Raw genomic sequence first — 72,089 nt, forward strand, 5'->3', positions numbered from 1 at the left:
TACAGAGAACTGAGTCATATTTTTAAAACAAAAAGCCATTCCCCAATTGACAAATGTTCAAAGGATATGCAAAGGCAATTTACACATGACGAGATCAAAGTAATCCATAGCCATATGAAAAAAATAGTCTAAATCATTAATTATTAGAAAAATGCAAATTAAAGCTTCTCTGAGGTACCACCTCAAAGCTCTCAGATTGTCCAGTATGACCAGGAAGGATAATGATCATTGTTGGAAAGGATGTGGGAAATCTGGGACACTATTACACTGTTGGTGGAGCTGTGAACTCATCCAACCCTTCTGGAGAGCTATTTGGAACTATGCCCAAAGGGCAACAACAATGTGTATACCCTTTGACCCAACAACACCACTACTGGGTCTATACCCTGAAGAGATGAGAAAAAGGGGTAAAAACATTACTTGTACTAAAATTTTTATAGCAGCCCTGTTTTTGGTGGCAAAGAATTGGAAATCCAGTAAATGTACTTCAACTGGGGAATGTCTTAGCAAACTGAGGTATATGTATGTCATGGAACACTATTGTTCTATCAGAAACCAGGAGGGACAGGATTTCAGGGGAAACCTGGAGGGATTTGCATGAACTGATGCTGAGTGAGATGAGCAGAACCAGAAAAACACTGTACACCCTAACAGCAACATGGGAGTGATGTTCAACCTTGAAGGACTTGCTCATTCCATCAGTGCAGCAATCAGGAACAATTTTGGGATGTCTGCAAAGGAGAGTATTCAGATAAAGAACTGTGGAGTTTGAACAAAGTGCAAGGACTATTTCCTTTAATTTAGAAAACAACAGATAGCTTATTATCTGATCTTGTTACCTCTTAGACTTCTCTTCTTTTTAAGGATATGATTTCTCTCTCATCACACCCAATTTGGAACAAGGTACAACATGGAAGTAAAGACTGACAGAGTGCTTTCTGGGGGGGGGGGGATAAGGAAGCAAGATTGGGGGGAAATGTTAAATTCAAATAATATCTTTAATAAATTAAATTTAAAAAAATAAAATAAAATATACAGAGAACTAAGTCATATTTTTAAAACAAAAAGCCCTTCCCCAATTGACAAATGGTCAAAAGATATGCAAAAGGCAATTTACAGATGAGGAGATCAAAGCAATTTATTGCCATATGAAAAGTTGCTCTAAATAATTACTTAGTAGAGAAATGAAAATTAGAGCTTCTCTAAGGTACCACCTCACACCTCTCAGACTGGCCAATATGACCATAAAGGATAATGATCATTTTTGCAATGGTTGTGGGAAATATGGAACACTATTACACTGTTGGTGGATCTGTGAACTCATCAAATCTTTCTGGAGAGAAATTTATAACTACACCCAAAGGACAACAAAAATGAGCATACCATTTGCCCCAGCAATACCACTACTGGGACTGTTCCCTGAAGAGATGATGAAAAAGGGTAAAAATATCACATGTAGAAAAATATTCATAACATCCCTGTTTGTGGTGGCAAAGAATGGGAAATCAAGTAAATGTCCTTCAGTTGGGGAATGGCTTAGCAAACTGGGGTATATGTATGTCATGGAACACTATTGTTCTATTAGAAACTATGAGGGATGGGAATTCAGGAAAGCCTGGAAGGATTTGCATAAACTGATGCTGAGTGAGTTGAGCAGAACCAGGAAAACACTGTACAACCTAAGAGAAATATGTGGGTGATATTCAACCTTGATGGACTGGCTCATTCACTGCAACAATCAGGGACAATTTTGGGCTGTCTGCAATGGAGTATACCATCTGTATCCAGATAAAGACCTGTGGAGTTTGAACAAAGTTCAAGAACTATTCCTTTTAATTTAGAAAAAAAATGGATATCTTCTATTCTGATTTTGTTATATCTTAGACTTTTTGTTTCTTCCTTGAGTATATGATTTCTCTTTCATCACACTCAATTTGCATCAATTTAGAACATAGAAACAAAGTAAAGACTGACAGATTGCTTTCTGGGGGGGATGGGGGAGGGATGTAAGATTGAGTGAAAAATTTTAAAACTCAAATAAAATCTTTAATTAAAAAATCAAAAACAATTTAAATACTTAAATAAGAGTTAATGCACTTAGCTGCTCTCTTTCATGGATTTTGATTGCCTGCAGTTTGACTAATCTGAAGCCATGAGCACTACCTATCCTAGCAACTTTTATCCCTCCCCCCCACCTTTAAGTTGATGCCATGCAATATGTTAGCAATCTCACTCCCTCCATTGAGTGAGTTGATCCAGACAGGCTGTTATATCTCCATCAATCTTAGGGGTACTTTTTTAGTAATAGTAAAAAATGAAGAAATATAATGCCTTGTGCAAAGTGGGTGACCAATAATTCTGTTTTTTTAACCTATGTACAAATTTGAAGATGTTTCCTTAGGAAATGCAGGCACAATCCTGTTCTTTGAAGTTCTGTTTCATTTGAACCAATCCTAATGCTGACTTTTAGAACAGATGGAGATGAATCACTGAGTGAGTCAGAAATTTAGAGCTTAGAAGGGAATTTACACCATGCTTATTTCAAATCCCTTCAATATACAGATGAGAAAAACTGAGGCACACAATGATTAGATAATTTTTTCCCATGTAGATTTTTTAATTCTCTTTTTTAATTTGAGAAAGGAAGCTAAAAACAAGGTTTTTTGTCTTTTTAAATTATTTTAGTATTTTTTCAATTTTCATAAAAATGTAGTTTTCAATAGTCATGCTTTTGCAAGTTTTTCAATTCCACATATTTCTACCACCCTCCCTTCCTTCTCTCCTTCACAGGGTAGTGGAAAATCTAATACAACTTGTATAAGTCCAATCTTGCTTAATATATTTCCATAGACAATTAGTGAAAGACAAATCAGAACTTGGATTAAAAACAATATGAAAGAAAAAACAAAAGAAATATTAAAAATGAATATAGAATGCTTTACTGTGCATTCAGGGTTCATTTTTTGTTTGTTTTTATTTGTTATTTTTGATGTGGAAGACATTTTCTTTAACAAGTCTATCAGGATTATTGTTGCTCATTCAGCTGCTGAGAGGATCGAAGTTCTTTATAATTGATCGTCTCACAATGTTACTGTTATTATATTTAATATTCTGGTTCTTCTGTCTTCATTCAGCATCAATTTATCCAACTATTTTCAAGCCTTTCTAATGTTTGACTACTTATGATTTCTTATAGAAAAAGAATTGTCCTCAAATTCCTATATCATCATTTAATCAACCATTCCTCAATTGATGGAATCCATGGAATTTGGAATTCATTGACACTATAAAAAGAGTTGTTATCAGTATTTATGAATATGTGGGCTTTGTGTCCCTTATTATGACTCCTTTGGGATAGGATTGGATAAAAACATACAGAGCAATAACCTATAGGCATTGTTCCAAATTGCTCTCCAGAATAAGTAGATCAGTGCATAATTAAGGTCCCAGTCTTCCCACTTTCCTTAATCATTTAGGTGAGAGGTGATACCTTAGAGATGTTTTAATTTGCACTTCTTATTTTAACGAAAGATTTTATTTATTTTGAGTTTTACAATTTTTCTGCAATACTTCCTGCTTTCCTCTACTTACCCCTCACAGAAGGCATTCTGTTAGTCTTTACATTGTTTCCATGGTATACATTGATCTCAATTGAATGTAATGACAGAGAAATCATATTCTTATAGAAGAAAAATAAAGTATGAGATAGTAAAATTATATAATAAGATAATTTTTTTTTCTGATTTGAAGGTAATGGTCTTTGGTCTTTGGTCAAAGTCCATAATTCTTTCACTGGATACAGATGATATTCTCTATTGCAGATAGCCCAAAATTTTCACTGGTTGTTGCACTGATGGAATGATCAAGTTCATCAAGTTTGATCAACACCACCATGTTTATGTTAGGGTATACAATGTTTTTCTGGTTCTAGCCATTTCACTCCATCAGTTCATGCAAACCCTTCTAGGTTTCCCGGAGTTCACATCACTCCTGGTTTGTAATAGAACAGTAGTGTTCGATGAACATACATATAGCACAGTTTGTGAAGCCATTTCCCAATTGAAGGACATTCATTAATTTCCAATTCTTTTCCACCAAAAAACGGGCTGCTATAAATAATTTTGTACAAGTGATGTTTTTACCCATTTTCAGAATCTCTTCAGGGTATAGACCCAGCAGTAGTATTGTTGGATCAAAGGGTGGGCACATTTTTGTTGCCCTTTGGGCATAATGCCAAATTGCTCTCCAGAAAGGTTGAATGAGTTCACAGATCGACCAACAATGTATTAGTGTCCCAGATTTCCAGCAACCCTTCCAACATTGATCATTGATCTTTCTGGTCATATTGCCCAGTCTGAGAGGTGTGAGGTGGTATTTTAGAGTGGCTTTAATTCAAATTTCTCTAATTAGAAAGGATTTGGAGTAGTTTTGCTCCAAAATGATTTGAGTTCCACATATTTTTACCACCCTCCCTTCCTTCCCTCCTTCACAGGGTAATGGAAAAGCTGATAAAACTTGTATAGGTACAATCTTGCTTAATATATTTCAACAGACAATTAGTGAAAGAAAAATCAGAATTAGGATTAAAAACAATGCTTTGATTTCCTTAGCTGTAAATTGCTTTTGGGTAACCTTTGACCATTTAGTAATTGGGGGAGCGGCTTGTTTTGTTTTTTTTTCAAAATTTGACTCAGTTTTCTGTGCATTTTAGAAATGAGTCCTTTGTCAGAAATACTAGTTGGGAAAATTGTTTCAAAATTTATTTCTTTTGGTCTTCATTACAGTGGTTTTGTCTGGACAAAACTTTTTTAATTTAATGTAATCAAAATTATCTAGTTTGTTTTTAATGATGTTCTACATCTTGTCCTTGGTCATAAACTGCTTCATTTCCATAGATCTGACAGGTAAACTACTCTTTGATCTTCTAGTTTCCTTATAATATTGTTTTTTTATGTTTAAATCCTGTATCCATTTGGATCTTGTCTTCATATAGGGTGTGAGATGTTGGTCTAATATAGGTTTTTTTTTCCATACTAGCTTCCAATTTTCCCAACAGATTATATCCAAGAAAAAGTTTTTAGCCCAATATCTGGACTCTTTGGGTTTATGAAACAGCAGATTACTATAATCATTTCCTGCTATTCCAGTTATTCTATTCCATTGATCCATGATTCTAATTCAAAGCCAGTACCAGACAGTTTTGAGGACTGAAGCATTATAATACAATTTTAGATCTGATAAGGCTAAGTCATCTTATTTTGCACTTTTTCATTGAATCCCTGGAAAGTCTTGCCTTTTTATTTTGCCATATAAATTTACTTTTAAATCACTAAGTAATTTTTTGGAATTTTGATTGATAAGGCACTAAACAAGTAGTTTACTATTGGTAGAATTTTTATTTTTATTATACAAGCTCAATCTATCCATGAATACTGGGTGTATGTCCAGGTATTTAAATATGCTTTCATTTGTGTGAGAAGTGTTTTGTAATTGTTTTCAAAACATTTTTGAGTCTGCCTTGGCAGATATACTCCCAAATATTTTATTTTGTATGAGGTTACTTTAAATGAGATTTTTCTGTCTAGCTCTTTCTGCTGTATTTCATTGGTCATATATAGAAATGTTGAGGATTTATGAGTGTTTATTTTATATTCTGCGAGTTTGCTAAAGTAGCTAATTATTTCTATTAGTCTTTAGATGACTTTTTGGGATTCTCTAAGTATACCATCCTGTCATCTGCAAAGAGTGAGAATTTTGTCTTCTCCTTCCCTACTCTAATTATTTCAATTTCTTTTTCTTCTTTTATTGCTGAGGCTAACATTTCCAATATGGCATTGAAGAGAAGTAGTGATAATGGGCATCCATTTGTCACCCCTGATCTTATTGAGAATGCCTCAAACCTATACCCATTGCATATAATGTTTGTTGATGGCTTCAGATAGATACTGCTTATTATTCTAAGGAACAAACCATTTATCCCTACACACTCTTGTCTTTTTATAAGGAATGGGTGCTGTATTTTGTCAAAAGCATTTTTTTGCAACTATTGCTATCATCATATGATTTATGGTAGCTATGTTATTGATATAATTAATGATACTAACAGGTTGCCTAATATTGAACTGACCCTGCAATGCTGGGATAAATCTTACTTGATCAAAATATATTATCCTAGTGATAACTTGTAATTATTTTGCTAAGATATTATTTAATATCTTTGCATCTATATTCATCAGGGAGATAGGTCTATAATTTTCTTTCTCTGTGTTACCTTTTCCTGGTTTATGTATCAGTACCATAGAAAGAGTTAGGCAGATTTCTATCTTCACCTATTTTCCCAAAGAGTTTAAAAATAATTGTAACTAATTGTTCCTTAAATGTTTGATAGAATTCACTTGTGAATCCACCTGGCCCTATAGACTTTTTCTTAGGGAGTTCAACAATGGCTTGTTGAATTTCTTTTTTCTGAGATAGGATTATTTAGGTTTTTAATTTCCTCTTCATTTAATCTTGGCAATTTATATTTTTGTAAATATTCATCTATTTCACTTAGATTGTCATCTTTCTTGGCATAGAGTTGGGCAAAATATTTCCTGAATTATTACTTTAATTCCCTCCTCATTGGTGGTGAATTCACCTTTTTCATTTATGATACTAGGAATACGAATTTCTTTTTTTCTTTTTTAAATCAAATTGAAGAGAGATTTATCAATTTTATTGTTTTTTTTATAAAACCAGGTCTTAGTTTTATTTATTAGTTCAATTGTTTTGTTATATTCAATTTTATTAATTTCTCCTTCATTTTTTACAAATTCTACTTTGCCATTTAATTGGGGGGTTTAATTTGCTCTTTCTATAATTTTTGTAGTTTCACATTTAGTTCATTGATTTCTTCTTTCTCTAATTTATTCATTAAGCATTTAAAGATATAATAAATCCCCTGACTGCCGTCTTGAGTGCATCCCATAAGTTTTGGTATTTTGTATCATTATTATCATTATCTATGATCAAATAATTCTTTCTATAATTTCTTGCTTGATACATTCATTCTTTAAAATGAAGTTGTTTACTTTCTAATTAGTTCTGGGTCTGTACCTCCATGGCTCAGTATTGAATATGATTTTTATTACATTATGATCTGAGAAAGATCTATTCATTATTTCTGCCTTTCTGCAATTGGTCATTAGGTATTTATGTCCTAGTACATGGTCAATTTTTGTGTAAGTGTCATGCACTGCAGAAAAAAAGTATATTCCTTTCTATCTCCATTCAATTTCCTCCATAGGTCTATCATTTCTAGGTTTTCTAATAATCTGTTTGACTCCTTAACTTCCTTCTTTTTTATTTTATGATTCGATTTATCTAAATCTGAGAGTGGGACGTTGAAGTCTCCCACTAGCATAGTTTTGTTGTCTTTTTCTTTCTGTAACTCTTTCAACTTCCCCTCTAAGAATGTGGATGCTGTCCCATTGGGTGTATACATATTTAGTATTGAAATTACTTTATTATATATGGTACCTTTTAAGAGGATAAAGTTTACTTCCATAGCTCTTTTAATGCTATCTATTTTTGCAGCTGCTTTGTTTGATATAGGGATTGCTAGCTCTGGTTTTTTTCACTTCAATTGATGCAAAATATATTTCACTTTAACTTTTAACTTTCATTCTATATGTATTTCTTTGCTTCAAATGAGTTTCTTGCAAACATCTTATTGTAGAGTCTGTTTTTAATCCACTCTGTTATCTGCTTGCATTTTAAGGGACAGTCCATTCCATTCACATTCAAAGTTATAACTTCTAACTCTTTATTGCCCTCCATGTTATCTTCCTTCTGTTTGTATTTTTCCCTCTTCCCCCCCTTTATTCATATTTCCCAGTGTTTTGATTTTGAATACAATCAATGTGCTTGCCCTCTTTCCTTGCCCTTTCTTACTCCTTTCCTTTTTTCCCCTTCTTCCCTTCCTTCTATTAGCTCCCCTTTTTTTCAACTCCCTGCCCCCCCTTCCCTTTTCCCCATTTCATGTTTGAAAGGTAAGATAAGTTTCTTAACTTGATTAAGTGTGTCTAAATTAACTTTAAGCCAAGTCAGATGAGACAGATTCAGGTAGTTCTCATCTCCTCCCTTCTTCCCCTCAATTGAAATAGGTCTTTTGTACCTCTTGATGTAATGAGATTTACTCCATTCAGTCTCCCTCCATCCTCCCTTCTCATTACTGTCACCCCTTTTTAAGGAGGTATTGTTTTACAGAAAACTTAAGATTGTCCATCACTTCTGGCAATGTATATTCTCTCTAATAGAGTTACAATTCTCAAGAGTTATGAGACTCTATCTCCCAAGTGGGTATATAGCCAGTTTCAACTTATTGGATAGCAGGGTTTTTTTACCTTTTCATATGTCTCTTGTGCCTCCTGTTTGATGTCCAAGTTTTCTATTTAGTTCTGGTCTTTTCATTATGAAATCTTGGAAGTCTCACATTTCATGAAATGTCCATCTTTTTCCCTGGACAAGAAGGTTCTGCTTTTCAGGATACCGGATTCTTGGCTGCATTCCAAGCTCCCTTGCTCTTTGGAATATCTCTTTCTAGTCCCTTCCATTCCTTAATGTTCCTGTGCCCAGTTCCTATGTAATACTTGTTGTGGCTCAGTGGTATTTAAAATTTTTATTTCTGGCTGCTTTGCATATTTTTTCTTTTTATTTGATAGTTCTGGAATTTCTCCACAACAGTCTTGGTGTTTTCATCTTGAGATCTATTTCTGGAGGGGATTGATGTGTTCTTTCAATAACTATTTTTCCCTTTGGCTCCATGAGGGCAAATTTTCCATCACTAAATCCTGTATTATTAAGTTCAGGCTTTTCTTTTTCTCTTGAATGTTTTCTGGAAGGCATGTAATTCTCATGTTTTCCCTTTCTGATCTGTTCTCAAAGTCAGTGGTTTTTCTTCTAATTTTTTGATTATTTACTTTCATTTAACACAATCTTTTTGTCTCATGAAGCCATAAGTTTCCACTAATTCCACCGTTTTTTTTTAGAGAAGAGGATTTTTTTTTATCTTTTACAACTCCCTTTCCAGTTGATCAATTCTATTTTTGAAGTAGTTTTCTATTTGCCCAGGTGTGGTTTTGAGAGAATCATTTTTTTTTGCATTTGCCCAATTTTAGATCTCAGTGAGTTATATCTTTTGGTATTTGTCCATTTGTTTATCCCAAGGATTTGTTTTCTTGTTTTGAGATGTTAATTTCCTCTTTCAACATGTTAATATTCTCTTGAGTTTCTTTTCCCAGTTTTTCCAATTGATTTTTAAACTCATTACTGGTTTCTTCAAAGAAGTCTTTCTGAGATGGAAACCAATTCATATTCTCCTCAGCAGTGCTAGATCTCTCTGGGTTAGAATCTGTTTCTTCTTCTAAGTACTTCTACATGGGCCCCCCTTTTCTCTGGTCTTTTTTCATCTTGTGTTGGGGTGGGGTTGGGAGCTGGCTCTCAGAGGTTTGCCTTTGAAGATACTAGATAGAGGCTTTGTTCACTTGGCTTAGTAATTCCAAGGGTCAGCCAGGAGGGGGTGCCGGTTGCTTTTTCTGGAGTGTGGTCCTCAGCAGTAGGCTGGGCACTGGGGGAGGGAGTTACTCTCTTTATATTAAGTGAACTCTGCTGCCCTGAGGGTGTGTGTATGTGTGTGTGTGTGTGTGTGTGTGTGTGTGTGTGTGTGTGTGTGTGTGTGTGTGTGTGTGTGTGTGTGTGTGTGTGTGTATCTGTGTGTGTGTGTGTGTGTGTGTGTGTGTGTGTGTGTGTGTGTTTGGGGTGGGGGGGGTGTTTATTGTTTGTTCTGGGCAAAAGTGTATGCTGAAAGTATGAAGCTCAGCTCCCTGGCCCAGCTGGTTGCTCTCCAGGCCTTCTCTGAGACTGTGCTGGTACTCACCCTCCTGTAGCTCTTCTCCCCCTGGACAAAATCTCTGCAGCTAAAGCTGGATCTTGCACTTGCCACTCACCAAAGTCTCCAACAGCTGAAGCTGACCTTCTGTCCTCCCCCAGCTGCTGTCCCCAGTTCTAATCCTCTGCTCTCATCTCCTGGTTCACTCAGGGTGCCCTGAAACAGACCTTCTTGGTAGGTGATTTTCTCCTAACTTCTCTTTTTGGGTTTTGTTGATGGAATTTCTATTAAGAGGTTTCTCTCATGTTATTTCTCTTTTTTGTTTGTTTGTTTTTAAGTATTTTGCAAGGCAAATGGGGTTAAGTGGCTTGCCCAAGGCCACAGGGCTAAGTAATTGTTATGTGTCTGAGACCAGATTTGAACCCAGGTACTCCTGACTCCAGGGCCGGTGCTTTATCCACTGCGCCACCTAGGTGCCCCATCTCTCATGTTATTTCTGAGGGGAAACAGAGAGAACTATCAAAGTGTCTGTCTTCTCTCTACCATCTTGGCAGGATGTCCCTTGTCATTTTACTTAAAGTAACTTTAAAACCCATAAATATGTTTGAAAATCTGTCTCCCAAGACATATTCCAAAACTGTATGAACATAATTGCAAAATACATTTAACCCAAATGAAATCACATACAAACAACTGGAAAGATAAAAATTTCTCATAGGTAGCCCAAGCCAATGTAAAATGACTATTTTGTCTAAATTAAATCATATATTCTTTGCCATACTAATCAAACATCCAAAAAATCTATTGTACAGCTTGAAAACATAATGCCAAAATTCATCTGGAACAAGAGTATCAAAGGAATTAATGGAAAAAAAGAAAAAGAAGGTGAACTAGCAGACCTAAAACTATATTAAGAAGTGACAACCATCAAAATTATCTTGTACTGGCTATTAAATATTAAAGTAATAGATTATCTACAAAAGAAACAGTCAGAAATGATGGTTAACCAACAGTTTCATTAACCAACTTCTGAGATAAGGACTCATTATCTGACAAAAACTGCTGGGAAAATAGGAAAAAAAATATAGCAAAAACTAAATAAACACCCACATCTCACATCCTATATCAGTATAGGGTGATATATAAAGGGTGATACCTTATGTCAAAAAGAAGAAAAAAATTATCTATCTGTTAGATGTATGGAATGGAGAGGAGCTTATGACCAAACAAATGATAGTGAACCTATAAGGTTCCTATAACCTATAAAATTACAAAATGGATAATTTTACATACATTATATTAAAAGTTTTTGAACAAACAAAAGCAAGCAATTTCTAAGTGGAGTACCTACCTAAGTAGGAAAATAACTTTCACAGTTAATGATTCTGATAAAAGACTCATTTCTAAATTAAATAGTAAATTGAGTCATATTTAAAAGATTAAAATCATTTTCCAATTGATAAGTAGTCAAAGCATTATCACAGATAGTTTTCTGATGAAATTATCTATAGTTATATGAGAAAATGCTTCAAGTTTTTATTAATTAAAGAAGTGCAAATTATGACTTATGGCCATGATGGCAGAGAGAGAAGAAGGGTATCATGATAAGTAATCATCTTTCCCCTCAAAAAAAAAACATGAGAGAAATAACAGAAATTCAATCAACAAAACCCAGAAACAGAAACTAGAAGAACACCTACCAAGAAAATCTGGCTCAGGCAAACCTTGGTGAACTGGGAGATGAGAGCAGAGGATCAGCTTGCGGACCGCAGCAGGGGCAAGCCAGAAGCCAGACTCAGCCACAGAAACTTCAGTGAGTGGCAAGTGCCAGATCCAATTTTAGCTGCGGAGTCTTTGGCTAGGGGGAGAGGAGCTATGGGAGAGTGAGTTCCAACACAGAGATCCAGAGAAGACCTGGAGAACAACTAGCTGGGCCAGGGACCTGAGCCTTATACTTTCAGCATACACCTTTGCCCAGAACAAACAATAAACAACCCCCCACACCCCCCTAGAGCTCACTCAACATAAAGAGAATAACTCCCTGCCCCAGGGCCCAGCCAAGTTATCAAAATCAACTCAGACCCTGCAGTTGAGGACCTTACTCCAGAGAAAGCCACCAGCACTCAACAATGGCTGAACCCTGGAATTACTAAACCAAGTGAACAAAGCCTCTAGGATCTTCAAAAGTAAACCTCTGAGAGCCAGCACCAACTGCCAAATCAAGATGAAAAAAGGCCAGAGAAAGAGGGGCCCATGGAGAAATATTTAGAAGAGAAAGATCTTAACCCAGAGAAATCCAACACTGCTGAGGAGAATATGAATTGGTCTCCAGCCCAGAAAGACTTCCTTGAAGAAATCAAGCAGTTTAAAAATCAATTGGATAAACTGAGAAAAGAAATTCAAAAGAAAATTAACATGTTGCAAGAGAAAATTAACATCATGCAACAAGAAAACAAATCCTTGCAAAAAAAATGGACAAATACAAAATGAGAATAACTCTCTCAGATATTCAATTGGGCAAATGCAAAAAGGAAATGATTCTCCCAAAACTACATTTGGGAAAATAGAAAATTCCTTCAAAAATTGAATGGACCAACTAAAAAAGCAGAGTTGCCAAAGATAAAAAAAGAGAAATCTTCTCAAAAAAAAAAAAAGAATGAAATTAGCAGAAACTAATGACTTCATGAGAAAACAAGATTATGTTAAACAAAACCAAAAGATTGAAAAAATAGGGAAAAAAATGTAAAATACCTGATCAGCAAAACCACTGACCTGGAGAATCGATCAAGAAGGGAGAATCTGAGTATTATTGACCTTAATGAAAACATTGAAAAGTCAAAAAGCCTGTATTAAATAATACAGGATTTAGTGAGGGAAAATTGCCCTGGTATCATGGAACCAGAGGGCAAAATATTTATTGAAAGAATACATCAATCCCCTCCAGAAAAAGATACTAAAATGAGAACAACAAGGAATGTTGGGCCAAATTTCAGGACTATCAGATAAAAAGAAAAATCCTGCAAAGCAGCCAGAAAGAAAAATATTAAATACCAAAGATCCACAATAAGGATTAAGCAGGACCTGACCACAGCAAAATTAAGGGATCAAAGGCCCTGGAATGAGATATTCTGAAGAGGAAGGGAATTTGGACTGCAGCCAAGAATCCACTACCCTGAAAAACTGAGCCTTCTTGTCCAGGAAAAAAAGATGGACATTTAATGAAATGTGAGACTTCCAAAATTTCATGAAGAAAAGAACAGAACTAAAAAGAAAATTTGGATATCAAACAGAAGGCTCAAGAGACACATGAAGAAGTAAAAAAAAAAAGCAAAAAAAAAGTGCTATCCAATAGGATGAAACTGGCTATATACCCACTTGGGAGAAAGAATCTCATAATTCTTAAGAACTATAACTCTATTAGAGAGAATATACATAGCCAGAAGTGATGGACACTCTTAACTTTTCTGTGACTCAGGTAGAACAATTTACAAGCAATACCTCCTTTAAAAGCGGGCCAGTAAGGAGAAGGGAGGTTGGAGGGAGATTGAATGGGGTAAATCTCATTACATCAAGAAGTACAAATGACTTATTGTAATTGAGGGGAAGGAAGGAGGAGGTGAGAACCACCTGAATCTTCATCGAATCAAACTTGGCTTAAAGTTAACTTAGACACACTTAAGTTAAAAAATTTATCTTATCTTCTAAGCATTAAAAGGGGGAAAGGGGAGGGGGGATGGAGAGGGAGAGAAAAAGGGGAACTACTAGAAGGAAGGGAAGAAGGGGAAAAGGAAAGGGGAAAGAAATGGGAGGGGGTTGATATAAGAGGGCAAACACACTGAAGGTGGCAGTATTCAGAATCAAAACACTGAAAAATGGATAAAGGGCAAAAAGGGGGGGGAATTCAAACAGAAGGAAGACAGCATGGAGGGCAATAAAGAGTAAAAATAACTTTGAATGTAAATGGGATGAAGTCACCCTTAAAAAATTCAGGATCCTATGATATATGCTGCTTACAAGAAACTAATTTGAAGCAGAGAGGTAAAACGTTGGAACAAAATATATTTTGTTTCAGCCAAAGTGAAAAAAGCAGGGCTAGCAATCCTTATCTCAGAAAATGCAGCTGCAAAAAGAGATAGCATTAAAAGATATAAGGAAGAACACTATATCCTCCTAAAAGATACCATAGATAATAAAGCATTTCAATAGGATAGCATCCAAATTCTTAGGGGATAAGCTGAAAGATGTACAGGAAGACATAGAAAGCAAAACTCTACTAGTGGGAGAACTCAATCTTCAACTCTCAGATTTAGATAAATAGAATCATAAAATAAACAAGAAGGATGATAAAGAGGTAAATAGAGTGTAATAAAAACCTAAATATGATAGTCTTATGGAGGAAACTGAATGGAGATAGAAAGGAATTTACTTGTTTTGTCCTGCAGTACATGGCACTTAAACAAAAACTGACCCTGTACAAGGACATAAAAACCTAATGATCAATTGCAGAAAGGCAGAAATAGTGAATATATTTTTCTCAGATCATAATGCAAGAAAAACCATATGTAATACTGGGCCATGGAGATACAGACCCAAAACTATTTGGAAACTAAATAACCTCATTTAAAAGAATGAGTGTATCAAGTAACAAATTATAGAAAGAAGTAATTATTTCATCCTAGATAATGACAATAATGAAACAACATACCAAAACCTTGGGGATACACTCAAGGCAGCTGTCAGGGGAGACATTGTATCTTTATATGCTTATATGAATAAATTAGAGAAAGAAGAAATCAATGAACTAAATATGCAACTAAAAAATTAAAGAAAGAACAAATGATTTTAAAAACCAATTAAATACCAAAGTAGAAAGTCTAAAAATTGAAGGGGAAATTAATAAAATCAATTGTAAGAAAACTATTGTACTATTAAATAATACCAAGAGCTGGTTTTATGAAAAAACCAATAAAATTGATAGACCTCTGGTCAATTTGATTTAAAAAAAGAAGAAAACCAAATTGCTAGAAACATAAATGAAAGATGTGAATTTACCACCAATAAGGAAGAAATTAAATTAATAATTTGGAATTATTTTGCCCAACTCTATGCCAATAAATTTGACAATCTAAGTGAAATGGATGAATATTTTCAAAAATATAAATTGACCAGATTATGAAGAAGAGATTAAATACTTAAGTAACCCCATCTCAAAAAAAAAGAAATTAACAAGTTTTTGTTAAACTCCCTAAGAAAAAATCTCTAGGGCAAGATGGATTCACAAGTGAATTCTATCAAACATTTATGGTTCAAATCCAATTCTATATAAACTCTATATAAACTCTTTGGAAAAAATAGGTGAAGAAGGAACCCTGCCTTACTCTTTCTATGACACCAATATGGTGCTGATACTGAAATGAGGAAGAATTAAAACAGAGAAAGAAAATTATAAATCTGTCTTCCTGATGACTATAGATGCATAAATCTTAAATATAATCTTAGCAAAATGATTACAACACGTTATCACTATGATAATACTTTATGGTCAAGTAGGATTTATTCCAGGAATGCAGTATTGGTTCAATATCATGAAAACTTAGTATAATTAATTATATCAATAACATACCTATCAGAAATCAAAGGGATATATCAATAGATGCTGAAAATGCTTTTGACAAAATATAGTACCCATTCCTAATAAAAGCACTGGAGAGTGTAGGAATACATGGACTGTTCCTTAGAATAAAAAGCAGTATCTATCTGAAACCATCAACAAGCATTATTTGCAATGTGGATAGGCTTGAGGCATACCCAGTAAAATCAGGGATGAAACAAGGATGCCCATTATCACCACTTCTATTCAATACCATATTAGAAATATTAGCTTCATGGGGTGGCTACGTGGCATAGTGGATAAAGCACCAGCCTTGGAGTCAGGAGTACTTGGGTTCAAATCTGGTCTCAGACACTTAATAATTACCTAGCTGTGTGGCCACTTAACCCCATTTGCCTTGCAAAAACCTAAAACTAAAAAAAAAGAAATATTAGCCTCAGCAATAAGAGAAGAAAAAGAAATTGAAGGAATTATAATATGGAACGAGGAGATAAAACTTTTACTCTTTGCAGATGACATGACATTATAACTAGATAATCCCAAAACATCATCTAAAAAACTACAAGAAATAATTAGCAACCTTAGCAAAGTAGCAGGATATAAAATAAACCCTCATAAATCCTCAACATTTCTATATATGACTAGCAAGATACAGCAGAAAGAGCTAGAAAGAGAAATCCCATTCAAAGTAAAGACTTAGACCAAATAAAATACCTGCCAAGGCAGACTTAAAAAATTTTGAAAACAAATACAAAACTCTTCTCATGCAAATAAAATCAGATTTAAATACCAGGGCAAACAACAACTGTTCATGGATAGGTCAAGATTATATAATAAAAATTACAATTCTACCAAAACTAAACTATTTGTTTAGTGCCCTATCAATCAAAGTTCCAAAAAAAATATTTTAATTAGTTAGAAAAATGTGTAAGTAAATTCATATGGAGAAATAAAAAGTCAAGAATTTCCAGGGGTTCAATGAAAAAAAAAGTGCAAAAGAAGGTGACTTAGCCTTACCAGATCTAAAATTATATTATAAACCACCAGTTCTCAAACTGTCTGGAATTGGCTAAGAATAAGAGTTGCAGATCAGTGGAATAGACTAGGTACAATAGCATGAATGATTATAGTAGTCTGCTGTTTGATAAACCCAAAGAGTCCAACTATTAGGATAAAAACTGTCTCTTCAATAAAAGCTGTTGGGAAAATTAGAAGTTAGTTTGGAAGAAACTTATATTAGAACGACACCTCACACCATATACCAAGATAAGACCCAAATGGATACAGGATTTAGATATAAAAACAATATTAAAAGCAAACTAGAAGATCAAGGAGTAGTTTACCTGTCAGATCTATGGAAAGGTAAACAGTTTTTAACCAAGGAAGAGACATTCAAAACAAACTAAATAATTTTGACTACATTAAATTAATAAGCTTTTGCATAGACATAACTACTGTAGCCAAGATCTAAAGAAATGTAATGAATTGGGAAACAATTTTTGCTACTAGTATGTCTGACAAAAAACTTATTTCTAAAATATACAGATAACTGTGTCAAATTTTCAGAAAAAACAAGCCATTCACAATTGAAAAATGGTCAACGGATATCAAAGGAAATTTAAAGCTGAGGAAATCAAAGCAATCCATAATCATAAGAAAAATTGCTCTGAATCATTACTTATTAGATAAATGCAAATTTAAACATCTCCGAGATACTACCTCACACCTTTCAGACTGGCCAATATGACCAGAAAGGACAATGATCAATGTTGGAAGGGATGTGGGAAATCTGGGACATGTGAATTCATACAACCTTTCTGGAGAGCAATTTGGGATTATGCCCAGGGTCAACAAAAATATGCATACTCTTTGACACAGCAATACCACTACTGGTTCTATCCCCTGAAGATATGAAAAAAGGCTGAAAACATCACTTGTACAAAATTATTTATAGCAGCCCTGTTTGTGGTAGCAAAATTTGGAAATGAATTGAATGTCCTTCATTTGGGGAATGGCTAAACAAATTGTGGTATATATACATGTGTGTGTGTGTGTGAGAGAGAGATGGTGAGATGGATCATTATTGTTCTATTAGAAACCAGGAGGATTGGGAATTCCAGGGAAGCCTGGAAAGAGTTGCATAAATTGATGCTGACTGAGATGAGCAGAACCAGAAAAACATTGTATACCCTAACAGCAGCATGGGGGGTGATGATCAACCCTGATGGCCTTGCTCATCCCTTCAGTGCAACAACCAGGGACAAGTTTGATTTGTCTGCAATGGATAATACCATCTGTACCCAGAGAAATAATTATGGACTTTGAACAAAGACCAAAGACTATTGCGGTCAAATTAGGGGGAAAAGTGTTATATTATTATGTAATTTTACATTCTCATACTTTATTTTTCTTCCTTAAGGACATGATTTCTCTGTCATTACATTCACTTGAGATCAGTGTATAATATGGAACCAATGTAAACCCTAACAGAATGTCTTCTGTGGGGGGGTGGGGGGGAGGGAAGCAAGAATGTGGGAAATTATAAAACTCAAAAATAAATATCTTTCTTTAAAAAAATAGAATCACCACTTTGCTACTACCTTGGAGGTAAAGCTGAGCCAAAACACACTTGGCAATCATGGAACAAATAAAGAGTAGACATCTTTCAGATATCTGGTGTACAGCACTGCATTTGCTCATCTGGGTCAGAACACTCGCTAGCATCAAGACTGGTTTTATGATAATGATTGCAGAAATACAGAAGCTATTAAATGAAAACTGAGAGCTCCACTGGCGTTTTCCAGCGGAATAGTTCAATAATTTCTAAGAAGGAATCATTTAATTCCATCAAAAGTAAAGAACAAGTTAAACTTAGAGAGATGCAGGACTCTCAACTCAGTCAGAATGCATATGGAATTCAGGTTCATCAAACAGTAACAAACCAAAGTTCTGTTAAGGTACCCTGAAGGCTATTTATAAACCAAAGAATTATAGTGTATCTCAACTAATCAGTGCTAAAGAAGCCACATTGATCCTAGAGAGATGGATTATATACTTTCATAGTGTTCTTACCACTATGTGTTCATCCATTTGATCAATCTATACAGAAGCCATTGATCATTATCGCCTATTGGAGTCAATCTATCCCTAGCTGAAGTTACAACTGTAGAAGAAGTTTTGGATGCTATTGGGTTCCTTTCAAGTGCTGATTCTATTCCAGCTGAGATCTACAAGGTGGGGGGGGGGGTCTATTGTTCATCTAAAAGCTGGCTAAATATAGCATGAATTCAAGGAATTAAAGGATGCTTCCATCATCTATCTATCTATAGGTAAAGGGAATAGATTGACCTGTGACAATTACAAGAGTATTTCTCCTTTAGTCATTGCTGGTAAGATGCTTGTCAGAATTCTTCTTAATAGGCTGATCCTTCACCTGGAAGATAGTCACCTTCCTAAGAGCCAGTATAGTTTCAGAAAAGGTCAAAGAACAGTCAATATAATGTTTACTGTCCAGCAACTTCAGTAACCAGAAACAGAAGAGAGGTCTGCATGCAAAATTTGTAGATCTGGCCAATACCTCAGTCATGAGGGTTTATAGAAAATTATGTCAAAATTTGTTTGCCCAGAGAAGTTCTTCAATATGGTTGATCAGTTTTGGATGTCAATTTCATGATGGCATGTTTCCCTGAGTTCTGTACAGTAGATGATTCTCTGGAGATATCCCGGTCACCAATGGAGTATAACAAGACTATGTCCTTGCTCCTGTGATTATAAAAAGATGTTTTCAGCCATATTAATCATGTGCTTTTACAAAGGATGAACACAGCAAATTGATAGTAAATTCTTCAACTTGAAAAGACTACAAACCAAGACCAAAGTGGAGGTAATGTTGGTGAATGAGCTTCTGTTTGTAGATGATTATACACTCAGCAAGGCCTCTGAAGCTGAGATACAACAAAATATGAATACATTCTGTATGTGCTAATTTTTATTTATTTATTTTGCAAAGCAATGTTTTTTTTTTTTTAAAGTGGCTTGCCCAAGGTCACATAGCTAGGTAATTATTAAGTGTCTGAGGCTGGATTTGAACTCAGATACTCCTGACTCCAGAGCCAGTGCGCTATCCACTGTGTCACCTAGCTGCCCCATATGTTCTAATTTTGACCTCACAATTAACACCAAAAATGCACAGGTGGTCCATCAGCCAACACCACGTCATCCATATGTAAAAGCATCGATTACAGCAATTAGAGCAGTTTTGGGTACTATAGAAAAGGTCACTTCCCTTGGTAGTATTCTTTCCAGGGAGGTATACATTGACAATGAAGTTGACACATACATTGCCAGAGATAGTTCAGAGTTTGAGAGACTCCAAAAACAAGTAAAGAAGAGGTATCTCATTTTAAATAATCTATTAACTGTGAGGTGACACCTCAGAATTGCTTTAATCTGCATTTCTCCAATCATTTATGAATTGGAACATTTGTTGAATTCTTATAAATATTACTCAATTCTATATATTTAAAATGAGTCCTTTATCAGAAATGCTATCTGTAAAAGATATTTCTCAATTTTCTGAATTCTTTCTAATCTTGGTTACGTTAATTTTACTTGTGCAAAAATTTTTAATTTAATATAGTTGGCATTATCCCTTTTGAAATTTTTAATGTTCTCTATCACTTCTTTAGTCATAAACTACTCCCCTCTCCATAGAGCTGACTGATAGATATTCATTCTCCTACGGTGATTATGGCATCATCATTTTTGTCTACATGCTATATCCATTTCAATCTTATCTTGGTATAGGGTGCAAAATGATGGTCAACATCTAGTGTCTGTCATACCATATTTCAGTTTCCCCAGTAGTTTTTGTTTTTCAAATAATCAGCTCTTAGGCCAGAAGCTGGAGTCTTGGGTTGTTCAAAGAAGAGATTCCATTAATCCACCACTTTCTTCCTTATCTAATAACAAACAGCTTTAAGAACTATTAAATTTTTGAACTGTTATGACTAGGCCACATTATTTTGCATTTTTTTCATTGATTTCCTTGATATTTTTGATCTTTTGATCCTTCATATGAATTTTGTTACCATTTTTTCTAAGTATAAAATATTTTTTTTGGAAATTTGATTTGCGTTCACTGAATAAGTAATTTAATTTAGATAAAATTGTCATTTCTGGTTTCTTCTAATCTTCATTGCAATGATTTTATTTTACTTTTTGCAAAATCTTTTTGATATAATGTAGTTGAAATAATCCATTTTGCAATTTATGTTCTTTGACTATAAACTTGTTTCCATTCCATAGTTCTGACAAATAGGATATTTCTTGTTCTTCTAATTGACTTATGTTATCACCATTTATATCTAAATCCTCCTTTCATTTCTACCTTATTTTGATATAGGGTCCCAGATGTGTGATTGTCACTGGTTTTTGCCATACTATTTTCCACTTTTCACAGCATTTTTTTCAAAAAGCCAGTTCTTATTCCAGAAGCTGGTGTCTTTAGGTTTATCAAACAGTACATTACTATAGTCATTTATTACTGCTTACTTTATTTAATTTTTGCATTATAAAATCAAATTTTCTATTCAGGTTTAGTTTTTGCATCAGGAATGCTTGAAAATACTCCATTGAACTAGTAATTGCTTTTCTCTTAAAATATTATACTCAGTTTTTCTTGGAGTGTTTTTCCTGGTTGTAATTTCTGTTCTTTGACATATTTTCTAAGCCCTCTTTTCCTTGAACATTTTAGCTATTGAGCTCTATTTTGCCTCTATGATATTTTAATGATTTCTTTCTGAGTGTGTGAAGGACTTTCTCTTCAACCTGGGAGCTATGAAACATAATTATAATATTTCTTGGAATTTTCAATTTGAGATCTCTTTCAGGTGCTGATTGGTATATTCATTCAATTTTTTTTTTATCCTCTGGTTAGTCCAATTCTTCTGAACAAGGAGTAATATTCTTTAGAATTTTTGCCATTCTTTTGCAATTTTATTAATTGTGTTTACATGTTTATATGCAACATATCAGTCATTATAGGCCTTTGTTACCTGTAACATAGTTTTTAAGTTGATTGTATAGTGTTCTCTAGGTATACCAAGTTTACATATTTATTCCCTTTGCTTTAATTTTCTTAGTAAATTTTTCCTCTACCATTCTTATTTGTTTTTGAAAATCATTTTTAACTCTTCCAAAGATTCATACTGGACTCTTTTATAATTTATTTCCTTTTTTTTTCTTTGGGTCTTGATTTATACTTACTTTTATTTTTTTTAAAATCTTCTTCTGTCTTAATCTTCCATGTCACCACTTATAGTCAGATTTATTTTTCCCCTCATTCTTTCATACTATTTTTGATTGTGAACTCTGTTGAGTTCAGTTCCTGGTATTGGTCCTTTGACCCCTGAGATTAATAGATATGTAATAGATGTAATAGATAACACTTTTCAGATCCTTGTTTTCTTGGTTCTAGAATGGATATTGTTCAAGATTCTTACTTTCATGAGAATAGAAATAATGATATTTCTCCACTCCCTTGGGATTTTAAGTGATATTAATCTCAGTACTTTTACTCTTTTTTTCTTTTATCTATATTTTTTTTGGTGAGGTGTTCAGGGTTAAGCCTCTCTCTTAGGATTAAACTGCTAGTAAGTGTCAAGTATCTGAGGTTAGTTTTGAAATCAAGTCCTCCTCACTCTAGGACTAGAGTTCTATTCACTGTACTATCTAGCTTCCCAGTTCCACTCATTCATAACTAAAAACACTTCTCTCTACCCTTAAACTATGCCCAGAGTGAGTAAATATAATGGAGGTGACAAATATTATCTGGTTCTACATCCAGTGCTAGCACCAGAGGGAACAAGAGATCCTTCTACACTCTTTCTAACCAGTATTAATCCTTTTACTATCTATAACTTGCAATCTCCTGAAGCTGCTGCTGCTTCTTTCTCTATGATCTAATTCCTCCATTGATGTTTTATTCACATGGTTTTCCAGGATTGCATCCATCCCCAAATCACAAAACTCTCTTTACAATGTCTTAAACTTTATTGAGCTGTACAATATGACTTGATCTGACCTTTTAATTGTCTATTACACTCCAAAAGTATATTAGTGATATTATTTTAAAGTTCTTAAAAGAACTTTCTCACTCTGATAGATCTGCTCCTCCCTCAGAAGTCTAAGATATATTTTAGATTAAATTCTATTGACAAATAAAATGTGAAATTTATCAGGAAGAAAAAAAGGAATATTATCAAAGGGGGATCTATATCTGAATATGCATATTTTTGCGTATTTCCATGTGCTTGTGAATGCTTGAGAGGTAACAGATTTGTCACAAGTTTTTTAAAAGACTAGTTGCAGTTCTTAAACAATCATTTATAGTTCTTAAGCAATCAGTTTTTTTCCCAAATCTTAAATTTGATTAGTGAGACATGCAATTTTAATCACTTTGAAATTGAAGTGATGATTAATTACTTCTAGCTATAATATGAATCTGCTAAGATAAAGATATATCTACTAGCCTTACTCCCTTTTGTTGAGATTATGACCATCCTGTCAAATCTAAAGAATTATAAGATATAGTAAACTTAGATTTCAAGAACTTCTAATTACATGGTCACATATATATTAAGCTCATCATCATCCCCCATTCACTTGACACATATTTTTTAATCTTAAATATCATATCTAAATCATAAATTCCTTAAGATCATATGTCAGTGTGAATCCCAAATAACATAACACAAGACCTTGCTTATGGTAGGAAATCAATAAATATTTGTTGACTTAATTGACTGATTTTCAAGCTATTTTATTGAATCTCAAATAGCTATTTCTACTCATTTATTTACAATTTAATGTCTTATGTTAATGAAAATCTTCCCAGTTGAGAAACATGACTGTAATGAATTAAGATTTCCCAAGATGTTAATGCTCTTTGTATTTTATTGGAGGAAAAAAGCTCATAATAACCCTTTCTACTTCCAGAGAACCTTTCTGCTTCTGAGGTCAAAACACTTTTCAGATAATTTTATCTTCATTCCACAGATGAGTTACAACAAAATAAAAAAGGAAATATTCTGAGAAGTAAATCAGAGAGCTAGTGAGTGTAACAACTAGGAATTCATTTTTATCTTCCAATCCTTATTTTCCCAATTGTAGCAGTTTGACCAAAACATTTAAATTAATTATATATTCTTAATGTCATTAAATGCACTATACCTAAAATTATATTAACCTCTAAGTAATAACCTATTATTAAAATAATTTGAATCTTTGACCTCAAGCTTCCTTTCATTTTGGCAATTCAACATACTTGGATTTGGAATGGAAGTAAGTTGAACAATTTATGAACCATTTAGAAAAGGTATGCGACTATCAGAAATAGGAAAAGAAAAGACAAGATTCAAATGCTTTGAGGTTTCAATAAATCAGAACAGACCCATGGTCAATAACATTTGAGAAAGAAAAATATTTTTTTTTCTCCTATAAGTCTAGAGAACATGTATAGCCATAAATACTCCATATTCTTGTAAATAATGCAATTCTGTGATCTATCGATGCAATCATGTAAAAGCTGCTGTTACACTGAAAAGTATATGCTGAATACTTTGAAATTATTTTAAAGGTATGTTTTCATATTCTATTGTGTATATGTATATATAGGATAGCAGTTAGATGGCTCATGTGGAATAAAATAAGCCATTTTATTCCTGGAGATGAAAACAAATTATTTTATAGAACCAGGTCAGTTAGGTGGTGCAGTAGATAAAGAACTAGCCTTGGAGTTAGGAAGAAGGGAGTTTGAATCCAATTCCTACACTTGCCATTTACTAGCTGTGTGAGCTTGGGCAAATCACTTAACTCTAATCTCCAGTCATCCTGATTGATATCTGGTCATTGAACCCAGATGACTCTGGGGGTGAAAAAGAGGCCAGTGACATAGCACAGAATCCCCTCACTCAAATCCAAAGCATGTGCTTGTCTTGGAATCACCTCCCTGATGATATCAGTCTTCTTTGAGAATGAAGGACAAACATCATCAAATAGAAACTAGATTCTCCAATACCTTTATTTATTTTAGAATTCCAGTTTCTCATTTGACTGACTATAGTAACAAAGGCAAAGCCAAATCAATGTCTGCTGTAAGAGAGCTTAATTTCAACAAAGAAGTGTTAAACAAAGAATGGTACTGATATGGAATTTTTGGATTTCATGAAAATGCCATAAGGATTTTTCAGTTCTTTTCACTATAACCATATTAATAAAATTTATATTGCCTATACTCACACTGTCTTGATATTTCTACTAGTCTTCATGTATCTCTTCTATTTATTTGTGTTCTTTGAACTAAAATTTCTATGTGACTTTGAAGTTACATTGTGTCTGGGGGTGGCTATGTGGTGCAGTGAATAGAGTACCTGCCCTGGAGTCAGGAGTACCTGAGTTCAAATCCAGCCTCAGACACTTAATAATTACCTAGTTGTGTGGCCTTGGGCAAGCCACTTAACCCCATTGCCTTGAAAAAAAAATCTAAAAAAAAAAGAAATTACATTGTGTCAACCAGATAAGTATTCTTTTTATTCAATTGTTTCCTCTTCTTCTCCCAAGAGATGTAGCTAGTGAAGAGGGAGAAGTTTCCGGATAAATACTGGTACATAAAAATAATTTTTAATGTTTGTTTCATTAAATTGATGAAGTTATCACACTTATAAAAATATGTGGGCAATAAATTACCTTTTAAGGTATTTTCATATATATACACCTTCATATATCAATATGAATATATGTCTTCATATATCTATATGATATATGAATATATGTTTGCATATATCAATATGTATATATTAACTAAACTTATTTCTTCATTCAAGTAAATAAGTATATTTTGGGCATTAAGTTTTCCTAGAAATTTATAAAGTGTTTTGAATGATATAAAGGCAGTATAAGAAAGAGATCATAATATAAAACAACAAAGCATAAACTACTGGGAAAAAGAGTTTCTTTTCAACACTACGGAATAGCACCCGAAGTGAAAATGAAAGATCATTGAATTTGAAGTCAGAAGGCATTAACATTTTTATCACTGTGGTTCCAGTATTCTTTTCCATAGTTATGTCAAACTATCCCTTCAAGTACATATATTTCAACAAAACTAGCATGCTTACTGTACTCTGAACTCAACAGTCAATATCCCAAATTGTATGCCCACAATTCATTCCTGTATTACCAATAGTCACTAGAATTCCTGGCTTACTTCTAGGTTCAGAGGAGATTCTATTTCATACTGAAATAATTTCCTGATTCCCAATGTGATTAATGTTTTCTTCCTAATTCAATTAATTGCTATTTATTTATTGGTTTCTATGTTGTATGCTCTATAGAATATAAATTTATTACTGTTAGCATAGTCCCTCTAGAACCTAGCATTCTCTAGTAGATCAAAGGTTAGCTGAATTGGATCCAATCTCCTATTTTTTCTACCTACTTATGTGAACTAAATTACATCTAAAGGTTTTGTACCTTAATTTATTCAAATTATTAAAGGATGATGTTATTCTACTGACATTCCTTAAGTTAAAGGTTTTTATGAGAGTCAAATAATCTAATATATAAAAATACATTGTAAAAGGTTATATAAATATCATCTAAAATTTTATTGTGTAAAAATATATTTTATGGAAAAATAATAGAGGTAGTTAGTCTGGGATAAATAAAAGGAAAATCAAATAACTGAAAGAACTCAGGGGAAATGAAGGAACACAAAACTCAGAAACTGTGAAAGAGAACCAGGAATTTAGCAACTCCAAAAGTGGTATAATAAAATTTTAGTAGGATCATCTTGAATAACAATTCATGGCTAGTTATTTTTAAATTTAATTTCATTTTCCAATTATATGCAAAGGTAGTTTTCATCATCTAATTGCAAGTTTATAATTTGCACATTTTTCTACAATCCTCTGTTCTCTATATCCTTCCCATAGCAGCCAGCAATCAGGTAAAATTTATACATATACAATCAGGTCTAACATGCTTCCATGTTAATCATTCCATTAAAGAAGAATTTGAAATAAGGGGAAAATACCATGAGTAAGAAAGAAGAAAAAATGGAGTTTTAAAAAGTGAACATCATGGGCTTGGCTCTGCGTTCAGACTTTATATTTTTTTTCCTCTGGATGTACATGACATTTTCCTTAAGAGGACTATCTGCACTGTCCTTGATCACTGAACTTTTGAGATAAGCTGCATCCATCATACATGATCAGGTCAGAATGCAATTGTTTAAGTGTCCAATGCCTTCTTGGTTCCACTGATGTCACTTAGCACCAGTTCATGTAAATCTCTCATGTTTCTCTAAAATCTGACAACTCATTATTTCTTACAGAAGACAAGTACATTCATATACCATAACTTATTCAGACATTCCCAAATTCTTTGCCAATACTAAAAGTTTCTGAAAATATTTCTGTATATGTGGCAATTTTTTCTGTGCTTTATAGTCTTTTTTGAGTATTGCTGGATAAAAAGCTACACAGTTTTATTATGCTTTGGGCACAGTTCCATATTGCTCTCCAGAATAGTTGGATCAGTTGACAATTCCACCAATAGTGAATGAATGTACTTCATTTAGACTCTGCAGTTTTTATTGCATTTGATTGTTTTGCCACTAAAAAAAGACTGCTATGAATATTTTGGAACATGTGGGATTATTCCCATTTTATATGATTTCTTCTGGATCTAGGTCTAGAACTGGTAAGGATGGATTAAAGACAATGTTCAGTTTCATTGTTCTTTGGGCATAGTTCCATATAGCTCTCCAAAACAATTGAATTAGTTCACAACCCCACCAACAGTGCATTAATGTTCCGATCCTCCCACAAACTTTCCAACATTCATGATTGTCCCTATTTGTCATCCTAATCAAACTAATTGTTGTGAGGTGGTACTTCAAAATTGTTTTAATTTGCATTTCTCTATGATGTGGAATATTTTTAATTTGATTCGATACAACTTAAATTTCTTCATTTGAAAACTTACTGTTCATAACAATTGACCATTTATCAATTGGGGAATGAATTTAAATTCATAAATTTGATTCAATTCTCTATATATTTTAGAATCGAGACTTTATCAGAAGACCTTATTGAGAAAATTGTTTCCCAGTGTTCTGTTTTTCTTTGAAACATGGCAGAATTGGTTTCATTAGTGAAAAACTTAAAAAATTAATATAGTCAAAAATCATCAATTTTGCAATTTATAATATCCTTTTGTTTGATAATAAATTAATCCAATTTCTGGAGATCCCACAGAATGAGTATTTCTTCATCTGTTAATTAGTCTATAGTATCGTCCTTTATATCTAAATCATGTTCCCATTTTGACCATATTTTGGTATTGACATGGGTCTATGCCTAGTTTTTGCAATACTATTTTTCAGCTTTCCAAAAATTTTTTTCAAATGGTGAGCTCTTATCCAGAATCTAAAATCCTTGTGTTTGTAAAACAGTAGATTAATATGGTCATTTACTACTTTTTTTAGGTTTTTGCCAGGCAAATGGGGTTAAGTACCTTGCACAAGGCCACACAGCTAGGTAATTATTATGTGTCTGAGTCCAGATTTGAACCCAGGTACTCCTGACTCCAAGGCTGGTGCTTTATCCACTACGCCACCTAGCCACCCCTGTTTCCTTTTTTTTTAAGATTTTATTTATTTTGAGTTTTGCAAGTTTTCCCTTTATCTTACTTCCCTCCCCCCATTCCCAATAGAAGGCAATTTGTCAGTCTTTACATTGTTTCCAAGGTATACACTAATCCAAATTGAGTGTGGTGATAGAGAAATCATATCCTTAAGGAAGAGGAAGTATAAGAGATAGCACTATTGGACAATAAGATATCAGCTTTTTTTTTTTTTAATTTAAGGCAATAGTCCTTGGTCTTTGTTCAAACTCCACAGTTAATTCTTTGGATAGAGATAGTATTCTCCATTGCAGAGGGCCTCAAATTGTACCTGATTGTTGCACTGATGGAATGAGCAATCCATCAAGGCTGATCACTGCCCCCATTTTGCTTTTAGGGTGTACAATGTTTATCTAGTTCTGCTTATCTCACTCAGCATCAGTTCATGCAAATCCTTCCAGACTTCCATGAATTCCCATATGTCCTGGTTTCTAATAGAACAAAAGTATTCCATGACATACATATACCACAGTTTGCTAAGCCATTGCCCAACTGAAGGACAATTATTTGATTAACAATTGTTTCCCACCACAAACAGAGCTGCAAAGAATATATTTATATAAGTGGTGTTTTTACACTTTTTCATCATCTCTTTAGGGTATAGACCAAGTAGTGGTATTGCTGGATCAAAGGATATGCAAATTTTTTGCCCTTTGGGCATAGTTCCAAATTTCTCTCTGGAAAGTTTGGATGAGTTCACAGCTCCACAAACTATGTAATAGTGCCCCAGATTTCCCACAACCCTTCCAACAATGCTCATTATGTTTTCTGGTTATATTGGCCAGTCTGAAAGCTGTGAGGTGGTACCTCAGAGAAGCCTTAATTTGCATTTCTTTACTAAGTAATTATTTAGAGTAATTTTTCATATGACTATGGATTGCTGTGAACTCCTCATCTGTAAATTGTCTTTTCATATCCTTTGACCATTTGGCAAATGGGCAATAGCTTTTTTTTTAAAATATGACTCAGTTCTCTGTATATTTTAGAAATGAGTCCTTTGTCAGAAACATTAGTTGTAAACATTGTTTCCCAGTTTACATTTCTTTTGACCATGGTTACATTGGTTTTGTCTGTGCAAAAGCTTTTTAATTTAATGTAATTGAAATCCTCTACTTTGCTTTTGATGATGTTCTCCATCTCTTCCTTAGTCATAAACTGCTTCCCTTTCCATTGATCTGACAGGCAAACTAGTCCTTGATCTTCTAATTTGCTTACAGTATTTTTTATCTCTAAATCCTGTATCCAGTTGAAACTTTTCTTGGAATAGCATGTGGGGTTAGTTCTAATCTAAGTTTCTTCCATTCTAATTTCCTATTTTCCAGGCAGATTTTAATGAAAGAGAGAGTTTTTATCCCAATAGCTGGACTGTTTGGGTTTATCCAACAGCAGATTTCTATAATCTTTTACTGCTATTGCACCTAGTCTATTCCAATGATCCACGACTCTGTTTCTGAGCCAATACCAGACAGTTTTAATGACTGATGCTTTATAATATAACTTTAGATCAGGTAGGGATCAGCCTCCTTATTTTGTACTTTTTTCATTAAATTCCTGAAATTTTTTGACTTTGTATTTTTCTCCATATGAATTTACTTACAAATTTTTCTAACTTATAAAATGTAATTTGTTGGAATTTAGACTGCTAGGGCACTAAACAAATAGTTTAGTTTTGGTATAATTGTCATTTTTATTATATTAGTTCTACTTATCCATGAGCAGTTGATGTTTGTCCAGTTATATAAATATGATTTAATTTGTGTGAGAAGTGTTTTCTAATAGTTTTCAAAAAGTTTCTGAGTCTGCCTTGTCAAATAGATTCCCAGATATTTTATATTGTCTGAGGTTACTTGGAATGGGATTTCTTTTTCTAGATCATCCTGCTGTATCTTGCTATTCATATATAGAAAAGTTGAGGATTTATGAGGGTTTGGTTAATATCCTACAACTTTGCTAAAATTGCTAATTGTTTCCAGTAGTTTTTTGGATGATTTCTTGAGATTCTCTAAGTATACCATCATGTCATCCACAAAGACTGAGAGATTTGTCTCTTCCTTCCCAATTCTAATACCTTCAATTTCTTTTTCATCTCTAATTGCTGCAGCTAATATTTCTAATATGATATTGAATAGTAATTGGGATAATGGACATCCTTGTTTCACCCCTGATCTTAATGTGGCCTATAGCCTATCCTCAATGAATATAATGCTTTTTGATGGTTTCACATAGATACTGCTTATTATTCTAAGGAACAATCAGTTTATTTCTACACTCTCTAGTGTTTTTAGTAGGAATGTGTGCTGAATTTTCTCAAAATCTTTTTCAGCATCTATTGATAAGATCATATAATTTCTGATAGGTTTGTTGTTGATATAATTGATTATATCTAATTGATTATACTAATAGTTTTCCTAATATTGAATCAACCCTGCATTCCTGGGATGAATCTTACTTGGTCAAAATGTATTATCCAAGTGTTAACTTGATGTAAACATTTTGCTAAGATTTTAATTAAGATTTTTGCATCTATATTCATCAGGGAGATAGGTCTATAATATTCTTTTTCTGTTTTAACTCTTCCTGGTGCCATGTATTGCAGTAAAAAAGGTATATTCTTTTCTATGTCCAATCAATTTCTACAATAAGGCTATCATATCTAATTTTTATAACAATCTATTTATATAAATAACTTCTTTTTTGTTTATTCTATGATTTGATTTATTAATATCTCAGTTGGGAGGTTGAGGTCTCCCTCTAGTAGAGTTTTGCTGTGTATATCTTCATGTAGTTCTTTCAGCTGCTTCTCAAAGAATTTGGATGCTATCCCTTTGGGTGCATATATATATATATATATATATATATATATATATATATATATATATATATATATATATATTTAGTGTTGAAATCACTTTATTATCTATGGTAACTTTTAGGAGATCATAGTTTCCTTCCTTATCTCTTTTAACACTATCTATATTTGCAGCTTCTTTTTCTGAGATAAGGATTGCCCCCCCTGCTTTTTTCACTTCAGCTGAAGCAAACTATATTTTGCTTCAACCTTTTACTCTCTCTCCATATATATCTATATCTATATCTATATCTATATATAGATAGATAGATATAGATATAGATATAGATATAGATATAGATATAGATATAGATATAGATATAGATATAGATATAGATATAGATATAGATATAGATATAGATATAGATATATACTTGAAATGAGTTTCTTGTAAGCAGCATATTGTAGGATTCTGGTTTTTAATCCACTCTGCTATTCACTTACATTTTAAGGAAGAGTTCATCCCATTCACACTCAAAGTTATAATTGATAACTCTTTATTGCCCTCAATGCTATCTTCCCTCTGTTTGTATTCCCCCCCTTTATCTGTCTTCCCCAGTATTTTGTTTCTGAATACCACATCCTTCAGTGTGCATGCCCTCCTGTACACACTCCTACCTTTTCTTTCCCCTTTCCATTTTTCCCTTTTCCCTTCCCTTCCTTCTCTTTGTTCCCCTTTTTTCTCCCCTTCCCTTTCTCCATCCCCCCTCCCCTTTTCCCCTTTTAATACTTGAATGTCTTGATGCTTTTTAAGTTAACTGATTATGAGTGTAAGTTAACTTTAAGCCAAGTCTGATGAGGAAAAGTTGCAGGTGTTTCTCATCTACTTCCTTCTTCCCCTCTATTGCCATAGGTATTTTGTACCTCTTAATTAAATGAGAATTACACCATTCAATCCCCTCTCTCCTCCTGTCTCCTTCCTTTCCCCCTTTTAAAGGAGTAGGTGTTTTAAAATCATTCTATCTTAGTCATAGAAAATTCTTAGTATCCTTCACTTCTAGCTAAGTACATTTTATCATATAGAGTTAAAATTCTTGAGAGTTATTAGAGTCTTTCTCCCAAGTACGGTTATAATCAGTTTCATCCCAGTGAATAGCAGTCTCATATATAAGTCATGTGTTCCCACCACTTCTGACTAGGTATGTTCTCTCTTTTAAATTTTCAATTCTCAAAAGTTATAAGAATCTTTTTGCCATGCTTGGATATAGCCAGTTTCAAATTATTAGATAGCAGCTTTTTTTCTTTACCTCCTCCCTTTTTTACCTCATAATGTGTCTCTTGAACCTCCTGTTTGATGTTCAAATTTTCTATGTATCTCCGGCCTTTTCATCAGGAATTTTTGGAATTCTTCCATTTCATTAAATGTCCATCCTTTCCCCCTGAAGAAGAAGTTTCAGCTTTGCAGGATAATGGATTCTTGGCTGCATTCCAAGCTCCCTTGATCTTCAGAATATCTCATTCCAAGTCCTTCAGTCTCCTAATATTGATGCAGTCAGTCCTGTATAATCCTTACTGTGGTTCCTTGGTATTAAAATTGTTTCTTTCTGGCTGCTTGCAGGATTTTCTCTTTCATCTGATCCTTCTGGAATTTGGCCACAACATTCCTTGATGTCTTCATTTTAGGATCTCTTTCCAGAAGGGATCGATGAATTCTTTCAATAACTACTTTTCCCTCTGGTTCCATGATATCAGGGCAGTTTCCTATCACTAGATCCTGTAATATTAAGTCTAGGCTCATTATCCTCTTCAATGTTTTTTGGGAATTCCAATAATTCTCAGGTTGTCCCTCCTCGATCTATTCTTGAGCACAGTGGTTTTACTGATGAGGCATTTTACATTTTCTTCTTTTTTTCTATTTTTTTGTTTTTGTTTAATAGACTCATTTTGTCTTATGAGGTCATTAGCTTCCACAGACCCAATTCTTTTTTTTTTTTAGAGAGAAGTTTTCTTAATTTAACTTTTGCAATTCATTTTCCAATTGGTCACTTCTATTTTTGAAAGTGATATCCCTTTGACCAATTGAAGTATTTAGAGAATTATTTTCCCCAATTGATAATTGGAGAGAATTATTCTCATTTTGTATTTCTCCAGTCGAGGATCTGAGAGAATTATTCTCATTTTATTTTTGTTCAATTGTATTTTCCAATTATTTGTTTTCTTGTTGCAAGTTGTTAATTGACTGTCCCAAACTTTCCAATTGATTTTTAAACTCCTTCCTTATTTCTTCAAGGCAGTCTTTCTGTGCTTTAGAACAGTTCATGTCTCCTCAGAGGCCCTAGGTCTCTCTGAATTAGGATCTTTTCTTTCCAAGAATTTTTCTATGGATCTACCTTTCCGCTGACTTTTCATTTTGCTAAGACCTTGAGTTGGGGAGGGGCTGGTTCACAGAGGTTTAGTGTTGGGTTCCCTAGAGGCTTTGTTCACTGAGTTTAATATCTCCAGTTGGCCGGTAGGGAGTGCTAGAGGATTTGCTTACTGATTGTAATATCTCCAGCTGGCCAGTAGGGAGTTCTGCTTGCTTTCTCTGGAATGTCTGTGACCTTGATTAAGTCCCTCTCCCTTAGCATGGATGGAGTGATAGTTCACCATAACCTGGGGTGAGGTGTTCCCTCTCCCTATTGTCAGCTGAGTTGGTTCTGTTGCTCACACATCTGTTCCTGGGGCAGAAGTAGTGTGTCTTTGTGTTTATTCTGGGAAGAGACATCAGAGGCAATGCAGGCATGGACTCAAAGTTCCTCAGACCAGAGGAGCCCAGGGATGCTGCCCGCAATTCTCCTGCACCACAACTCTTTCCCCCCAACCCTATCAGCAAGCTTGCAATGTTCAGTGCCAACACCAATGTCTGTGCTCCATACTTGACCTGAGCTCTTGTGGTCAACCAGGCATGAGCCCAGACTGATCAAACAGGTCTGGCTCTCAGGCCCTCAGGCTCCTGGGGCTCCAACCCCACTGCTGATCAGCCACCGCTGATCTACCCTTTGCACCTGGACTCACCCAGGACCTCAGAAAACAAATCCAGAGGTACATGTTCTTTCTCCTGTCTTTTCTTTCTGGGTTTTGTTAATAGGATTTCTGTTAAGGGGTTTGTTTCATATCATAGATATGGAAAGATCAGGAGACTTTAGAACTGTGCCTTTCTTCTCTCCACCATCTTGGTTGGACGTCTGCTCTTTCCTTTGAATCTAAACTAATTCAGTGATCCATAACTCTGTTTCTTAACTACTACCAAACAGTTCTCATTTTTATCAATTCCCTTGATATTCTTGACCTTTTGTGGTTTCAGATGAATTTTGCTAAATTTTTTCAATCTTGCTATTTTTAATATAGTTTATGTAGAATTGAAAGTAATTGCTTCTTTAGAGTGGCTGAGGGAGCCAGGGAGCAAGGGAGAAGGTCAAGGCTGTCCACTCCAAGAATATGGGACAGAGCAGCCAAGACATGGGCCCCACTGCTGTGGCTGTTGGTCACTGGGCTGCTCTGCACTCCAGCCATCTCTACAATTGGGAAGCAAAATTTGGGCGACCATAGAACACTCCTGACCTGTAATTTGAATCAAAATTCAGCACAAATCCAGGGTCATCATTGGCTGAAGGGTAACAAGGTGTTGCAAGAGGATTCTTCAAGCAGTCCAGATGCATAATATGAGGTTGTGTCAAATGACTAAATTGGGGAATATCAGTGTGTCTTTCATCCAGAAGTTGTTAGAAAGGCTGATGTACAAGTCAAAGGGCCCCCAAAGGTTGTGGTGAGAAAGAAGTCTGGACATGGGAATGAGGGAAACATGATAATTCTTACATATAAGAGTAACTCATATACTCCTGCCATTCACTGAAATTTGTCCAAACTATATCAACCTGGAAATTATAGAAACACTTTTAATTATTATGAAGGGCAGATCTTATTAGAGACCCCTGAAAAACAGAGCTTCAAGCTAAGGATTTGGAGACAGATCCTGGAAAATACATCTTCAATGGCACCAACTCTGAGGGCTCTGATTGTGCTGTCATCACCTTGAAGGCTCGTAGCCACCTGGCTGTATTCTGGTCCCTCCTGGGCATCATGGCAGAGGTGCTGGTCCTTGTCACAATCATCTTCATTTATGAGAAAAGGAAAAAGCCTGATGAAATCTCAGAAGATGAGGATGGTGTGTCTGCTCCACTGAAAACCTGCATGTTTCCAAATGATAAATATGGAAAAATTGTTAATCAGAAAAATGCCAAGTGAGCAATTTTTTACTTCTGATGAAGCTCTTGCCAAGATAGATATGTGTGTTTGTGTGTGTGCGTGTGTGCGTGTGTGTGTGTGTGTGTGTGTGTGTATTTTTTTGCAATGTAGCATGGAGTAAATTTCTAAATGTACCTTACAAAATCCAAGTAGTCTTCACTGAATCATAGCAAACTAAGTTGTAAATTAAAGTATTTTTAAAAATTATTGGAGGGTGTTTTATATATTTTTAATTTTTTGTTTGTTTTTGTTTTCTCTATATGTAAATTTTTGTCCCTTGGTCACCAGTCAGTCAGATCTCTACTGTTTGACCTTGGGGATGTGGGGTAACAGATTTCACCATCTGGGTAGCTATCTTGTCTGGATTTCTGCACCCTTGTTCTGGGAGGTGCATCACAGAATTGGGGAGAGTGTTTTCTTGGCAGGACAAGTCCTTTCTTTTTTTGGAGGCCCCGCTGCCCATAAGGGAGAATATTCCACAGCAACTGGCCCTACATTCTAAAAGGGGAAAGTATATACTACTGTGTTGTCTGGGGGAAGAGTCCAATTGGTCAAAGATAATCTTCTCCCCAACTAATCCAATGAGGTGGCTTTAAAAAATCAGTCCTGCTAACTGTCTGTCCAAAACAATTGCTGTCTTTTCTTTTAAGGTAAACTAAATTTTAAACCACAAGTATTCCTTGCTCCTTACCTTTCTTAGATGTTCCAAATGCCCTTTTCTGTGTGACGTGATTAAACCTCTGTGTTTAAGAACAAGTGACAGGCAAGTAGCTACAAAGATCCTTCTCATGTTTCCCTGGATGTTCTTACTGGCAGTATGCCCATACCCTGAAGGGTTAATCACACCCCCAGCTTAACAGATAGGTGCATCCTCAAGTTCATTGCATGTTCCATGCCTTCATCGCCTTTCCTTTAAATACCATCTTCCAGCTAGACCATGCAAGAAAGAGAATCTGAAATCCAGCATTGTGGTGATGCCCAACTACACAGACTTTTTAGTTATTGTTGTTATATCATTAGATTAGCAGAGCCAAGCAGGCAGTAGGTGACTGGACTGTTCTGTTTGCATAGACTAGATTTGCATATAATGTGCACTGAACTAGCAGCATTAACACCTGTTTCACTTGAAATGGTGGCACTTGATTCCCATCTGCCTTAGGAACTGGGGTTAATTAATTGTTTCTTTAATGTTTGGTCGAATCCACTTGTAAATCCAGCTGGTCATAGAAACTTTTTCTTAGAGAGCTAATTATTTTTTTCTGAAACAGGGTTATTTAATTTATTTTTTCTTCTGGTGATCTTTGAATGGAATTTCTCTTTCTAGTTCTTCCTGCTGTATCTTACTAGTCATATATATATATATAGAAAAGTTGAGGAATTATGAGGGTTTATTTTATATCCTGCAACTTTGTTAAAATTGCTAATTTTTCCAGTAGTTTTTTGGATTATTTCTTGGGATTCTTTAGGTATACCATCATATCATATCATCCACAAAAAGTGAGAGTTTTGTCTCTTCCTTCCCAATTCTAATTCCTTCAATTTCTTTTCCTTCTCTAATTGCTGAAGTTAATGTTTCTAACATGATATGAAATAGTAATTGTAAATATAGGCATCTTTGTTTACCCCTGATCTTAATGGGAAGATTCACCTCTAGCCACTTCCCATTGAATATAATGCTTGTTGATGGTTTCAGATAGAAACTGCTAATTATTCTAAGGAATAGTCCATTTATTCCAACACTCTCTAGTGTTTTTAGTAGGAATGTGTGCTGTGTTTTCTCAAAAGCTTTTTGGCATCTATTGATATGATCATAAAATTTCTGATAGGTTTGTTCTTGATATAATTGATTATACTAACAGTTTTCCCAATATTGGAAAAAACCCTGCTTTCCTGGGATAAATACAACTTGTTCATAATGTATTATCCCAGTGATAACTTCTTTTAATCATTTTGCTACGATTTTATTTAAGTTTTTTCATCTATATTAATCAGGGAGATAGGACTATAATTTTCTTTCTCTGTTTTAACTCTTTCTGATTTAGGTACCAGCAACATGTTAGTTTCATAGATAGAGTTAGGCAGAGCTCCATCTTCTCTTATTTTTCCAAAGAGTTTAAAGAGAATTGGAACCAATTGTTCCTTAAGTATTTGGTAGAATTCACTTGCGAATTTATCAGGTCCTGGAGATTTTTTCTTAGGGAGTCCAGTGACGGCTTATTAAATTTCTTCTTTTCAGATAGGGATGTTTAGGTATTTAATGTCCTCTTCATTTAACCAAGACCACTTAAATTTTTGTAACTATTCATCCATTTCACTAAGATTGTCAAATTTATTGACATAGAGTTGGGCAAAGTAATTTCTAATTATTACCTTAATTTCCTCCTCATTGGTGGGGAGTTCACCTTTTTCATTTATGAGACTAGGAATTTGGTTTTCTTCTTTTTTTCCTAATCAAAATAACCAGTGGTTTATAAATTTAATTGTTTTTTTCATAAAGCCAACTCTTGGTTTTATTTATTGATTCAATAGTTTTTTCTTTCAATTTTATTAATTTCTCCTTTAATATTTAGAATTTCTAATTTGGTAATTAATTGGAGATATGTAATTTATTCTTTCTCTAATTTTTCTAGTTGTATATTTACTTTATTGATTTACTCTTTCTCTAATTTATTCATGAAAGCAATTAAGATACATTGAGTGAATCTCATAGGTTTTAGTATGTTGTTTCATTATTATCATTATCTTGGATGAAATGATTATTTTTTTCTATAATTTGTTGTTTGGTCCACTCATTCTTTAAAATGAGGTTATTCTATTTAAAATTGGTTTGGGGTCTATATCTCCCTGGACCAATATTGCATGTGACTTTTATTGCATTGTGATCTGTATTCACTATTTCTGCCTTTCTGCAGTTGATCATTAGGTTTTTAATGTCCTAGTACATGGTCAATTTTTGTATAAGTGCCATATACTGCAAAGAAAAAGGTATATTCCTTTCCATCCCCATTAAATTTCCTCCATAAGTCTAACATATCTAGTATTTATAACAATATATTTACCTCCTTGTCTTCTTTCTTGTTTATTTTCTTATTCAATTTATCTAGATCTGAGTTAGGAGGTTGAGGTCTCCCACTAGTAGAGTTTTGCTCTCTGTGTCTTCCTGTAGTTCTTTCAGATTCTCCTCTAACTATCTGGATGCTATCCCATTGGGTGCATATATATTTAGTAGTGAAATCACTTTCTTGTTAATGGTACCTTTTAGGAGAATATAGTTTCCTTTCTTATCTCTGTAAAAGCTATCTATTTTTGCAGCTGTTTTATCAGAGATAAGGATTGCTACCCCTGCTTTTTTCATTTCACCTGAAGCAAAATATATTTTGGTCCAACCTTTTACTCTCTCTCTCTCTCTATTATATATATATATATATATATATATATATATATATATATATATATATATATATATATATATATAGCTATTCACTTACAGTTTAAAGGAGAGTTCATCCCAATCACATTCAAAGTTATAATTCCTAATTCTTTATTGCCCTGAATGCTATCTTCCCTCTCTTTGTATTTTTCATCCTTCTCCCCCTTACCCATATTCCCTGGTATTTTGTTTCTTAATACCACACCCTTCAGTTTGTTTGCCCTACTATATCCACCACTTCCCTTTCTTTCCCCTTTCCCTTTTTCCCTTTTCCATTCCCTTCCTTTTGTTAGCTCCCCTTTTTTACCCTCCCCTCCCTTTCTCTGACCCCTCCCCTTTTCCCCTTTAAACTGTTTAAAGGTTAGGTGTGTTTTTAAGTTAACTGAGCATGTCTTTAAGTTGACTTCAAAACAAGTCTGAAGAGAAGATTTAGTTGTTTATCATTTCCTCCCTTCTTCCCCTCTATTACAATAGGTATTTTGTACCTCTTAGTGTAATGAGATTTACCCCATTCAATCCCCTCCCTCCTCTTGTCTCCTTCCTGACCCCCTTTTTAAGGAGCTAGTGTTTTTAAAATAATTCTTTGTCATAGAAAATTTTGAGTATCTGTTGCTTCTAGATTAGTACATTCTATCAAATAGAGTTACTACTCTTGGAAGTTATTAGAGTCTTTCTCCCAAGTAGGGTTATAATGAGTTTCATTCCATTGGATGGCAGTCTCATGGATAATTCATGAGTTTCCTTGACTTCTGGTTAGGTATGTTCTTTCTGTTAGGTTTACAATTCTCAAGAGTTATGAGCATCTTTTTTACCAATGCTGGGATATAGCCAGTTTCAACTTATTGGATAACAGTTTTTTTTTTTTTTTTACCCTGCCCCCTTTTTTTTAACTTTTCATGTGTCCCATGTGTCCCTTCTTGATGTCCAAATTTTCTATTTAGCTCTGGTCTTTTCATCAGGAATATTTGGAATTGTTCCATTTTGTTAAATGTCCATCTTTAACCCTGAAAAAGAAAGCTCAGCTTTGCAGGATAGTAGATTCTTGGCTGCATTCCAAGCTCCCTTTTTTCTTAGGAATATCTTGTTCTAGCCCCTTTGATCCCTTAATGTTGATGTAGCCAAGTCCTGCATAATGCTTATTGTGTCTCCTTGATATTTAAATTGGGTTTTTTTTTGGTTACTTGCAGGATTTTCTCTTTTATCTGATTGTTCTGAAATGTGGCCACAACATTCCTTGGTGTTTTCATTTTAGGATGTCTATCTGGAGAGGATCTCCATGTATTCTTTTAAGAACTACTTTGCCCTCTGGTTCCATGATATCAAGACAATTTTCCATCACTAGGTCCTGTAATATTAAGTCCAGGCTTTATTTTTCTCTTCAATGTTTTTAGGAAGTCCAGGAACTTTCAGCTTGCCCCTCCTCAACCTACTCTTGAGGTCAGTGGTTTTGCTGATGAGGTATTTTACATTTTCATCTATTTATTCTATTTTTTGTGGTTTTATTTAACAGGCTCTTGCTGTCTCATGAAGTCTCTAGTTTCCATGGACTCCATTCTCTTTTTTAGGTAGGAGTTTTTTTTCCTTTACCCTTTGCTACTCCTTTTCCAATCCATCAATTCTACTTTTGAAAGAGCTTTCCATTTGATCAATTGAAGTTTTGAGAGAATTATTTTCCCTTTGCATTTGCCTAGTTGAGGATCTGAGAGAATTATTCTCATTTTGTATTTTTCCAATTCTATTTTCCAATGATTTGTTTTCCTCTCTCAAGGTGTTAATTGCCTCTCTCAAATTTAGCAATTGATTTTTAAACTCCTTCCTTATTTCTTCAAGAATGTCTTTCTGTGCTGCAGACCAGATCATACTCTCCTCAGAGGTTCTAAGTCTCTCTGAGTTGGGATCTTTTCCTTCCAAGAATTTTTCACTGGATCCACCTTTCAGCTGACCTTTATTCATTTTGCTAAGACCTTGAGTTAGGGAGGGGCTGGTTCACAGAGGTTTGGTTTTGGGATCCCTTAGAGGCTTTACTCACTGAGTGAAATTTCTCCAGCTGGCCAGTTTGGGGTTCTGGTTGCTTTTTCTGGAGTGTCTGTGACCTTGATTGAGGCCTACTCCCTTAGCCTGGAGGGAGTTATTTAAGCTTGGTGAATATTTTTGCCTTCAATCAATGGTGGGCTTTACCCTGGGGTGAGGTCATCCCTCTCCCTATTGTCAGCTGGCTGGTTCTTCTGCTCACACACCTATGCCTGGGACAGAAGTAATCTGTAATTGTGTTTGTTCTGGGAAGAGGCCTCAGCCACAATGGAGGCATGAACTCAGATTTCCTCAGACCAGAGAAGCCCAGGGATGGTGCCAGCAGCTTTCCTGCAGCTGAACGCTCTCCCCAGCCCTATCTGCAAGCTCCAGAGGGTCAGTGCCAATACCAATGCTTCTACTCCCTAGTAGACCCAAGCCCTGGCAGTGTAGTCCCACAGCTGATCAAGCAGGTCCAGCACTCAGTGCTTCAGGCTTGTGGGGCTCCAATACAGCCCCTAATCAGTTTGATACCCATCTGATCTGCCCTCTGCTCCCAGACTCACCCACAGCTGCATAAGAGAAATCCTGAGGTAGATGTTCTTTTTGCTGGCTTCTCTTTCTGGGTTTTGTGGGTTGGATTTCCCTTAACAGGTTTGTTTCGTATCATAGATGGGGAAAGATTAGAAGACTTTAGAACTGTGCTGGTCTTCTCTCTGCCATCTTGGCAGGTAGTCTGGGCCAAATGTATTGAATAAATTATACTCAGTGTTTACAACTTCTCTTCTTTCCCTCCAGTATAAAAGGACTTTGTGTTTCATTATCTTGTGTTATTTATCCACTGTGTAACCATCTTTTTGTGTTTTAATTGTTTTATCCTCCTCTTGTACTTACATTCCTTTTGTCCATTTATATGCTATTTATCTGACCTCCAAGCAGTGATTGCTCTCAAAGTACTATCAATCAAGGTACAATCAAAAGTTCCTTGATTGCTTGCTTGCTTGATTGATTGTTAAAAAGCAATGCTTCATATTCACTAAACACAGAGCCCTCTTCTGTCACATTAGAAATACACTTCTCAAGTGTCATGAATTACATCTAATCATGATCACCTTATATCTTTACTCCCTTTTTCAAATTTCAAGATACATGATCCTCGGGAACAAAAACATCATGCAAAAGCAATTCATTTTATAAACTATTTGTATATCCCCCCAGCATACTCACTCCAAATATAGTCAAAGTATCAAGCCAAACAAAATCTTTCAAGATATTTTCACATACAGTCCCCCTTAGTATGCACATTCCTTTTATCTTTACAGAAGTCCAACCATAGTCTTACATCTCTTCCCTAACCAAAGTATCCCTTACACTCCCATCCATGATCCCCACCCCCACATTTAGCTCTCTAACCATGGTACTTAAACTCTCAGCCCTTCTAAGTAAATTCTCACCCTCTTCCCCAATAGTATTACAAACCTCTAATTATCTAGGTAAGTCGGGTCACTTCTGATTTAATTGTATTTATAGTCTTTAAGTACTCTAAGGACTGGGGAATCCTGATGGCCTCTCTAAATTACTTTTACAAGGGATTAAAAGATACAGAAGTCCTTGGCAAAGTTCCATCTATCAATGAATTCCCTCATGAAAGAAAGTACAGAACTCTGTGAGCATGAGAGTATTGAAGTAGAACAAAGGAAATGTGAGATAAATAAGTTTAGAGTAAAAATACCAGCTATTCCCCTGGGCCATTTGTATTTGACTTGTGGTAGAGCATTCTAAGCTCATATTGGTCTACTCAGTCACATATTGGAATTTTCCTGAAAAGTGGTGATCTCATTTTATTCTTCAATAGAATGACAAGAACCAGCCATACCTATATCCTTTAAGAGCAATCACTTCAATTATATTCAAATTTTAATTGTCCTAAGAGAAATAAAAAATTCTCAAGAGTTCCAAGCTTTAGCTTCCCTAGAAGGGTTCTATATAATTTGATATTCTTGGCTAACATTAGTTTTTTTTTCCTCCTTTCCATTTACCTTTGTATACATCTAGAGTTTTATATTGGAAGATCCATTTCTCTGTTTAGTTCTGTTCTTTTGATCAGGAAATTGGAAGTTTGCTATTTCATTATAAATTCCATGTTGTGATCCAAGGTCCTTTGTCTTCCAAAATATTATAATCCAAACACTCCAATGTTGAAGCTGGATAAGTCCTGTGTAATTCTGCTTGTGCTTCTTTTGAATTAAAATTGATTACTTTTGACTCCTTCCAGTATTTTCTCCTTTATTGAAGAATTTGGAATTTAACAATGCATGTCCTTGAAGGTTTTATCCTGGGATCTCTTTTTGGAAGTGTTCTGTGTATTATTTCAATGGTATTTTGTCTTCTTGATCTAATGACAGTTTTCCCTGATAATTGCCTGAAAGAAAATTTTTAGGTTCTGTTTTTGATCTAAGTTTTCTAGTAGACCAATAATTCATAAATTATCTCTCTTCAATCTGTTTTTGGATCACTTGGTTTTCCTTAAAGTTGCCTTATGTTTTCTGCAATTTGTTTAGACTTTTGAATTGGTTTGATTAAATCTGATGCCATACAGATGCATTGATTTCTATTTATCTCATTCTACTTTTAAGTGTTTTCTTTTCTTCAGTTAACATTTTGTGTTCTTTTCCAGTTGACTGATTTTGCTTTTTGCTGAGTTGTATTCCCTTTCCTGTGGGTCAATTTGAGTTTTGCATTCTTTTTCCAGTTGGATAATTTTTATTTGTAAAGGAGTTGATTTCTTTGGTCAGTTTTTCATAATTTTCCTTCTTGGCTCATTTCTTTAGTCCATTTTTTTCTTCACTGTATCTTCCCTGGTTTTTAAATTATTTTTTAGCTCTTCTATGAGATTTTGGATTTAAGTTCAATTCATACACTTTTCTGAAACTTTCCATGTAGTTAATTTTTCATTACTTTCTTTTTCTGAGGTGTCATTTTAATCATCTCTAACTGCACGGTTAGTTTTGTATGGTTAGTGTTCTTCTGCTACTTGGGTATAAGGAGTACAGACACAAGCTTTTTGTGCTGGGGCTGGGTCTGATCCCTAGCTTATCACTAGCAAGATGTTGTCTATGCAAATTAGGCATTATCTAAACAGATCTTAGCTTCTTCCTTTATATCCAGTGGTTTGCCTATGCAGTAGATTATTAAAGACCCAGTCATGTCTTTTCTCCCAGGATTTCAAGGATTCAGACTTTGCTTGTGGTTGGAACCTTCCTAACTGACATTACCAAGCTTGTGAGACCTGTGCTATTATCTGATTGCTAAATCCTCCAACAGGCTTCCCTGCTCTCCCATGGAACTGGGCATTTACATTCCCTTCTCCCCTTCCCCCAGGCCTTCCCCCTTGAAGATTCTTCACACCATCTACAACTGAAAGCTTGTTTCAATTTTATGTTTTTTGGTCGGATCTGTAGTATTGATATCAATGTACAGGCTTCATTTAACATTGTATAGGGAAAAACTTTGGGAAAATGCTAGTTTAATGCTACCATGTAGACTGCCCCAGAGTTCTAAGAACTTGTTATACTCTTAATTGGTCTATAGTATCACCCTTTATTTCTAAATACTCTATCCATTTCAATCTTATTTTGATATACAGTGTGTGATGTAGGGCTTTGCCTAGATTTTGCACAATTTTCCAGTTTTCTTAAAAGTTTTTGTTAACTAATAAGTTCTTATCACAAAAGTCAGTCTCTTCTCTGTGAATTCATCAAACTGTACATTATTATATAAACTTAATTTTTTTTTGTATATAACCCAATCCAGTTCTCTATTTCATAGCCAGTACCAGACAGTTTTGATGACTATCATTTTATAATAAAGCTTTATTGTTTCAAGCAGTGTCTTAATTAATTTTCTAGTTCTAAGTGCACTATCAGATCATTTGCAGGAGTGAAAGCTTTGCTATCACATTACCTTTTCCAATTCCCTCACTTTCTTTTTCTTCTCTTATTCCAAAAGCTAATAATTATAATATAGTAGTGGTGATAATGGAGATCCTTGTTTCACCCCTGATCTTATGATAAATGCTGAAATTATATATAATGACTTGCTGCTACTTTTAGATGGATACTGTTTATCATTTTAAGGAAAACTCCATTTATTCCTATGTTCTCTACTAGTTTTGATAAGGATGTTGTGATATTTTGCTATATCACTTGGAACGTATATGCTTAATATTGATGTTACTTCATTTCCTATACCTTTTAAGAAGATTAGTTTCCTTCCTCATCCCTTTTAATGAGATACATTTTTGCTTTGGCTTTGACTAATATCATGACTGATATTCCTACATTTTTACCTCAGTATAATCATAATATATTCTGCTCCAGGCTTTTTAAGTTTTTTGGGTTTATTATGAAACATACTTTAGGTTTATATTTTTTTTAGGTTTTTGTAAGGCAAATGGGGTTAAGTGGCTTGCCCAAGACCACACAGCTAGGCAATTATTAAGTGTCTGAGACCGGATTTGAACCCAGGTACTCCTGACTCCAGGGCTGGTGCTTTATCCACTATGCAACCTAGCCTCCCCAGGATTATATTTTTAATCTACTTTGTTATCTGCTTCTATTTTTATGGGAGTGATAATCCCATTCACATTTCCAATTATGATTACTAACTCTAGATTTCTCTCCAAGATATAGTCCCCACTTATATTTTCTCTTTACTATCCATATATCCCTTTTCACCAATGTTTTACTTCTGAATGCAGCCTCTCAATAAAGCTTCTATAAGCACGTTTTCCCCTTTCATTTTCTTTTACTTTTCAGCTCTTTGCCCTTATTTTTTCTTTACCTTTACCTTTACCTTTATTTTCACCCTTCCTGTTATCATCCCCTTCTTCTCCTCTTCTACTTCTGCTCACCACTTGCCTGTAAGGTAGAATAAATCTTACAACTCAATTGCTTATGTATGTTATGTTGGGTCAAATCTGTGAAAGTAAGCTTTCTTCAATGCTTATACCCTTCCTTTGATCCTTCTTTTATTACAGATCCTTGTGTCTCTTCATGTTATGTTATTTATACACTAATACCTTGCCTTCACTTAATACAATGTTTCTTTTCATGTCTTAACCTATCTTTTACTCACAGTGTATGGTAAGAAATATTCCTTTTATCTATCCTGACAGAAATACAATTCTCAATAGTTGGTTGATTGATTGATTTGTAAGCAACATTACTTCAAGGTTACTTCATACCAACAGCCTTTATCCAAGTATATTCTCCCCAACTGTCCCATTAAAAATACAATTCTCAATGGCCATAAACACCATAAAATCTCAGTCTATTTATATAACACCTTTTTCCAAGTAAATTTTATAGAAATGCTAAAAAAAATCACTTCATGATCTATTTACATATATTACCTCCAACTGTCCCAATATAAATACAACCTTCATGAGCTAAAGTATGATGTAAAACAAAATCACTCCAAAATTCATTTATATCAAGAGCAACAGACTTGTGAGGGTAAAGATGTTGGTGGGAAACCAGGAGGCTTCTAGAGATTTGCCTGATATGACTTTAAATAAAACTTCTACAAGGACCTTAAAGCTACAGTTTCCACCAAAAAAAGAGTGAATCAAGATCTCAACCCAACATATCATGTAGGATATTCAGTAAATATGTATCTCTCCTGGGTAAAGGGAAAACATAGACCATTGGATGTAAGAGAACAGAAACACTAGTTGGAAGCGCTTTGCCATAGCACCTCTCAAGTAAAGGTGCAGCAAGCCAATGTCATAGCATATCAATAGTGAAGATCTCAACCCTACATTATAAAGGCCAAATCCTGTGATTTGGTGCAAGAGATAGGACTGGTTTAGGAAGAAATCAGTTCATAGACAAAAACCTAAGCACAAATGAAAAAAAAAGAAACTTCTACATAGATAATGTCTAGCAACACCATGATAAGTGATGTTAGGGACCAGATCCCAGTCTCACCTAAAAAGCTTGGGACTGTGGTACCTATATCCAAAGGAACACAGACCAGCTTTCAAGCAAAAAGCAACAGAAAATAAAAAAGCACTGCTCATAGAAAGCTACTATGCTGATAGGGACAATAAAATGCCATCTCAGAAGAGGAAAATAGTTACAAATTGCCTAGATGATAAGTCACAAAAGAATTTTATGAATTGGCCTCAAATCCAAAACTTCATAAAAGAGTTCAAAAATGAATTCAAAAAACCAAAGAAGACAAAAAAGAAGAGAAATGGAGAAAAGAAATGAGAACCACTCAGGAGAATTATGAAAAATGAACTGAAAAAATTAACTCATTCAAAAGTATAAATGAGAACCTTAAAAAATAATGTAAGTTACCAAAAAAATAAACTCAACTAACTGGAAAAGTAATTAAACTCATTCAAAAGAAAAATTGATCAACTGGAAAAGAAATGCCACTCATCAAAAGGTAAAATTATCCCCTGGTAAAGGAAAACAACTCATTTAAAATTAAAATTAATCATCTGGAATAATAGCCAAAAAAACCGTAACAGATTAAAAAGATCCTAAATAGAAATGAAAAAAATAGAATGACTCTGAGCAACCAAAATTCCACCAAACAAATCCAAAAGACTGAAAAAAGAGAAGAAAATACAAAGTACCTTTACAGATGATTTGCAAATTACTGGTGTTCCTGAAAGACTAGATCAGAAAAAGAGTCTTGAAAATATCTTTCAGAAAATTATTTAGAAAATCATTGAAAAAATCAAGCAGTCACTTCCAGAATAAGATTCAGAACAAAATCTCCAAGGAATATTGCAATCAAATTTCAGAATTCACAGGTAAAGGGGAAAGCACTACTAAAAACCAAAAAGAAGTAATTTAAATATCAAGGAATTACAATTAGAATTACACAGAAGTTTTAAACTTCAGTTTTAAAGCATCAGAGTTTATACAATATGATATTCTGCAAGGCAAAGGAACTTGAATTAAAACCAATAAACAACTACCCTGAAAAAACCAGCATAGTCTTTCATCTTTTGTTGGTCATTTAACACAATACAAAAATTTCAAATTTCTCTGTTAAAATGAACTGAAAATTGGATCTTTAAATATAAATTTCCAGAAATGTGTAGAAAGGTAAATGGAAAGGGGAAAAATTGAATTCAATCACATTAAACTGAATAAATCACTACTCATATGAAAAATTGCTCTAAATCATTACTTATTAGAGAAATGCAATTAAAACATCTCTGAGATACCACCTCAAACTTCTCAGAATGGCCATTATAACAAGAAAGGACAATGATCAATGTAGGAGGGATGTGGGAAATCTGGGACACTAACATATTGTTTTTGGAGCTGTGAACACATCAAACCTTTCTGGAGAGCAATTTGGAATTATGCCCAAAGGGCAACAAAAATGTGCATATCCTTTGATCCAGAAATACCACTACTGGTCTGTACACTGAAGAGATTAGGGAAAAGGGTTAAAACATCATTTGTATCAAAATGTACATAAGCAGCTCTGTTTTTGATGGCAAAGAATTGCAAATTAAGTGAATGTCCTTCAATTGGGGAATGGCTGAACAAAGTGTGCTATATCTATGTCATGGAAAACTATTGTTCTGTTAAAAACCAGGAAGGATGGGAAATCAGGGAAACCTAGAAGGATTTGCATGAGCTGAAACTGAGTGAGATGGCCAGAACCAGAAAACATTGTACATCCTACCAGCAACATGGGGGTGATGAACAACCTTGATGGATTTACTCATATTATCAGCACAACAATCATTGACAGTTTTGTGCTATCTGTAATGGAGAATATCATCTGTATACAGAGAAAGAATTGTGGTGTTTGAACAAAGACCAAAGATTATTACCTTTAATTTAAAAAAAATTATCTTATTATGTAATTTTGCTATCTCTTATATTTTTTTCCTTAAGGATATAATTTCTCTTTGATCACATTCAACTTAGATCAATGTATACCATGGACACAATGTTAAGATTTACACAATGACCTCTGTGACAGATTGGGGGAGGGAAGCAAGTTTAGGGGAAAAACTGTGAAACACAAAAAAATAATAACTTTCTAAGATGCAAAAAACAAACTGCATGCATCCCTACTTAGGGAGATAATATTTGTAATTCTTGAGAATTTCTCTAAGAATAGCTAAAAGATGCATATTAGAGATAGTGTATTGTCCATGAAAGTGATGATTCTTCAGTTGATAATTTAATTTATGAAGGTTGAATATAGTTGGAGGAACTGTATTTAGAAAGTGTGAGTATAAATAGATCATGAAGTGGATCTTACTTTACTTGTCACTTTAGTTAACTAATGTTATATTGCTAATGGGACATTAGGAGGGAATACTATGCTTTGAGGGTTTGGATGTCAATAGAGATGCAGTGATCTTGCTTTAATTGATATTTTATTTAATCAGGGTTATAGTACTATAGGGAGAGAAGGAGAGAGAGTACTTAGAGGAGTTGGAACTAAATAAATCATGTAGTGATTTTGATTTACTTGATATTTTATCTACAATAGAGGGAGATGGAGGGTATAAATGGTTTTTGAAGTGATTTTTCTTTACATGATACTTTAGCTCATGAGGATTGTATTTCTATAGAAGACACTTGAAAATAGAGTGTGGAATAAATTTATTTTGAATTGGTGTTGTTTCTTATTTTTGAGGTGTATTTCTAATGAGATTGAAGATAGAGGATTGTACTCAGGATAGGAAGTGACTATGAGGTAATTTTGCTTATAAATCAATCAATAAAGCTAAGATTAGAAAGAATGGAGAAATCTAGGAAATAATTTTCACAACTAGTGTTTCTAATACTACTCATTTCTAAAATATATAGAGAACTGAATTAAATTTATAAATTGGCAAATCATTCCCCAATTAATAAATGGTTAAAGGATATAATAAAGTATTTCTCAGAATAAATTAAAGCTATATGAAAAAATATTCCAAATAGTTACTGAGAAGAGAAATGCAAATTAAACTAACTATGAATTTCCACTTCAAAAATATCAGATTGGCTAAGACAACAAAAAAAAGGAAAATGATACATGTTGAACAGGGTGTGGGAAAACTAGTATACTGATGTGATATTAGTAGAATTGTGATCTTATCCAGTCACTATGAAGAGCAATCTGGAACTATGAATAAAAGAAAATAAAACCGTTCATATCCACTAATTCGAACATTAGGTCTATATTTCAAAAGATCATAAAATGGGAAAAGTCTTAAATGTTCAAAAATATTTTATATAACCTTTTACTGTAAAAGAAACAATTTGGAAATTAAAGGGATGCCCAACATATGGGGAATGGCTGAACAATTTATGGTATATGAATGTTATGGAACACTATTATTCTATAAGAAATCATGAGTACTTGAACTTTAGATAATTTGGAAATACTTGCATGAACTGATGCTGAGTAAAATAAGCAAGAGAATGATGAGTAAGTATGATGGATGGAGCTCCTCTCAGCAGCTGAGAAATCAAGAAGAATCCTCAGTGTCCTGCTGTCAACAACTGCATTCAAATCCATGAAGTATTAATATTGAGCAAAGCATAATTTATTCACCTAAAAAATTTCTTTTAGACTTTTCTCCCCCTTTCTTTCTCATCCTTTCCCACCCTGTTCATTTAACTCTAATTGCTCTTTCAAAACATGACTTATACGGAAGTATATTAAGCATGATTTTACATGTACAACTTTTTACAGATTGTTTGCCACCATGGGGAGTGTGAAGGAAGGGAGAGTGGTAGAATAATGTGAAATTCATAAATTTGCTAATAGATCAGGGTTGAAAACTACTTTTGAATTTGATTAGAAAAATAATTTTTTTCTTTTTAGGTTTTTTAATGAAAGATTTTATGTATTTTGAGTTTTTCCATTTTCCCCCCATTCTTGCTTTCCTCTCCGCACCCCCCACCGAAGGCCTTCTGTTAATATTTACATTGGTTCCATGTTATACATTGATCGCAGTTGAATGTGATGACAGAGTAATTATAACCTTAAGGAAGAAAAATATAGTATGAGATAGTAAAATTACATAATAATAGAATGTTTTTTTTCTAATTCGATGGTAATATTCTTTGGTCTGTGCTCAAAGTCCATAATTCTTTCTCTGGATACAGATGGTATTCTCCATTGCAGATAGCTCAAAATTATCTGGTTGTTGCAATGAAAGGATGAGCAATTCCATCAGGGTTGATCATCACCCCCATGTTGCAGTTATTCTGGTTCTGCTCATCTTGCTCAGCATCCATTCATGCAAATCTTTTCAGGCTTCCCTGAATTCCCATCCCTCCTGGTTTCTAATGGAACAATAGTGTTCCATGAGATACATAAACCACATTTTGCTAAGCCATTCCCCAATTGAAGGACATTTAATTGATTTCCAATTTTTTGCCACCACAAACAAGGCTGCTATAAATATTTTTGTACAACTTATGTTAGAAAAATAAAATTTCTAAAAAAAATGAATAAGTAACCAAGCAAAGAAACAGATACATAAATGAAAGGGGAAAATGCATTTATACCCACAACCTCTAATTACACTCCTCCAAATATATTCAAACCTCATCTGCTAAAGTAACAGCTGAAATATCATTATATTCATGATCAATCTTTACCCGTATCATCACTCTAAATATACTTTTCTTAACTATCCTAAGAGAAATACAATTATGAAGTTACAAGCATTTTCATCCTTTGTAGAGATGTATACAGTTTAATGTTGTTGACTAACATTTTTCCCCTTTATGTTTCCCTCTTTCTATGTATCTTTCAAGTCTTGTATTTGAAGATCATATTTTCTCCTAAGTTCTGATCTTTTTTATCAATTAACTTTGAAATTCTACTATTGGTTGAAAATCCATCTTTTCCCCTGAAAAAAATTTGCTGAATTTTGCAGGATTGTCCATTCTTTGTTGTAATACATGGTCCTTTGCTCTGCAGAATATCATATTGGAGGTCCTATGATCCTGAAAATCCTATGTAATTCTGATTGTAGTTAGCTGGTATTTAAATTACTTCTTTTTGACTGCTTGCAGTATCTTCTACTTTACATGAAATTTGGTTGCAATATTCAAATGTCAAAAACTGAGACAAATTTTTCACCATAGGTAGAAATAAGAACATTCTAATCCTAGGCAATTAAAACTCACCTTAAGTAGACAACAATGTGAAACTAAGAAGCCCTTGGACATTTGATGGAAATAACTTTAAATGAAACCTCTACGCAGGTCCTAAAACTACAGATCCCACAAGAGTGAAAAAAAAATTCTCAACTCATGATATCATGGGAGAATTTCACTAAGGATCTTTTTCTTCTGAAGAAAAGGGTAGTTTAGAGAAGCATAGGTGGGAAAGCTGGAAGATCAAAGGGACACTCTTAGCCATAGGTCAGCTCAGCTAAAAGTTCAGCAAGTCAGCACAGCAGCAGGTCATCAGTGAAAATCTCAACCCCAGCTAGGAATACATAATTCAAACCTTTGGAATACTGTTGCAACAGTTGGGACTGGCGTGAAGTACTGAAACACAGGAAACAAAACTCTGCAGAGGCAGCACCATGGGCAAATGGAAAACAAAGGCTTCCCTAAAGGATGGAATAATCCTCTACATAGACAATAATTTGGCAAGTGGAATGATAGGGCTTCTCTAAAGGAGGTATAAAATACTACGCAGGCAACACCACAGGCAAGCAATAAGTCAGAAACCCAGAACAAAAAGCTTTGCATTATCCCTGTGCTCAAGAAGCAGAGCCCAACTATCAAAATGAGCAAAAAAACAAACAAAAAAGGGGGAAAAAACAAAAATGTGCTAAACATAGGAAGCAATCATTCTAACAGGGATGATAAATTGTCATTTCAGAAGAGGAAAGCAGTGATAAAATGCCTACATGTGAAGATTCTAAGGAGTTTATGAATTGACCTCAAAGAAAAAAGAACTTCTGGAAGAGCAAAAACAACAAATTAAAACCAAAGAAGAATTAAAAAGAATAATAGAGAAAAGAAATGAATCTTGAAGAATTATGAAAAATTGACTGTAGAAAGCAACTTCTTTAAAAGTGAAAATGACCAACTGGAAAAAGAAGATAGTTTATCAAAAAGCAAAATAACCCCCATGGAAAAGGAATAAGTTACTCATCAAAAAGTAAAGACAAGGAAAACATTTCATTTAAAAGTAAAATTACACAACTGGAATAAAAGCTAACTAACACAAATAATAAATGAAAAACAAAGTCTCTATGAGACAGCAAGATTCCATTAAATAAAACCAAAAGGTTGAGTTCCAGCCAAGATGGCAGAGAGAACACAGGCACTGGGATAAGTGCTCCTCTTTCCCTCCAAAAACATGAAAGAAACATCTTAAGAGAAATTCAATCAGCAAAACCCAGAAAGAGAAGCTAGGAGAAAAGCATCTAACAAGAAATTCTGTCTTGGGACTGTGGTTGAACTGGAAGAAGAGAGCAGAAGGTCAGCTCTGTAACAGCACCTGAGGGAAGCCAGAGGGCCAACCTCAGCCATAGATACTTCAGTGAGTGACAAGTGTGAGATCCAATTATAGCTGCAGAGATTTTGGCCAGGGAGAGAGAAGTTATGGGAGGATGAGTTTCAGCACAGAAAGCTCACATGGAGAACTAATAGATGGGCACCAGGGACATGAGCTTCATTCTTTCAGTGGAACCCTTTGCCCAGAACAAACAACAAATAACCCCCCAACCCTTCAGGTTGAGGTGAGGTCAACTGAGTTCCAAGATTTATTCCCTCCCCCAGGGTACAGTCCAGTGTTCATGGTCAACATAGACCCTGCTGCTGAGGACCCCAAATGCTCCAGAAAAAGCAACTAGTGATCCCTACTGGAATTACTAAGGCAAGTGAAAATAGCCACTATGATCTTCAAGAGCAAAACTCTGAGATCCAGCTTCCCCCCAACACAAGATCCTAGAAAAATGAAGAAAAGCCATAGGAAAGTGGGGCCGATGGAGAAATAATTAGAAAGGACAGATACTAACCTAGAGAGATGTAACACTCCGGAGGATAATATGAATTGGTCTGCAGCCCAAAAAAAGCTTTGTTGAAGAAATCAGGAAGGAGTTTAAAAATCAATTTGAGGGGGGGGCTAGGTGGCAGAGTGGATAAAAGCACTGGCTCTGGAGTCAGGAGTAGCTGCGTTCAAATCCTGTCTCAGACACTTAATAATTACCTAGCTGTGTTGCCTTGGGCAAGCCACTTAACCCCGCTTGCCTTGCAAAAATCTAAAAAAAATCAATTTGAAAAATTGGGAAAAGAAACTCAAGAGAAAATTAACCCATTGTAAGCAAAAATTAAAATCTTTCAACAGGAAAACAAATATTTGGAAAAAGCAATTGGGCAAATACATAATAAGGATAATTCTCACAGCACTTCAACTGGGCAAACAAAAAGAAAATGATTTTCTGAAATCCACAAGTGGACAAATGCAAAAAGAAAATGATTCTATGAAATCCACAAGAGGGAAAATGCAAAAAGAAAATATTCTCTTAAAACTACACTTTGGCAAATGGAAAACTCCTTCAAAAATATAACTGACCAACTGGAAAAAAGAGTTGAAAAAGATAAATGAAGAAAAATATTTTTCCTCTACAAAAAAGAATGGCATTAGCAGAAACTGATGAATTCAGGAGACAAAAAAGATTGTGTTAAAACAAAATGATTGAAAAATTAGAAGAAAATGTAAAATCCCTCATTAGAAAAACCACTGACTTCAAGAGTAGATCAAGAAGGGAGAAAGTGAGAATTTTAGGTCTTCCTGAAAACATTAAAGTGAAAAAAAGCCTGCACTTAATGTTACAGGATTTAATAATGGGAAAAATTACATTGATATCATGGCAGAGGGCAAAATCATTATTGAAAGAATACATCGATCCCTTCTTGAAAGAGATCCTAAAATGAAAGTACCAAGGAATGTTGTGGCCAAACATCAGAACTATCAGATAAAAGAAAAACATCCTGCAAGGAGCCAGAAATAAAAAAGATTAAATACGAAGGAGCCAGAGTAAGGATTATGTAGGACCTGGCCATGGCAACATTAAAGGATGGAATGACCTGGAGTGAGATATTCCACAGAGCCAGGGAGCTTGGAAAGCAGCCAAGAAGAATCCACTACCTGACAAAAGCTGAGCCTTCTCTTCCAGGGGAAAAGATGGCCATTTAGTGAAATGGGAGACTACCAAATTTTATGATGAAATGACCAGAGTTGAATCAAAAACTTGGACATCAAACAGGAGACTCAAGAGATATATGTAAAGGTAAAAACGTTAAAGAAAAAAACTGCTATCCAACAACATGGAACTGGCTATATACACCGACTTGGGAGAAAGAGTCTTGAGAATTGTAACTCTGTTAGAGAGACTATACAAAGCCAGAGGTGATATACACTCATTACTGTTCTGTGACTTGGATAGAATGATTTAAAAACAATACCTCCTTAAAAAGGGGGACAGTAAGTAGATAGGAGGATGAAAGAGAGTAAATAGGGTAAATCTCATTACATCAAGAGGTACAAAAGACCTATTGCAATTGAGGGGAAGAAGGAGGGAGGTGAGAGCCACCTGAATCTTCATCACATCAGAACTGGCTTAAAGTTAACTTGGAAACATTTAGTTAAATTAAGAAACTTACCTTACCTCTCAATAATCAAAAGGGGTGAAGGGGAGACAGTGATGGGGAGGGGAAGAAAAAAGGGGACTAACAGAAGAAAAGGAAGAAAGGGCAATGGGAAAGGGGACAAAACATAGAGGGGGGTGGACATAAGAGAGCAAACACGTTGAAGGTGTCTGTATTCAGAAATAAAACACTGATGAATATGGATAAAGGGGGCAAAAGGTAAAAAATACAAACAGAAGAAAGATAGCATGGAGGACAATAAAGAGTTACTAATTATAACTTTGAATGTGAATGGGATGAACTCTGCCTTAAAATGCAAGCAGATATCAGAGTGGATTAAAAAGTAGAATCCTACAACATGCTGCTTACAAGAAACTCATTTGAAACAGCAAGATACAAATAGAGTAAAGGTAAAAGGTCAGAGCAAAATATATTTTGCTTCAACTGAAATGAAAAAAGCAGGGGTAGCAGTCCTTATCTCAGACAAAGCAACTGCAAAATGGATAGCCTTAAAAGACATAAGGAAGGAAACTATATCCTCCTAAAAGGTACCATAGACAAAAAAAGCAATTTCAATACTAAATATGTATGAACCCAATGGTTCAGCATCCAAATTGTTAGAGGAGAAGCTGAAAGATCTACAGGAAGACATAGACAGCAAAACTCTACTAGTGGGAGATGTCAACCTTCAGCTCTCAGATTTAGATGAATCTAATCATAGAAATATGCAAGAAGAAAATTAAGAAGGTAAGCAAATTATTAGAAAAATTAGATATGAAAGACCTATGGACGAAATTGAATGGAGATATAAAGGAATATATTTTTTTCTGCATTACATGGCACTTACACAAAATTTGACGATTTACTGGGATATAAAAACCTAGTGATCAATGGCAGAAAGGCAGAAATAGTGAATACATATTTCTAAGATCATAATGTAATAAAAATCATATGTAATCGTGTGTCAGGGAGATTTAGGCACAGAACTAATTAGAAACTAAATAACTTCATTTTAATTAATGAGGAGATCAAGCTAGAAATTATAGAAAGAATTAATTATTTCATCCTACATAGTGACAATAATGAAACAACATAGCAAAATCTATGGGATACACTCTAGGTGGCTAATGGGGATATATCATTAAATGCTTACATGAATAAATTAGAGGAAGAATAAATCAATGATCTAAATATGAGATAAAAATTAGAGAAAGAACAAATTAAAAACCCCAATTAAATACCAAATTAGAAATTATAAAAATTGAAGGAGAAATTAATAAAATCTAAAGCAAGAAAACTATTGAACTAATAAATAAAAGCAAGAGCTGGTTTTATGAAAAAAAATCAATAAAATTGATTAACCCTCTGATCAGTTTGATTGAAAAAAATAAAGAAGAAAACCAAATTCCTAGTATCATAAATGAAAAAAAAGTGAACTCACCACCAATGAGGAGGAAATTAGAGTAATAATTTGTAATTATTTTCACAACTCTATACCAATAAATTTGACAATCTAATGAAATGGATGAATATTTACAAAAATATAAGTTGCCCAGATTAAGTAAAGAGGAAATTAAAAACTTAAACATCCCTTTCTCAGAAAAAGAAATTCAACAAGCCATCATTGAACTCACTAATAAAAATCGCCTGAGACAGATGGATTCACAAATGAGTTCTATGAAATGTTTAGGAATAATTGGTTCCAATTCTATATAAACTCTTTGGAAAAATAGGTTAAGATGGAATTCTGCCTAACCCTTTCTATGACACCAATCTGCTACTGACACCTAAACCAGGAAGAGTTAATACAGAGAAAGAAAATTATAGGCATATCTCACTGATGAATATAGATGAAAAATCTTATATAAAATCTTAGCAAAATATTAAATAAGTTATCACTAGGATAATGCATTATGATCAAGTAGGATTTATCCCAGGAATGCAGGATTGGTTCAATATTAGGAAAATTGTTACTATAAATATTATATCTATAAAATGCATATCAGAAATAAAATGGTTATATCAATAGATGCTGAAAAAGCTTTTGAAAAAAATACAGCTCCCATTCCTACCAAAAACACTAGAGTGTGCAGGAATAAATGGATTGTTCCTCAGCGTAATAAGCAGTGTCTATCTGAGACCATCAACAATCATTATATGCAATGGGGATAGGCTTGAGGTATTCCCAATAAGATCAGGGGTGAAACAAGGATGGCCATTATCACCACTACTATTCAATATCATATTATAAATGTTAGCTTTAGCAAAAAGAGAAGAAAAAGAAATTGAAGGAATTAGATTTGGGAAGGAAAAGACAAAACTCTCACCCTTCATTGATGACATGATGGTTTACATATAGAATCTCAAAAAATCATCTACAAATTACAAGAAATAATTAGCAACTTTTTTATCTTTTTGCAAAGCAACGGGGTTAAGTGGCTTGCCCAAGACCACACAACTAGGTAATTATTAAGTGTCTGAGGCGGGATTTGAACTCAGGTACTACTGACTCCTGGGCCAGTGCTCTTTCCACTGAACCACCTAGCCTCCCTAATAATTATCAAATTTTAAAAAGTCACAGGATATAAAATAAACCCTTATAAATACTCAACATATATGTAACCTCAGACAATATAAAATACCTGGGAGTCTACCGCTATAGCAGTCCCAAAAGCTTTTTGAAAGTCTTTTCAGCTAAATAAAATCAGATTTAAATAATTGGGCAAACATCAGCTGTTCATGGATATGCTGAGCTAATATTATAAAAATGACAATGCTACCAAAACTAAACTACTTGTTTAGTGTATCACCAATAAAATTCCAGAAAAAGATAATTTAATGAGTTAGAAAAATTTGGAAGTAAATTTATATGGTGAATTAAAAAGTCAAGAATTTCCAGGGATTCAATGAAAAAAGTGCAAAAGAATATGGCTTAGCCTTACTCAATCTAAAATTATATTATAAAGCATCGGTCACCAAAACTGTCTGGTATTGGCTAAGAAGGAGAGTAGTGGATCAGTGGAATAGACTGTGTTCAATAGCAGTAAATGATAATAGTAATATGCTCTCTGATAAACCCAAAGAGTCCAGATATTGGGGTAAAAACTTTGTCTTGGTGAAACTCTTGGGGAAAATTGGAACTTATGGAAGAAACTTAGATTAGACCAACACCTCACACCCTATACCAAGATAAGATCAAAATGAATACAGTATTTAGATATAAAAAACAATATTATAAGTAAACTAGAAGATCAAGGAGTACTTTTCCTGTCAGATCTCTGGAAAGGGAAGAACTTTATGACCAGAGAAGAGATGGAGAGCATCATTACAAACAAACTAGATAATTTTGATTACATTAAATTTAAAAGCTTTTGCACAGACAAAACCACTATAACTAAGATGAAAAGAAATGTAGGGAAGCAATTTTTACAACCAATATTTCTGAAAAAGGACTCATTTCTCAAATATACAGAGAACTGAGTGAAATAAAAAAAAAAAACACTCCATTCCCCAATTTAAAAAATGGTCAAATGATATGCAAAGGTAATTTTGCATATGAGGAAATCAAAGTGATCCATAGTCAGATTAAAAACTTCTCTAAATCACTACTTATTATAGAAGTGCAAATTAAAGAATCTTTGAGGTACCACTTAAAGCCTGTCAGACAGGCCAATATGACCAGAAAGAACTTTGATCTATTCTGGAAGGGTTGTGTTGGAAATTTGGGAAACTAATACATTGTTGGTGGAGCTGTGAACTCATCCAACATTTCTGGAGAGCAATTTGGAATTATGCCCAAAGGGAAAGAAAAATTTGCATATCCTTTGATCCAGCAATGCTACTACTTCATCTATACCCTGAAGAGATTAGGAATAAGGGTAAAATATGACTTGTACAAAAATATTAATGGCAATCTTCTTTGTAATGGCAAAGAATTGGAAATTGAGTGAATATCCATCATTTGGGGAATGGCTTAATAAACTGTGGCAAATCTATGTCATAGAACACTACTGTTCTATTAGAAATCAGGAAGGATGGGAATTCAGTGATGCCTGGAAGTATTTGCATGAACTGATGCTAAGTGAGATGAACGGAACCAGAAAAATGTTTTACATTGTAACAGCAACATAGAGGTGATGATCAACCTTAATGGAATTGCTCATTCCACCTTTGCATCCTTTAGCCACAATTTTGGGTTATTTCCAATGGAGAATAACCCATATCTAGAGAAAAAAAATTGTGGAGTTTTAACCAAACCCAAAGTCTATTAACATTATTTTTTTCCTTAAGAAAGGTATCTTTATTATGCAATTTTGCTATCTTTTACACTTTATTTTTCCCCTTAAGTATATAGATTCTCTGCCATCACATTCAACTTAGATCAATATATACCATGCAAACAATGTAAAGACTAACAGATTCTCTTCTGCAGGGGGTGGAAGAAGGTAAGACAGATTTGGGGAAAATTATAAAATTCAAAATAATTTCCACTATACCTATGTGCTAAATGCACACAAAAATTTATCTTGTGGCTATTACACAAAAAATATAGTTCTAGGTAAAGAGAATTTAAAGACTAAAATGACAGTAATTGTCCTCAAGTCTCCTGAATTCTTATTAATACTGCATGTGAGCAAATAACTCTTAAGTATACACCAGGTACTACAAAGCATTTTCAAGGTGAACACCCTAGTATGTATATCTGTGGCATGGGAAGGGAGATACTGTTTAGCAGAAACCTACACAGGCCTTGGCAAATCAACTGTGCTTTGAAGACAGCTCGATATTAGAGGTGCGATATAGGTGAGGAAGTGGCACACTCCACACATTAGAGACCATTTCACACAAAGCATAGAAGAGGTACATAGAAAGCCACATGCTGAGGAATGAGAAAAGCAACCTTTCTCAACCTTTGCAGAAGCCAAAAAAAATGAGAAAAGGGATAAAGCAATTAGCTTTTATCACTTACAAACTTATCTTATGGAGATACTTCCTTATGTTAAAGGGTATTTTCACAAGGATATTGAAAACCCTTTTTTATCAGAGTATCATAAAATGAACTTTTCACTGCTGGTGTCCAGAAATTTTAAAAGTTGAGGGTGAGGTTTTTGTTGTTTTTTACACTTGTTTCTTATGTCTTAATTCACACATAGTGGTAGAAAGAAGAAAAATAATCTTATTGTAAGCTAGTGTGAAATGACTTTCTTCAACTTTTAGAGTTATTTATAAAATGATTTTTTTTCTGTGTATTTCTAACATTCAAAACTTTTAATCCAGATTCAATGATGAGCATCCTTTCTTCCTTTTTTAGATATGGATTTTCTTGGAAGTGGAGAAATAATGCAGATCAAAAGAATCTGTAGTACTAAGATTCTGCCATTTTGCCAGTCTCTTTCACAGCTGATTTTGTACCTGTTTAAAATTTGGCCATTGAACAAAATTTAGTAAAATAAAAGCCAGGTATTCTGAATTACAAAGTGCAATACTTCCATCAATAAATATATCTGAAATTTGCTTTGAAAATATAATTAAAGTAACATTTTTTGTATTTCTTTTTGAAACAATTATATGTCATCTTATTTGAAATACAGGTGCTGCTAGGTAGTGGTGTGGAGAGAGCACTGGCCCTGGAGTCAGGAATACCTGAATTCAAATCCAGTCTCAGACACTTAATATTTACCTAGTTGTGTGGCCTGGGCAAGCCACTTAACCCCATTGCCTTGCAAAAAAAAACCTAAAAAAACTTGAAATACAGATGCAAAGATTAGCATCTTACTTGATGTTGCATATATATTCAGTGTTCAAACCTTGGCAATAGGAAATGAATATTTTTTAAAATCTTCCAAAAAGCAAAAATATAATTTAGAAAAGAATATTTAATATACTACAAAGATAGAGTAAATAATGTAGTAACATCATTTTAGACAACTTGGTTTTAAATTTGTCATTCAGGAAATATATTTACAACTTTGGAATTATTCATTCTCCTTCATAAATGAGATCAAACACTTAGGTTAACTGTTCTTCAAAACATATATCCTACATAACTGATTTCCACAGTATTGTTGCCACTATATTGTAACATTTACCTGTAGAAAGAGAATAATATTTTATTTTACAAATGCTACATTATTTTTCCAAAAGATCAAATGCAATAAGAAATTTAATTGAGTAATAAAGGAGAAAATATTTATAAGAAATCATATCTTTATTTATGAAAAAAATTAAATTTTTCATTGACCAATTTTTATTCTCCATATACACAGGAATGTTCAGTTGATTGTTCATAGCGAGTCTAAAATTTCTCCTCTCAATACTGCTACTATACTAGAATTCTTCATTTTGTGTCTTTTACATCTCTGATTCTAGAAAGGACACCATATACATTATTTATGGCAGAGATTCTGTAAATTGCTAAGAAAATTACGTGTATAAGTTGCTTAATAGTTCCATGTTATATTCACTTAAGATGCCTTTATGCACCAGAACTTACCAACTTGATTGACTTCTATAGCTAGTCAAAAATATTTTGGAATTTATAGAGTACTTTTCAACTTTCTTATGCTTCTATATATCATATTTCCCTAAATTAAATCTCATATGACTTTTATGAATGTTTAAATAATAAGGCATGATTTTCAAATTAAATGAATACATGTATTATCCTCAAAATGAAAAAAATTCATCATAAGAATAATTATCTTAATGCTTTAGACTAATGTAGTAATTGAGGATAAATTAGAGCTTCTTGCTTCAGATAGCAGGAGCAGTCACTTAGTAGATTCTTTCCAAAGCTAGTGTATATGGTAAGAGTACATAAGTTCTGCCTTTTCAAAGTCTCATGAAAACCTGATAGATTATAAGTATGGAGGTTTTCCTTATATTTCCTTACATATATATTTCCTTATATTCCTACAAAGGTATTTTCATTTCACAGTTCATTTATTTAAAACTTTGCCAGTAATTTGTCCAATGGATGGTATTTCCCCAAAAACTAAATAAAAGAATATCCTAAAACTGATTCTCTGTTATGTTTAACTTTTTTCAGACTCAGTTTTTTTTTCCATCTGCATAATAGAGATAATAATATCATCTATCAGAATATAATGACCTAAAATATATTAATTGCTTTGTAAGCATTAAAGTGGTATAGAATCCTGTTATTTTAGACTTTGTACTGGCTTTATTCTTTTGTAGTTTTGGAAAATCAGTTTATTGACAATTATGAACTATATAGAGAAGTTAGGTATGCCTAATAGTGAATGTGCCATTGGTGAAGAGAAATTTTAGGTAGGATCATTTGAAGAACTCTTTCATATTTCCTATTTGAGTGTAAAAAATCCACTGCAAAACAATTTGGGTAAAAAAGATCTGTGTATAAATGGAATAATTTAATCACCTCTAATTATAGATTGGTTTTTATACAAGTCTGGAAGCAAGCTGATGCTGGAAGACCAACAGATTTTTGTATCAGTGGTCGTGGAGGAGCTGGAGGTGCTGCTGCCATCTGTATTCAACTAGAATGTACACAATCACAGCTGCAGCAGATAACCAGGACTGGTAAGCCTATGTAGAAGGAGTATTTATTTTAAAAAAGAAAAACAAGTCATTCTCCAAAGCAAAGATTTTTTATTATTATTTAATAACTAAATATATAACTTTACCATTTCCAACATTAGCAGGACATTTCCGCAAAACAGATTTTAAATTGATTTTCTTTAAGATTTTGCTTAAAAAAGAATATTCTGTTTCACCAGGAAGTTAAATTTTTAGTAAGTATGTGGATTTGTGAATAGTCATTTATTTTGGTAAAATAGACATAGTATAAATTAGTAGTAAATGTAGGTGCCAAGATGAATGAGGGGGGGTGAATAATTTCTTTTTTTTTTTGCAAGGCAAATGAGGTTAAGTAGCTTCCCCAAGGTCACATAGCTAGGTAATTATTAAGTGTCTGAGGCCAGATTTGAACTCAGGTACTCTTGACTCCAGGGCCGGTGCTCTATACACTGTGCCACCTAGCCAGCTCGAATAACTTCTTAAATAATGTTCATCATCTTCTAACTCAGAATTTATTTGCTTTCTGGGTTTCTTTTTCAATTTAAATCTCTATAGACTTGATATTAGATGCAGTGAAAAGAAATTGTCTGTACCCCTTCACTTTGAGAGTATTTGATAAGATCAGTGGACACTGACCACAATAACCACAAATACAATTATCTCTTCTTGTTCTTCTAGTGTCCATGTCCTTGTGAATCTCTCCATTTTGACTTACTTTACTTATGGACATTTAAGTGCCTTCAAATTAAAATTTTTTAATGATAAAAGAAAAAATGTCTTTGTGGAAGATCATATTCACAGAATCATGGATGTCATGAAACCATTCTAGCACAAATGACATAGTATCATAGCTTTGGAGCTAGTGAGTCACAGAATTTAGTGATATAAAGGATTTTAATAAATGTCCAGTCTAGTACTTTATTTTTTTTTGTATTTGTGGAGTCTGAGGCCCAGAGAAATTACATGATTAATTCAAGGTCACACCAGCAGTAAGTAGTAAAACTAGAACTCAAGTTTTTAATTCAAGGTATAATTTACTTTCTATTAAATTAAGAAGTCATTACAAGTAAATTTCAGAGCACTAGAAATCAGTTTTGAGAATGATGCTATTTCAACATTCATAAGGCATTGGAGGTCAGTTAGGGAAGATGTAACAAAGATTGTCTATCATTTGTTTCATGCTTTCTCCTCTTGACCATGATAATTGTCATAAAAACAGAAATCATGCAAATAATTTCATAATTTATTATGACTATTATTACATTTTATTCTAGAAATTGTTACATTTTATTCTAGGCATATTATCAACTCCATTTTTCTAGATAACGAAATTGAAACACAAAGAATTTAAGTCATTTATCCAAGGTTAGTCATACAGCTAGAAAATATATAGGGTGGAATTTGAACTAAGATTTTTCTGTCTCTTAATCCAACACTCTATCCTTCTTTGTATCACTTAACTGCATCTAATAGGTCATATCTTTTATGATAGTGGTATCCTAGTCAAATTTCATGTCTTTAGTGAATAGTGGTTCTACTCATTTAATTTCTGAACAGCTTAACTGTGTTATGTATTATAGACATATTCAAGTAACCCTCAACTTCATGTTCAGACATCAGAATCTCTTTCTGGGAGGGTTTGATGGATGTTATCAAGGATTATTTTGTTTAATTGTTATAAGAATTTTTCCTGAAAGATACTACCGACATTCTTTTTGTTTTTGATTGAGGTTTTCAGGTAGACCAATAATTTGCAATTCATCTCACCTGTATCAATTTTCAGGTCAGTTACTCTATATTTTCTTCTATATTTTCAAACTTTTGGTTTTGCTTTTTTTAAAAGATTTTATTTATATTGAGTTTTACAAATTTTCCCCCATTCTTGCTTCCCTCTTCCCACTCCCCACAGAAACAGTCTTTAGTTTTGACATTGTTTCCATGATATACATTCATCTCAGTTGAACGTGATGAGAGAGATATCATAACCTTAAGAAAGTATGAGGTAGCAAATAAAGTAGGAAATAGCAAAATTACATAATAAGATAATGTTTTTCCCCTAAATAGATGGTGAAAGTCTTTGGTCTTTGTTTAAAGTCCACAATTCTTTCCCTGAATACAGATGATATTCTCTGATACCCCAGATACCCCAAAATTGACCCTGGCTGTTACACTGATGGAATGAGCAAGTCCATCAAGGTTGATCAGCACCCCCATGTTGCTGGTTGAATGTAAAGTGTTCTGGTTCTGCTCTTATCAGTCAGCATCAGTTCATGCAAATCCTTCCAGGCTTCTTTGAATTCCTATCCCTCCTGGGTTCTAATAGAACAATATTGTTCCATGACATAATTATACCACAGTTTGATAAGACATTCCACAATTGAAGGACTTTCACTTAATTTTCAATTCTTCACCACTACAAACAGGAGTGTTATGAATATTTTTGTACAAGTGATGTTTTTACCCTTTTGCAATGATCTTTTAAGGGTATAGACCCTGTAGTGGTATTGTTCGATCAAAGGGTATGCACATTTTGTTGCCCTTTGGGCATAATTCCAGATTGCTCTCCAGAAAGTTTGCATGAGTTCATAGCTCCACCAGTAATGTATTAGTGTCCCAGATTTCCCACATCCCTTCCAACTTTAATCATTGTATTTTTGGGGTCATATTGGACAGTCTGAGAGGTGTGAGGTGGTATCTCAGAGATGCCTTAATTTGCATTACTCTAATAACTAGTGATTTGGAGCAATTTTCATATGACTATTCATTGCTTTGATTTCCTCAGCTGTAAATTGCCTTTGCATATCCTTTGACCATTTGTCAATTGGGGAATGGCTTGTTTTTTTGAAAATTTGACTCAGTTCTCTGCATATTTAGAAATGAGTTCTTTGTTAGAATTACTAGAGGTAAAGATTGTTTTCTAACTTAATACATTCCTTTAGATCTTGGTTATAGTGGTTTTGTATGTGCAAAAGCTTTTTAATTTAATGTAATCAAAATTATCTAGTTTGTTTTTAATGATATTCTCCATATCTTCCTTGGTCATAAAGTGCTTCCCTTTCATTAGATCTGACAGGTAATCATTTTCTGCTTTTGTACTTAATCTGTTATTTCTGGGGCAGGATTCTCCTCTTCACACTCAGATTCAGGTTGACTTCTGGGGACCCTAATACCACAGAGGATTATGGATAATCCTAACAGCTACAGGGTAGAGGGGAGTTCTTGTGGTCATCATCAGACCAGAGCACAGTCAAGAGACCAATCAGGGACCTCTCAATTTAAGGTGACTATGAGGTGTCTCATATCCACCCCCCCCCAAATGAAACCTTGGAGGTCATAGGCTGAGGGCATGAGTAAACAACAGAAAAAGAAGAGCCTAATAACAGAAAAATGAATTTGGTCTCATGGAGGATCAAAATACACACTATGAAGATAACAGAGTTACAACTTGCATATGCAAAGTCTCAAAGTGAAATAAGAAATGGGATCAGGTAATGAACAATTTCTTAAAACACTTTGAAATAAAGTAAGGGAGGTAGAGGAAAAATTGGGAAGAGAAACAAAAGCTATGTAGGTATCTATGAAAACCAAGTCAGCAACTTAGTGAAAGAAATCCAAAAAAATAATGAAGAAAATTAAATTTTAAAACTCTGTTAGTTTAAGTAGGAAAAACACCCCACAAGGCAAATGAGGAGAAGAATGCCTTAAAAAACAGAAATGGCCAGTTGGTTAAAGGAGTTAAAAACATTCTCTGAATAATATAACTGCTTGAAATGTAGCTAATGAAGCTAAATGAAGTTGATTACTTTGTGAGAAATCAGGAAACAAAAAAACAATACAAAAAAATGAAAAATTAGTAGAAAATGTGAAATATCTCATTTTGAAAAATAACTGACTTGGGAAACAGATTCAGAAGAAATAATTTAAAAATTATTCATCTTCCTGGATGTCAAGTTCAGAAAAAGAGTCCAGGATTCATTTTTCAGGAAATAATGCAGTAAACTTGCCCTGAAGCAGAGGGTAAAATAGAAATTTAAAGTATTCACCAATCACCTCCTAAAATAAAATCCCCCACCAAAAAACATTTCCCAGGAATATTATAACCAAATTCCCAAACTCCCAAATCAAAGAGAAATGCTACAAGCTTCCAGAAAGAAACAATTCAACTACCATGGTGCTATAATCTGACTTGCACAAGATTTGGCTACATCTAGAGTAAGGGTTCAAAGGGCTTGCAATATGATATTCTGGAAGGCAAAAGAATTTGGTTTACAATCAAGATTCAACTACCTAGCAAAAGTGAACATCTTTCAGGGGAAAAGATGGACTTATGAAACAGGGGATTTAAAAACTTTCCTTTTCAAATGACCAGAACTGAACAGAAAGATTGATTTTCAAGTACAGGACTGAGGTGAAGCATTAGAGAGGGTGGATGAGTATGACTAATTATGAGGACCTTAATGACAGTGAACTGCATATATTCCTGCAGGTGAAGAAGATATTGATAACTCTTATGAACCTTCTCAATGTACAAATAGTAACAAGAAACATATAGAGAAAAGGCAGAGGAGTGACTATTTTATAAATGGTAAAATATAGTATAAAAATGGAGTCAATGGATGATAAAGGAAAGTATTGGGAGAAAATGAAAAGAGAGGTAGAATGGGCTAAGATAATTCACATAAAAGAGTCAAGAAAAAGCTTTTGCAATGCAATGGAAGGGGAGAGGAAGGGAATTCTCATCAGAAATGGCTATGAAGAAATAACATATACACTCAATATGGTATAGAAATCTAACTGGCCCTAGAGAAAAATGAGAGGAAAGGGATTGGATAAGAGGGATGGGGGAGGGGAGGGGGAAGTAGGTGAAAGAAGAATGGGAAGTTCATAGGACAGGCAAATAAGATTCAACAAACTTCTGAGGAGGGGCAGGGTGAAAGGAGGGATAGAAGAGAATAAATGGTAGTGGGTAGAATAAAATGGAGGGAAATACAGCATGAAAAAGTGAGTATGTGTAAAAATATTGAAACAACTACTCTGATGGACTTATGATTTCTTTCTTTTCTTTTTCTTTTTTGTTTTTTTTTGCAAGGCAATGGGGTTAAGTGACTTGCCCAACGTCACATGGCTAGATAATTATTAAGTATCTGAGGTCAGATTGGAACTCACATCCTCCTGAGTCCAGGCCTGCTTCTCTATCCACTGCACCATCTAGTTGACTCTGAAATTATGATAAAGAAGGTAATTCATGAGACAGAACTGATGGAATCTGAACACAAATTGAAGCACACTTTCATTTCTTTCGAGGTTTTTTCTATCCTTTTGGAGGGATGGGGGTTTATGTTTACTTTCATAATAAGATTATTGTAATAATATAAAAATAAACCATAAAACAGAATGGGGAGAAAGAGGGGAAGAATAAGGAAAAAGTAAATTTGCATAATAACTTTGCTATATATTCAAAAGGAGTAGCAGGTTATATCTAATTGACTTGCAGTTTCATGGGCAACCATCTTTTTATTACATAATGCTCTGAAAATGCTTGTTTCATCTCATAAATTAAAAAAAACGTTTTATAAATGAAAAAAATATTTAGTTTTCTTTCCTATTTATTTTAATGAGAACTAATTATACAATTATTTTATCTGAGATTAGGATTGCTGCCTCAGTTGAAACATAATAGATTCTTTTCCAACTCCTTTCTTTTACTCTGTTCTTGTCTCACTGCTTCAAATGTGGTTCTTTTTTAAAAAAGAAACTTTATTATTCATTTTTATCCATATGAATATGCATGATACCAGGTTACACAATTTCCCTCCACTCTCCCTTCCCACCCCTTCTCTTCAGCAGTGAACAGGCAGGATAGCATTTTACATACATAATTTGTTACAAATTAGTAATTTTTGGCATAAGGAATTAAGATTAAGGGAAAGAGATACAAAAGATATATTTTTAGGGTAGTGGAGCAAAGATGATGGTATGAAGGCAGCATTTCCCAGGAACTCCTTCCCCAACAAACTCCAAAAGCAATCAAATTATGACTCTAGTCAAAATTTAGAGGGGCAGAACCCAGAGAAAGACCGAATGATACATTTTTCCGATCCAAGACATCTTAGAAGTTCTGCAGGAAAGGTCTTCTCCAACAGGACTGGGTGTTGGAAATAGCTCTGGTTTCAGTGCAGCCTGGGAATCATTTGAAAGGGCAATGAGAGAACTCTGCTACACCACAGTGAGTGTGGAGTGAAGAGCACCAGCCATAGAACTTGCAGGGAGAATTGGGACAAACCAGCATGCACCTGCAGAGCACAGCCCACAGTTGGTAAGGGTGTAAGGGAAGACTGCAGAAATCTCTCTGCTCTCCCTGTGGGCAGGACTCTGCTGTTTTCCCACACTCAGATCAAGGTTGCAGTTTGAGCTTACATACTAAGAGAGCTGAGCAGGTATCCTCCTTACAGCTCCAGGGCAGAGGGCAGTGCTGTGGTCATCTACATATCAAAGTGCAGGCAAGAGAACATAAGACCTTGGATACAGGTCCCAGTGGGGTGTCCCCCCCAAAAAAAAAACCCCAAAGCCTTGGAAGTGCTGTAAATTATTCTTGTGCTGAGGAAATGAGCAAAAAACAGAAAAAAGAAGAATCTGACCAAAAAAAATTATTTTAGTCCCATGGAAGATCAAAACACATACTCAGATGACAAAAAAAAATCAAAGCTTCCATATCTAAAATGTCCAAAAAAGATAGAAAATGGGCTAAAACTATTGATGAACTCAAAAAAGACTTTGAAAAGCAATTAAGGGAGGACAGAAAAATTGGGAAGAGAAATAAGAACTATGCAGAAAACCATGAAAAGCAAATCAGCAGCTTGGTGAAAGAAATACAAAAAATACTAAAGAAAATAATGTTAAAAACCAGTTTAGGCCAAATGGAAAAAGCAAAACAAAAGGCAAATGAGGAGAAAAATACCTTAATAGACTTGGTCAACTGAAAAGGGAGATAAAAAAAGCTCTCTAAAGAAAACAACTCCTTTAAATGCAGAATGGAACTAAAGGAAGCTGATGACTATGCAAGAAATCAGGAAAAAATAAAACTCTTCCCAAAAGCCAAATTTAGAAGAAAATGTAAAATATCTCATTGGAAAAAAAACAACCTTAAAAACAGATGCAGGGGGTGGCTAGGTGGATGTGGATAAGAGCACCAGCCCTGGGGACAGGAGTATCTGAGTTTAAATATGGCCTCAGACACTTAATAATTACCTAGCTGTGTGGCCTTGGGCAAGCCACTTAACCCCATTGCCTTGTAAAAACTTAAAAAAATACACATGCAGAAGAAATAATTTAAAAATTATTGGGTTACCTGAAAGTCATGACCAGGAAAAGAGCCTAGACTTCATTTCTCAAGAAGTAATGCAGCCAAATTTCCCTGAGATCCTAGAAGCAGATGGTAAAATAGAAATCAAGAGAATTCACTGGTCACCCCCTGAAATAGATCCCAAAAGAAAATCTTCCGGGAATATTATAGCTAAATTCCAAAATTCCCAAATCAAAGAGAAAATTCTAAAAGCTGCCAGAATCAAACAATTCAACTACCGAGGCTCCATAGTCAGGATTAAACAGGATCTGAGAACAACTACATCAAGGGCTTGTAGGAATTGGAATATGATATTACCAAAGGCAAAAGATCTTGGTTTACAACTGAGAATCATCTACCCAGCAAAATAAATCCTCTTTCAGGGGAGAAGACAGACTTTCAATGAAACAGCGGACTTTCAAACTTTCCTACTGAAAAAAAAACAGAGCTGCACAGAAAGCTTGATCTCAAGCAAAGGACTCTGGTGAGCCATAGATGAGAAGGACTATGAGGTACTTAATGATATTGAACTGTTTGTATTCCTGCATGGGAAGAAGTTTTTGATAACTCATATGAACTTTCTCGTTTGTAGTAGCTGTTAGAAGGAACATAAATAGACAGGACACAGGAAGGAGTACAATATAATAGTATAATATAGTAAAAAGATGTAGTCAATGGATTATAAAGGAAAGTACTAGGAGGAAGGAAAAGGAGATGAAGATGAAGTTAAGAAACTTCACATAAGAGTTAAGAAAAAACTTTTTTAATGGAGTGGAATGGGGGGAGGCAAAGGGGATTGAATGTGCCTTCATTTTCATCAGAAATGGCTCAGAGAAGAAATAAAATATGCACTTAATAGGGTGTAAAAATCTCTCTTACCCTAGAGAAAAAAGAGAAGAAAGGGTTGGAATAAGGGGGATGGGGAGGGAAGGAGGGGAATAGGTGATAAAACAGAGGGAAGATTGTGGGAGAAGGTACTCAGATACAACACACTTTTGGACAGGACCGGGATGAAAGGAGAGAGAATAGAATAAATGAGAGTAGGAAGGAATAGAGTAGAGGGAAACAAAGCTAGTAATAACAACTTTGGGAAAATTATTGAAGCAACTTCTTTGGTGGACTTCTGATAATGAAATCACATCACCCCAGAGACAGAGCCATTGGAATCTAAACACAGACTGCAGTACATTTTTTTTTCTCCATCTCTCACTATTCTTGTGGTTTCTCATTTTCTTGGGGAGGGGAGGGGGTTTATGTGTACTCTTATAACAAAATTATTTTAATAATATAAAATAAATAAGTCTAGGTCCTTCACTGAAAAAAATAAAGTATTCATTATATTTGGGAATAGTTTTATTTTCTTCTCTGTGTTGCATTTTGTTTTCTTTTTCTTCCTCTTTTGGGGGATAATATAGTCTACAACCAGTCAAATACAGTTGTCCTAGTTCTTTGACCTGCTGAGAACAGCTGCTTCCATCAAAGTTGTTCATCTCATAATGTTGTTGTTGATGTGTACATTGTTCTCTTGGTTCTTCTCCCTTCACTTAACATCACATCCCATAAATCATTCCATGCTTCACCAGAGTCGGACCATTTATGATTTCTTATAGAACAATAGAATTCCATAGTATTCAGGTATCATAACTTGTTCAACCATTCTCCAATTGATCAGCATCCCCTCAATTTCCAATTCTTTGCCACTACAAAGAAGAACATTTATAAATATTTTGGAGGATGTAGGACTTTTCCCATTTTTTTATAATTTTTTCTGGATATAGACCTAGAG

At 34.2% G+C, this 72,089-nt stretch overlaps 1 pseudogene; it reads left to right on the forward strand.

Annotated features, from left to right (window-relative positions):
* Positions 1–11,608: 11,608 nt before the first annotated feature.
* LOC141492229 (basigin pseudogene) lies at positions 11,609–35,298 on the forward strand (annotated as a pseudogene).
* Positions 35,299–72,089: the final 36,791 nt, after the last annotated feature.

This window comes from Macrotis lagotis, chromosome 6 (assembly GCF_037893015.1).
Source record: "Macrotis lagotis isolate mMagLag1 chromosome 6, bilby.v1.9.chrom.fasta, whole genome shotgun sequence".
Lineage (NCBI taxonomy): Eukaryota > Metazoa > Chordata > Mammalia > Peramelemorphia > Peramelidae > Macrotis > Macrotis lagotis.